A 70,228-nucleotide genomic window follows, 5' to 3' on the forward strand; every position below is an offset into this window, starting at 1 on the left:
CTTTGGCTCCCCCCACCCGTCTTTTTGACAGCTCATTTCATTTACGACCCCAAAATGAACCGACCCACTGAGGGGCATTCCCTGCTCATGTGGCCAAGTGGGGTGTCTGTTGCACTTGGGAGCTGCCCCAGGGCCATGGAGGGGTAGCCTGTGTGGCTGTGTTTATGGGGTGCAGTCTGGGGCAGGAGGGGAGAGGCAGAAGTCTACGCCCGCCCCGCCCGGCCTCATAGCACCAGTGCTGGCCCTGCACCGGGTTCTGCTCAGACCCTCACAGTTTCCCCTTTGGGCACACGTCACTCTCGGGTAAAACCCTGCCAGAGCAGCCATTTCTCAGAATAAAAGCAAAACCATCCCCGTGCACAGAAGTTCAGCTGTCCCAGGGCTGCTCCCTGAGGTGGGTGTGCCAGGGCGGGGCCTCTTCACCCCTCAGGAGGGCCCAGGACAGCCCAGTGGGCAGGAGCCCACCTCTGGGAGCCCCAGGGCCTGTGCAGCCTCTCGCTGCCTATCACCAGGCCAGCCCCAGGCCATGGGGCTGGGGGTGGGGCTGGTGAAACTGCAGACCCCTCCCATCAGAATGACTCCTAGAGCCTGTCAAGTGGAATCCCAGGACCCCAGGCTCTGGAATAAAAGGGGTTCATCACTGTGGACCAGTTGCTTCTTGTCCTAAGCTCCTGCTGGTGGTTTGGGAAGGTTGGGGGGTGGGGTGCCTGGGCCAGAACTCCACGCGGCTGGAGATGCTGGACTAGGAACATCAACCTTTCCTCCAAGCCTAAAGCAGGACCTTTAAGCATCATGGAAGTTGTGATTCTACTACACACCTGGCACACAGTAGGTGCTCATGTGTTATCTGGATAAAAAGGCTCACAGAGGGACAGGGACCTCCCACAGGCACATAGCTAAAGGAAGAGAGGAAACCCTTCTTCCACATCAAGACATTTCCCAGGGATGAACTTCCCAAGGTTAGGAAGTTCTTTCTAATACCTGACCTGAATTCTGGCTGCAACTGAGGCAGCCCCTTCTCACCTTCATCTGTAGGGTTGTGTCCCCTGGCTGCCCACCTGCTGCCACCTGCGGGGCACTGTGGCTACTGCAGCGCTTCCCCCAGAACCTTCAAACTGTGACCTCAGGCAAGCCTGGATCTCTCCGGGCCTGTTTTCCCCTTGGGAAGCTGGGTGAGCTGGTCTGCGCCTGATGGGGTGAAGGTGATGGATCTTTGAGTCGGGCTCTGGAAGCCACAACTCTTCTCCCATCAACTGTGGCACCAAAGGTCAGCTGGTGAGGAGGGGCCTGAGCTGTGGAATCCTCATAATCTCCATCATTCCCTATACAGTGACCCCAAATAAACACATATATGGAAACAAAGGGTTGACCTACAGACTCTGCCGCTCAGACACACCCACAGAGAAATCCTGCAGCCGTGGCTGGGCTCCTGCTTCAAGACCACCTGGTGACCCTGAGTTTGGGGGCTGCGGGACAGAGGTGCAGGGTGGGGAAATGGGAACTTCCTGTGGGGTGCTAGGTTTCAGGGACACCAACCCAACCGAAGAGGGCAAAGCTTTTGAAGTTTTCACTTGAAAATAAGGCCTGTTTTATGAAAATTCTCCTGCACAAGTTCCAGCTGGCGAGGCACGACGGGCCAGGTCTCCTTGCTGGCAGGATGGGGGGAGCACTGGCATGCCAGGTCCCCACACCGTCACACCCACAGCCCCCCCCACCAGCCACAGACAGCTCTGGGACATATGTGGCCAAGCAACACCCCCCTCTTGGCACCTTAGTCACCTCATCTGCAAAATGGGGGAGCTGGTGCAGCTGCTTGCGTTGCGGCCCTGCTGCTAACTTGCCACTGTTCCAGCAAACGTGGGTCCCCGGGGCCCTCACACCAAGGTTGCTTTATACTCCACCTGCCTCTGCCCCCTCCCCAACTCTGAGCCTGGGGAGCAGGCTGATTGTGACGCACCGCTTCGTCTGTTTACTTGTGAAAAATCATGGGCCACTTGTGATCGAGAAGTGGAGGGGGAGAGTGGCTGCTTGCCCTGTCTCACGGTCCTCTGGGGTTTCAGCCACACCAGGAAGAGGCCTCGCCGGCTGTACTTGCCCAGGGTGGTTCTGTGGCCAGTGCTGGTGGAGCTGGATGCCAGGAGGCCAAGTCACCAAGTGCCTCCAAACAGAGGGTTTAATCTCCTCCTTGCCTCCAAGCCCTGCCCCCCTCCTCCTTGGCCACAGAGGGAGGCCTCCACCCCCTCCCAGCCCCCCCACCCCATCCCCATGCTCACAGCCCTGTAAGTTTGGCATTGGGATCCTTCAACACATCTCAAGAGTTATATTATTGTAACAAATCAGTCAAAATTCCATCTTACAGTTAAATAGTACAGAAGACAATTTACTGTACAAGCAAGTTGTGCATTAAAAATAAACACACCAAGCAAAATTATAGTGCAAAGCAGTTTCCACCCCTCCCACCCTCTTCCCAGCTCTGGGATGGTTCTGTGAAGATTGAGTGTAGCAGGTATTAACACCTCAGCATGACAATATGTCACAAAGGATCTGTATCCACCACCACCAGGCTGACAATAATATGGTATCAAAACCCCTTAGTTTTCTTGTGCTTTCTAAATCAGTGTTTGTCCGGTACAACTTTAAAGCAGCCTTGTAAATAAGGACCCATTTCTACTGGCCCAGGCTGTCCGTACTCACTATGGGTCTTACAAACAGACTCAGCACGGCTGCCATCAATTTTTTAAGGGGGTCAGGCAGGGGGGTCAATTTATTTCCTGTCCCTGCCCCTACCAGGACTTGGGTATCAGGAAGGGGTAGTAATCTGGGGTGGGCTACAAAGTGCTGGACGCTGGGGACCCAAGGGTGCCTCCCACACAGGCCTCGGGCCAGCCTACAACCACAGAACAGGAGTGAAGAAGGTGCGAGGGTGACATGTTTGTAGCTGCTTCCTGAGAAGGGGTGGAGAGCTCTGCTGCATAGGAGTCAGCAGGACACTCCCAGCAGCGGTTCTGAAGAGATGGAGACTGCTTTTCCCAGTGAGGGGAGGACAAGAGAAACTGCAGCAGGCGGGTTTGAGTACGATCACCAGACAGACCTCCTCACCTGCCAGAGGACGTATCAGGTGCGCCTACCTGGCTGTTACAGGTTGCGGGTGGCGTGGCAGACCAGGTACCATAACACAGACAACCGCTGACCATTTTGTAGGGGAGATTGCCACAGCCATGGAGGATGTGGTGAAAACAATGACTAAAAACCATATGCTCTACAGCCCTTAGGAGAGTTTTGTTACCCTTTTCCGTGTAAGCTTTCTAGAACCAAAGAATTCATACACAAGAATGCACGCAGCTGGAACCCGTGGGCAAGGCCCACTTAGCCATCTGCAGACCAAAGGGGCAACACTTCATCTCTGAGCACAGGAGGGCCGAGCGGAGGCTGGTGAGCCCCTTACGGCTCCCTGTTCTGCCGCTCTGCAGCCACTGCCCTCTGCCCCTCACATCCCACCCACCTTCACCAGAACACCCAGACATCTGCCTGGACAAACGTCTAAAAGCCCCAGAAGCGAGATTCAGCATCTCCGTTGGGCCCTGCCAGGGTCAGCCTTTGGTGGATGTTGGTGAGATGCTGCTGAAGGAATGTGACCCCCTGAGGTACAGGGATCCTAATTCCACCCTCTCAGAAGAGAGCAGAGTATTGTTCACTCTCAGAGGCTTTACCTGTAAGAGACTGTGTGTTTGAAGATGTTTGAGCTGCTTTTTCTAAACTCAGCTTTAAAAACTGGTTTTTGTTCAGGACTGCTTTTGGAGCATAGACTGGCTACAGATGGAGACTTGTGGGTCAGAAGTTGGGAGGCTGGGCCGGGCCTGCCCATGAGGCCGGGGACTGGGGATGTGCACCACTTGGCTGGACCTAGGTGGGACAGGGGTGCTGACACCTGACCCCAGGGCCTTCCCGGCAATGATTTCCACTAGAACCTATATGGTCGCTGTGCTTTCAAAAACCAGCAACTTACAGACCTGCCAAAGGGGAAGGGGACCCCAGCCCCCACCATGAGAACAGAGCCTGAATGCCTTGGGCTGCTAAAGTGCACGGATGACCCGTCTGCAGGTGCCTGTCCTGGTCTGGGGCACCTGCTGCCATTGGCTATCTACCCTGGGGCCTGGGACCCACACACACTAGGATGGGGACAGGGGCTTCTTTGTGGTTAGGAATTTGGGGGAAGCAGAGCTGGGGGGACTGGCTTGGGGGAGTCCTCATCCCATTCTTGCCAGTGATTTATTGGGTTCTCTGGATGAGTTCCTTCCCCATCTATACAGTGAGGGGATCCCCTCTCGGCCAGGGTAAGGGTGGGTATGGGGGGGCTTCCAGTTCAGTTGTGTAAATGTGGAGGAGGGCTGGGGCCACACAGAGCTTCTGAGGAGGTGGGGGGTGGGGAGTTCTTTCTGTGGATAAGAGGCCAAGCTGTGTGGGCAAATGGCACCTCTCCGGAACAGAGATGCTCTGGCCCAGGAGACCTGGGCCCTGTGATAGCGCTGGGCACAGCTGGGACAGCCAGGTCATTGCAGGGTAGGTGGCGGGTAGAGGAGCCTTCTCCCGCATGAATGTGGGATGAGGTGACTCGGATCTGGGCTGGGGGTGGTGTCCTTGGGGAGGTCCCTACCCCTCTGTACAGAGATGCGGCTGGACTGCTGCTCTCAGAGCCGCACGCCAGCTCTGGGCCCCAGGACCCATGGCCCCTGGGCCCGCGGCTGCCCTGGCGCCTACGTCCCATGCCTGCCCTGAGCGGGCGAGCTGGGCTGGCCACTAGCTGGAGAGGCCCCTGGAGTCCCTGCCTCCGGCGAGCGCAGTCCACTTTGACCGGGCGGTCAGTAGGGCCGCCACACAGCCTCGTCCATGCGGCCCGGTGTGGTCAGGGCAGTGGGCGAATTGCTGTGGCTGCCATCAGCCTCCACGTTGTCACTCTGGCCGCCCAGGCTGGGGTTCATGAGGTTGCCTGTGGCGACTGAGGCGGCGCTGCTGGTGCAGGAGGCCAGCATGCGGGTGGGTGAGCGGTCACCCCCGCCACTGCTGCCGGCCACCATGGAGAACTGGTAGGAGCCGGAGGACGCACCATAGTAGAGGTGGTAGGGGGACGGGTTGGCCTGGAAGGGCCCGCTCTGGTTCTGCGGGGCCCCAGGGTAGGGCGGCGGGAGGTACGTGTGGTGGAAGCGGCTGGTGGCCGGCATGCTTGCCACGCTGAGGCTGCTGATGCCTGGGCCCGAGGGCGTGGCACTGTAGGGGAAGGCGGCTGACATGGCCCCAGGGTAATGCATCCTGGGGTCAGGGAAGCGGCTCTCCGTGAGGGCCGGCAGCGCTGGGAAGGAGCGGTCGAACTGGCGCGGGTCAGAGAAAGGGTTCAGGTCCGAGGTGCCTGGGAAACAGCAAAGAGGACGGTCAGTCACAGCCCAGAACCACCCCAGGGGCCTTCTTTAAGAACAGCCTCTGGTTCACAGGCCTCTCTGGGGGCTCTGTGGTTCTGCACCTGGCTCTGCTCTTACTGCCCTGGGCTCTTGGAGGCTGGAGCCTGCCTGACTCTGAGTATGGCCTCACCTGGGAAGCAGGTGGGAGCAGGTGCAGGGCCACAGGTGGCCACGGAGGCCTCCCTGCGCAGGTGGAGAAAGGCCGAGGGCTTTTCTTTCTCGTGGTGGGATCCTCTTCACAGTCTAGCAGTGCACAGGCCTGTTGAAGAGGTGAAGGGGGGTCCCCACCTGGGCTGTCGGGAGCGTGGGCCGCTGAGGATGGGACAGTACAGGCTCCTAGCAGGCCTAGCCAGGCGGCTTCTGCTTCCTCCCCTCATGGTTAGCAGCTGGCCAGACCGTGGGCATAGAAAGGGTTTCCAGTGCCCTTGTGACATTGGGGAGTGGAGCCTGCTTCTGCAGATAAGGAAACTGAGGGAGGGAGAGAGTTTCCTGATGTTGCTTAGAAAGGACTGGAACTCCCAAAAAGGCCTCCCCTTTCTGCTTTCTGCTGGGGTGGGTGTGCACACCTGCGCCCCTCCTGCCCAGGCAAGGCTCAGCTGGCTTCCAGAAGCCCACGCCTGTGCTGGGGAAGGTTGGGTCCACAGCAACTCTGATCCCCGCCGCCCTCCCGCCTGCCCCTAGACTTCTGTCCCCAGGGCTGCCCTGCAGGCTAGAGCTGACCACTGGCCAACAGTGAGATGTCACCGTCACCTGCCTTGGCAGCCAAAGGGGCTCGCTGGCCCAGACTCTGTCCTTGCCATGGGGAGACCCAGTGTCCGGTCCGAGCCCTGCCCCAGCTCCCCGGGGAGTGGGCTCCCCACTAGACTCCAAAACAAAGGCATCCCAGTCTCTGCCCCTTATTTCTGTAGTTACAGACCCTCAAAACCTCGCATTCAAAGGGGCTGAGGGATTGAGTCTAACCCCCTTGGTAGGAAAACTGAGGTGCAGAGAAGGTGAGATACTTGTCTAAGGGTCACACAGCACATTGGACCTGGCATAAACTCCTAAGGTTCCAGGTCCTGGGCCCTGACACGTGGCTAAGAGGTAGCTGTCCCGTTGTGAGGCAGCACAGAATGGTGGTTAACTGTGTGGTCTCTGCTCTTGGATACTTATCCTGGTTCTGAGATTAACTAGCTGTGTCCTTGGGCAAGTCACTTAATCTATGTGCATCAGTAGGCCCACATGAAAAATGGAGGCAGTAACAGTTTCCAGAGATTAAATTATTAGGTAGGATCCATATCAAGTGCTTAGGTTGGGAACAGAGTAGGGCCCTGGTGAGGGTCTGTGCTGCTGTGTCAGCTGTGACGTCTCCTGCTCTGGATGCCCAGGGGAACTGGCCCTGCAAAGCTGAGCCGCTGGCCCTGCGCCTTCCTTGTACCCTGGCCAAGGGGGTGACCTGGGCAGCAGTGGGAGATGGATGAGGCCCCAGCAGGGGACCTGAGGGGAAGTGTGTCTGGCCCCAACCCCTTTGTGCCTCCCACCAGGATTCAGGAGACCAGCCTCCACCCCTGGCCGGTTCCAGGTGTGCACTGTTTGCTCTGACTGCGGCTTGGCTGAGGACAGGGAGCTGCTGGTGCCCTCAGGCCACTGGCTTCCCCAGATCTGCCTGAGGTGCTGTGTGACTGCAGGTGGGACCTGTAATTTCTTTGGGCTTTGGGGTCTTCCTGACTCAGCCAGGGAGCATTTCCTCAGCATGGACTTTGGTCCTGGTTGTGGACAGAAAGGAATGATGCTCCTGGGTTCAAGGGTGGGGAGAGTTGGGGGGGAAGGGTCAGGTGAGTGGGGCCTCTGGAACGTCTGGCACCCTTCGTAACAGGTCCCTTGGTGGTAAATGCCATGTTGAAGCCTAGGGGATCAGAGGGGCCGGGCTCCCCGCCCTCATCTTGGAATTCCAGGGGAGAAGCCTTGTTGGCACTGCCGGCACCCCAAGCATAGCTGAGCATGAGGCTGACATGTTCGCTTTGAGCCCAGGAAGTGTGTGCTGCCCACCTGATAGGAACCCCTGCTCAAAACAAAGGAAACGCAGACAGGGCACCAGATGTGATGGCAGGGCTGCAGCCTGGGAAATGCAGGGCTGTGTGAGGTGGGCCTGGGCTGGTTTGTGTGGCCCTTGGAGTTCATGTGGGCTGCAGGCTCTGTCTCCTCCTGCTCCCCTCCCAGGGTGGTGGGGGAAGTGTCTGTCCTCAGCACCCCTGAGGCTCCTAATGGCCCCCACCCCTCCAGCCCAGTAGCCCCAGGAAACTTGAGCTGGCTGGCTGTCGAGCAGCCAATCCCAACACTGGAAGGAAATGTTTATTTTCTTCTCCAAATTGCCCCAGCTGTTGCGTGGTGGCTGAATGAGCCCTTTGAGCTATTAGAAGCCCCCATTGTGGGCGGCCGCAGTGGGGGCCAGGGGCTGGGGTATGGAGGGGCTGGGGCCTTGGCACTGCTTGCCAGTGACCAAAGCCGGGGGTCAGAGCTATTAAGATGCACCACAAAGTGGTGGTGGGGTGTTCTGAGGGGGACCCCCAGGATGGAGTCTGAAGGCAGAGGCTGGTCCCACCAGAAGGGGAAGGCCAGTGGGAGGACCCCAAACCGGCCCTGCCAACACCTCTCTGTGGCAGGAAACTCGTTCTTCCCACTCTACAGATGAGAAAACTGAGGCTCAGAGAGATGAAGTGACTCGCCTGAGATCACAGAGCCAGAACCCTAGCTAGGCCCCCCTGACTGCAAAGTTCATGCTCCTCCCCTGGTCCTGACTGTCACAGGCCCTTCCTCTCACTACAAAGGGGATGGGCCTGGGGAGGGGGCAGCCCGCTGGGGTGGAGGTCACACAGGCTGCCTGAGGCCCAGGACTGGGGGTGGTTCGGAGGGCTGGGAGGGCCCTGCCTCAGAATCAGCAGAGAGGGAGGGACTGTGTCCACCACACCTGCACAGGCTGGCCTGCCTCTCCCCGCAACCCCGGAGTGGATGCAGGGGCTCTGCCGGCTGCAGGCCAGGCCTGGCCCTTTGGGCTAGACAGAGGGTAGGCGTCTGCCTTTGGCTCCCTCGGGCACCAATTCCCAAGCCATGTCCACACGTGGAAGGTCAGAGGTGGGCTCTCCTTCCACTGGAGCTGCTGGACAGGAAGTCACTGTTCACCCCCGTATGCTGGATTCCAGGGCTTTCTGGCTGGGCCCCAAAACTCCATGAGGCCCGAGCTCTGCCCAAAGCAAGAAAAGGCCTGGAGTGTTAGGGTACTGTACCTTGATAAATGCTGGCCTGTGGGGGACGGGGGTGGGGACACCTTTTGGGCAGGGGTGGGGATGAGCCCAGAGTCTTGAGAACCTCCCACTGCTGCTTGAAGTCAGACCCCCCTACCCACCTCCCCACGGTCCCCAAGACTCAAGAGCTGTCGAGTGTCTCAAACTCACTAGCCTCTGGGCTCAGAGTGGTAGACCTGGGGCTTCTTCCCACAGTGGGGGCTCAGCAGAGTCAAGGCCGAGCCTCCCAGGCCAGAATGGGAGGGACATCTCCCTCACACTGGGGGCTGCATCAAGTCCCCCTGCCATGGCATGGGGCCTGCCACAGACAGTAAGGGCTGGGGGCAAGGCGTTCCCGGTCAGGTCCCCAGCTCCGCCTGGAGTGCGGGGAGAAGGAATTCAGTTTGCATCCCCCCTCCCCCCAGGCTCTCACTGCTCAGGGCCCCCTTTCCTGTGCCCTTAGAAGCCCAGCAAGTTCCTGGGGGTGCATGCTGTGGAGACTGTGGACCTCATCATTGACAGGCTGTGTGACCCAAGCGTGGCCCTTAACCTTTTAAGGCCCACACATTCATCTGCCCAGTGATGGGCAGGTCCTGTAGGATCCAGAAAGAATGGACACCCACAGCGCATGGCAGCAGCCAGCCCTCCTGCCTCTGTCCAGCTCTGCTGGTGAGTACTCTCTGCCCCTAATCTGGACCAAAGGTCGGCCGCGCACACAGCCTCCTGTGCCCCAGCCCACTGGTCACGAGCCTGGAGAACAGACTGAATATTCATGCTTGACCATTACCGAGCACCTGCTGTGTGCCAGGCATCTGTAGACTCAGGGAAGTCCTGCCTGAGGTTTAGCCTTGATGGTGCCTGCTGTATCCACCCAGGCAAGTGGGACAGAGACATTGTCCTGAGCTCAGCCCAGAGGCCTCCCTCCTCCTTTCTGTTTAGGAGTCATCTCTAGGTTGAGTTGGAACTTTCCAGGCATTGCTGTGTGTCTCTCTGGGCTGCAACACCACTTTACAGCTTACAAAGTTTGAGTTTAGTAACAGCAATGTCACCCTATCCTCAGGAGAGGCATCCACCACCCACCGCTTTCAGACGAGAATGCTGAGGCGTGTGGGTGGGCATGGCATCTTGGCAGAAATGTCTGTCGCAGGCTCCTGGACAGGCCATGTCCCCACTTTAATGTGTGCACTATAGGGTTAACACCTGTTTCTCCCAAGGGACAGTAAATTCCTGGAGGGAAGGGAGTGTCTGTTTATGCCATCCCCAGGACCAGGTACCACCCATGGCACACCGTGGGTGTCAATCAATGTTTGCTGAATGAATGAATGAATGAATGAATGAAGAGCCTAGCCCAGGACCGGGCACAGAGTATCCCCTGGAAAACATCTACGGGAGCAAATGAGCACGAGCCACCTCCTTTATAAAACATGGGCGGTGCAGTGAATGACCTTTGAATGGGCTTTTGGTTTGGAGCAGGACCACATCTAGGTCCCGGTCCCCCCCGCCCCCCCGGAGCACGGCCTCCCACTGTGCCATACCTTGGATGGGGGTCTGGGCCTGGCTGCTGAAGTGACTTGCGGTGCTGACAGAGCCGCGGGGGCTGGGCGTGCTGGGCGTCACCCTCATGCGCAGCCGTTCCAGGTCCCCAAAGCGGTCGGAGAATGCCTTGGTCTGGTCCTCCAGCTTCTGCCGGTGCCCTGCAGAGCATGGGGACCCCTCAGCAGCTGGCTCCCGAGAGTCTCACACAAGTCTTGCTCTGCTGGAAAGTTCTCCCTGAGGTTTAAACCTTAGGCCTCTGCAGGGAGAACCCTTAGGTCATGACCAACCTCCTTTCTGAGGTTCCCCTGAGACTTTCGGTGCAGAGAATTGTCATTATGTGTCGCCCTGGGGTTGTCACGATGATCTCACCTCTACTTTCTTGAGTAGGAATACTCACTCTTATATCTGAACGTCTACAACACTGTCTGGCAAAAGGGGAAAAGGAGGCAACAGGCATGGGAAAGTGGCTCAGGTGGACTCCCATGGGGGAGAACCCAGGAGTGCTGCGGCCTGGGCCTCCCAGCACCCCACACCCCACCGCTCACACCTACAGTAATTAAATGGGAGGCGGCCCTGGAATGGGACTGCTGGCTCCGGCAGCCTGGAGTCACCCTGGGACCCTCAGCACCTGCTGCGTCCTCTTCGGGCCTCAGACAGAAGGGACAATCGCCAGATGCTAAGAAGAGGTGTGGGGCACTTCAGAGAGGGGCTCCCTGCTCTGACTGGAAGCGGGGGACGGGACCAGTTTCCCTGGCTTGAGCATCGCCCTGCCGGCCTTTCCCCTTACTCCTCTGCCATGGCCCACACAGGAAGGACCCAGCCCCGGCTGCTAGGCCCCTAGGAGCTGGTGGGGTCAAGGTGGCCACGCCCCTGCCTTCCTGCAGCCAGCTGAAGCTACCCTCAAGGATTCCTGACTTTGCGCTGGGGACCACCCTTTCTCTCTCTCTCTCTCACACACACACAATCAATGGCTCCTCGGACAAACCCTAAACCTCTCCCCAGAAATCCCCATGTGATCAGGTAGGAGGTCTTTTGTTCTGGCCTTTTTTTGGTTTCACATGATTGGGACACACAAATTTCTCATGGAACTTTCTTGAATGGTTTCTGCCTGTTTCTGTCATTCTGTAACTTGCTTTCTCAGCAGCATTCCCTGGAGGGCCACCTCAGTTTCCTGATCTGTAAAATGGGGAGAGGAACCCAGCCTCACCCCCCTAGAAACATCAGTTCCTGCACAACCTTGGGAGCCCTCCCTGGGGCCGAGCGAAGCTCAGTAAGGTGAGGAAGGTCGCACGGTGTTGCTGGCCGACGGCCTCGCTCTGCCTGTCACATCCGCTGATGCCGCAGCTCACTCGGCCGTTCCTCTCGAATGGATGCTTAGGTTGTTCCCGCATCTCCATGACTCCCTCACGCGCAGCACTCGCAGGAGCATCGCTGCTCACACCGCCTCACGTCTGGGCATTTCTCTCAGACACTAGAACGGACTGCTCACTCAGAGGGGCAGACATTGCAGGGTTCTGCCAATCAGCCTAACACCCATTCTGCTGGTCCACTCGGCTCCACGTGCCCGTGAGGGAGGAGGCCAGGTGGAGAACTGCGGCTCAGAGAGGTGAAGAGGCTTTCCTGAGGTCACACTGGAAGGCAGGGGGAAGGATTTCCTGGACCTGGGATTTCTTGGAAAAGCAGCATGGGAAGGGGCTAAGGGAGAGGGGAAGGCTTGCCTGAGTCCTTGGGTCTGAAGTGATGGGCAGAATTTTCTAGACTGACAAGGAGAGAAGAAAGTAGGTGGGAGATAAAATAGAACTCCTCACCATCCTTCCTGAGGCCTGGAAAATGGCATCCTGGGGGCCTGAAAAAGTGTGAAATGACTTGACTGGCACTGGAAATGGGGACAGAGTTGGAGATCTTGGAATGGGCTTGATTTCTGAATTTCATAATGGGGTGCAATAGATTTGGGTACCCAGACCCCCAGGCTGTCTACATACCCCTGCCACAAACTCTAATGGGCACCTTAGAAACGCAACTGGTAGTCCTGGGAGCCACAGCGGGCTCAGCAAGTCACGAAGAACCAGGGAAGCCCTTTCCCCTCCATGGGACACTTGGCAGCCAGGAGACCACCTGGCCTCCAGCCAGGCCCCCTGCTGCTGCCTTCCAGGACCTGAGCAACAGAGAAAACAAGGGCTGTGGGTGAGTTTGGCTGGAGCTGGGGCCACAAACTCAGATGCGTGGTGGGACCAAGCAAGTCACATAAACGAGGTACATAGGATGGGTGGGGACTAGGGCAGACTGGAGAGAGTGTGCCTTGCAGAAGGGGCACTTGTCATCCAGTCCAGCTGACTGGAGCCCTGATGGGGGTATGCCCAGTGTTGCCAGAGCTTCCAGTTTACCAGGAGAAGCAATGAACTTGCTTTTATGTGAAATCTCCCTTATCTGATATGTTGGGAATTAATTTAAATACTGAATAAAACAAACAAACAACCATTTTGAAGGACGTGTCTTACCCAAGGGCTGCTAGTTTGCAACCACCAAATTAATGATTTCATTTTCGGATTGGTTGTGTGACCTCAGCTGCTGAGGAAGGTTTAAGGATGCCCGTCAGGAGGCGGTCTCTAGGAGAGAGCCGCAGGGCTGAGCCCCAGCCCTGCCAGGTCTTAGAGGAGACACTGTTGCCCTTGCTGCTTGGGCCCCTGAAAATGGCAGGGTGATGTGAGTGAGCTAGGGGACAAATGAATTCAGAACAATCTCAACATGCAGGAAAAGCTGGCTGGATAAACGTGGACCGCATGTTGACCTGATAGCAGCTCTGGTACAAAGGATCTGTGTGTCTCAGTCGACCACAAGCTTGAAGTGAGCCACTGGGGCTACACAAAAGCTGGTGCAAAACCTCAGGCCCTGTTATTATCGTCACTGGCGAATAAAATTCCATTTCTGAGTCACACTGTGTACAATGTGTTTACAGTTCGTCCTGCGGTCCGGAAGGAGGGCAGGGCTCACAGTTGGCCTGGTTTCGAGGATGGGCCCTGCTGCTGGCAGCCCGCTGGCCTCACTCAAGTCGCCCCCCCTCTGCCCCCCAAGCCCCAGCATCCGCATGATGGCACTTTCACAGGTAGTGGTGCCGGCCAAGCAAGGTCTGCGGACGCTCTCCACCCACATGGGTCACTGTCACCCCAGCTCTTGCCAAGGCAGCCACAGTTATCCCCAAGTTAGAGAGCAGGCCACTGAGGCCGGGGTGGGCAGTCATGTCTGGGACACAAAGCCAGGACAGCAGAGGCGTTAGCACCCAGGCCCCTGACTCCAAGGCCAGTGTTCTTTCTCCAGACACTGTCCTCTCTGCTCCAATCGTACAGATGGGGCCGCTGAGGCTTCAAGATGAGACTGATGCTAAGTGGTTGATCTGATCTAAGGCAGGTCATCCGGCCCCAGAGCACATGCCCCCACCATATGCTGTTCTGCCTTCACATGGGGCAGACTTCCTGGAGGAGGGGAGTTTTAACGACACTTCAGGAATTGCTTCCTTGTTGCTGTGGAAAGCTGAAGCCACTGCTGGGGGCAGGGGCAAAGGGAAGCTGAGGCGGTTCCATGTGGCCAGGGCGCCAGAGAGTCTCAGAGCCACGGGGCCCAGGCTTTCACACTGGGAGAACAGATCTTCCTGTGCCTGAGGAAAGAAGATGGGCCTACAGAATAGATCTCTTTCATTCAGCTGCCCACAGTGGGAGCTGGGTGGGGCACTCTGGCCTAGCTTGGCTGTCTGGGGCTGAGCCCTTTCATGCCATGCCTCAGTTTCCCCTCTGCACAGCCTTCTCTCTGAGGCTGCTCCAGCTTTGAAAGTCCCTGACTTAAGATTTCAAGGAGCGGCCGCTGGCCAGAATGGGGCCCCCAGAAGAAAGAAGGAGGGTTATTTGCTCCAGGGCCCCAGCACCTCCTGCTGCTGTTCCCAGGGTTTCTCGAGTATTCTCTGCCTCCGGCACCTCAGAGCCACGGTTCAGGCACAGCCCCTACCAGGAATGCCTTCTTTCCTCGGGGCTCCGCCCAAGATCCCTCCACCAGAAGCCCCCTTCCCCAAGCACTGCGCCTCCAACAGCACCTCTGCAGGCTAAGAGCAGCAGCGCAGGAGCAAAACCAAAAGCAGTAGCTGACGCTTACTGAGCACTTCCTCCACTCCAGAGTCCAAGCAGTGGGCACGCACTGCCTTGTTTCACCCTGCATCATCCCCAAGAAGGAGGTCTATCACTGTCCCTGTTTTACAGATGAGAAAATCAGGGATGGTCAGTGACATGCTTGAGGTCACACAGAAGGCACCTGGCACCTTTTCTTCCTGGAGCCTTGAAAATCAGGTGCTCCAGACAATGGGCGTTAGCCCAGGCCCATGGCCCAGAGCAGCTCTCTGCAGGTCCAGGAGGACGGGCCTGGGGAGAAGAAGATGAGAGGGTCTTAGTGGACTCTGCCAGGAGCCCTGCCCTGCTCTGGAGCTCAGCGCTGTGAGCTCAACTCTCTAATCATGTCTGCTCTAATTCACCAAGTCCCTCTTCTCCTCTGGGGCTCAGTTTCCACACCTACAAAGTGGTTATCATACTGTCAAACCCCCAGGGTGAGGAGGAGATGGAGGACAGACCCAAAGTGTTTAAAAGTAGAGCACTTGGGAGGGAGGAAGGGCACTGCCTGGGGAAGCCCCCGCCTTGGCCTCGCACACCTGGCTCAGGCTGCCTGTCGGCCTCCAGAAGCTGGACTCCAGTCACTGACAGCCCCTCTGACGTCACCTTGATTGGTGCTATGATCCTCACTAACGGGAGGGCCGGTCCCTGTGGCCCAGCCTATACCAGACAACTATCACCCACTGTTGATCTCGGGCAGGCTATGCTCTCCTCTGGGCCTCAGCTGTCTCATCTGTAAAGTGGGGATCACACTCTCTACTACTGAGGGTGCAGAAAGGCTTTGAGAATCAAATAGCCCATCTAGGCTTGGCCCTCAAGGTAGGCATTCTGGGTTCCATATCTCCTCCTCAATGCATCTATGTGATGGAGGGTGCCCAACTCTGCAGATATGTGAGAAGGGTCTGGGGGTTCAGGGAACACTGTGTCTCAGCCAGGCTGGGTGACACTCCCAGGGCTGCACAATGTGAGAAGCAGAGATACGGGCAGGATTCCAGGCTGGGGGAATCCCTTACCACCATCCCCAGGGTATCCCTCATCACCACCAGACCAGCACACAGTACCCACACCTGCCAGGTACATCCTGGTGCTTCTTGGGGAGCCAAGGGGCCATCAGGGCCATTCTCCTGCCTTTGTGCTGGCCCAGTACAAGCCCCCATGATGAGTGGCAATTGCTGTGGCAGGCATCTACGATGTGCCAAGCACTGTACTGGGTGGCCATGCATATTGTCTCCAAGGGCCATAACCTGCTGAGAGGCTGCCACCATCATCCCCATCTTACAGGTGGGAAAGTGGAGGCAGGTGGCATGTGGAATGGTCAGACCTGGGATGGTCAGCATGCTGCATGGAGCTCAGCTGCTAAGGTCTTGGCTTTCCAAAACCTCCAGGAGAGGAGAGTGGGTTGTCTGGCAGCAAGGTCTGACTCGCAAGAGGCCAGCTCAACCTCCTGCCTCAGCAGGGTGTGATGGGGGCAGGACCTAGTGGGGGCAGGGAGGAGGGGGAAGAGGAGCTGAGCAGGGCCGCAGGAACAGTGTGCTCTGCAGGGACAAATGTGGGCCCCAGTTGCGGGGCCCTTCACCCATCTGAAGCCCTTCGGCCTTCTCCTCGGCTGCCTGGCCCAGCCCTGGTGTGGCCACAGCCCAGACACAGCAGCCACTGTCTGCCCAGCTATGGGGTGGGGCACCCGGGCCCAAGGCCTGCTCTGCGGCCTGTCAGGAGATTTACACCGACTCTTAACAACCGCGCGGAATTGCAGGCGGGTGCTGGGCCCAGGGTGGTCTGCTGTGAATCGGCCCCCTGTGAGCAGATGAAAGCTAGTTGGTGGCTGGGCAGGGAAACGGGCTGGCAGGGGGCCAGCGGGCAGGGAGGCAAGCAGCTCCCTCCCAGGGCTGCAACTGGGGCTTCCAGCAGCCTGGGGTTGATTAGGGGAACCCGGGAGGTCTGAGTTTAACCCCTTCCCTCCTGTTGGGTGGATCGTGGGGGTCCTGGGGCAGGGGGACAGTAACAGTTGCCTCTCCTCAACCTGGGTATCCCTTTGCCTCCCAACACCTGGAGCTGAGGACAAAATTATGGCAACTTTACGACCCTCAAAGGCCCAGCTGCAGGCTTAGGGTCACGGTCCCTGCTCAGGCCTTCTTGAGCCGCCAGCAGCCACAATGGCTGTTGCTCCCTTCCTTCAGGCACCACTTCAGGAAGCCTCCCCTGCCCCACCCCCTCTTCATCCCTCCCCCGAGCTTTGCTTTTCTCTGTAGGACTTCTCATTACCTGAAATCAAATTAGCTAATCATTTGCTTGCTTCATTTAGTCAACAAATATTTACTGAGCACCACTAAGTGCTCATGTCTATATTCCAGGATCCTTACCAGTGCCTAGGAAGGCAGAGGAAAGACCTTTTGCTCTGAAGAGCATATACCATAATGGGGGAGATGAAAAATAAGTGAAATAATGAATGAACTATATCATTCTTAGAGGATGGTAAGTGCTTGAGGTAAAATTTTAAGAGGAGTTGGGTGGCTGTGTGTGTGTGATCTGAAACAGGTATTGAGGGAAGAGCTCACGGAGACGTTGGAGTAAAGACTTCAGGGTAGGAAGGAGTGAGCCATGCATCTGGGGATGTCTGGGGAGGAGTGTTACAGGTAGAGGTAACAGCAGTGCAAAGGCCCTGAGACAGGAGTGTGGCTGCCCAGTGTATCAGAGAAGAAGGCAGAGGGGTACCAGGCACAGACCAGTGTGGCCTTGTGGGCCATGGCGACCACAGAAACCCTGGTGGGGACCCAGGAGGGCCGGAGCCATTGTCAGGTTCACTGCAGTGACTGTGGCTTCTAAACAGTGCCTGACACGTGACAGGTGGCCAGGAAAATATCTGTTAAGATAATTTCATGTACACTTTGGGGAAGAAAGGGCCCATAGGCAAGATGCCAGAACTGCCCCCCTGCCTCAGGCAGGATTAAGAACCTGGGTCCTGCCCTTTCAGCTGCCAGCACCCAGTAGGCCTGGAAGACACGGTTCCCAAACCCTGGTTCATGCCAGAACTGCCAGGCCTTGCACTGCCTCCTGCCTGTACCCTGGATCCCGCTCAGCCACCTGCTTTTTAACCGGGCCCCAGTGACTGTGAGGGACACCAGCACTGAGAACCTCAGAAACCAATGCCACATAGGCAGGAAGCCACCAAGCCAGCCTTCAAAGCTGGCCGGCCACCTGGCTGCAAGTCGACATGCTCCGCAGGGCCCCAGAGGGGAACGGCCTGGCCACAGACCCCACAGCCAGGCCTCAGAGTTCTCAGGGTACCACTCCTAGGCTCCCAGGACTAGCCCCTATTTCCACCCTACCCCACAGAAGCCTCAGCCCTCACACGGGGTGGGAGTCACAAAGCAGGAGAAGAGCCCAGACAGGAAACCCTGTGCTGAACCATGAGGGCTGTCGGGCCCCTCCTGTGGGCTGCGCATCTGTAAACTCATTTAATGTTCACAACTCCTAGAGCAGATGCTAAGGTCACCCCTATTTTACAGACATGTATGCCGAGGCGGGAAGCCCCTCCCAGGTGGCCCTCACTCCCCTGAGCCCCAGGCTGCAGCCCCTTGGGTGTACCCAAGCTCACTCACGGGTAAGCGGCTTTGCCTCCTGGCCTGTCTGCTTCCAGGGTTGTTGAAGATTAATTAATGGGGACTTCGACCAGGACCTGGCAAGCAGGGAGGGCTGGGTGACCAGCAGCAGTTGATCTGGCCAGTTACCTCTTACAGGTGGGGAAACAGAGGCCCAGAAAAGGCGGGGAATTTGTTCAAAGTCACAGCCTGAAGGCCAGGTTGGGGCTGGAACCCAGGGTGCTGGTGAGACCTGCCTGAAGGCCTGGGTCGGGGGTGCGAGCAGTGAATTTCTGCTAAAATTTTGTTCTAACTAAAGTTACTTGAAATCACTGATTTGGCTTGTGCAAAGATCTTGAGAGGGGCGCACTGCCTCAGGCCCTGCAGCTAGCCTGGTCTCCGACTCCAGCTCGTCTCCTGGCCCAGCTTCTTTCCCTTCGTCTTGCTGCCTCGTCTCCCTCTAGTCTCAGCAGTTTCGTCCTATGCTGCCCCTTTTCCCAAAAAAATGACTATCTCAGTTCTGGGGGACACCAGGAGAGAAGAGCAGGCGGGGGATTCGAATGGGGACTTCCAAGGACAGGGCCAAGGCCCCGCTCTTACCCAGGGGCTCCAGTGTGCAAGGTGGGCAGCTCTGGGCAGGGCAGGGCTGAACCTGGAGGGCTCCGAGGGATCCCACGCATTGCCTCGCCCCTCCCACCAAGCTCCGAGACCCCCGCTCCCCTGCCTCTGCGTGCTGGGTGCTCACTGCTTTGTGGGGCAGTTAAGTGCCTCCATCATACTGAGCCCGGCTGTGGCTCCCGTCCATCCTGATTCTGCCCCTGGACACTTAGGGTAGGATACCACCTCCTTCAACAGAACTGTATACCTCTATTACCATGGCCTGGGTTTCTTAGCAGCCAACCACCTGGTGATCAAAAAAAATTCACCTGGACTAATGGTGGTGGGGGGGGAATTGGGGGGAGAAGGGGTGGGTGCCGGGATAACAGAACAGCACGGACCCAGTGACTCACATGGACCCTCCCTCTGCCATAGCCAGATGCTGTCCACATGCTGACACTGATCTCTAGGCCTGCGGGGTGGGTGGTATCATCCCGCTTCCTGGCGCAGGGAGCTGAGGCTCAGAGAAGTCAGCAACGTGTTCAAGGCCAACCAGCCAGGCAAGCTGGCTCAGGATCTGCCCTCCGCACCAGATTGGGGCAGGTGTCGTGTGGCTCACACAGGCTCCCCAGAAATCATCACCTCAGGACTCTTGGTGCCATCAGGGTCACAGATGACAAAACTGAGGTCAAATAAGAGACATGGCTTGTTCAGGGCGACAAAGCCCAAGGCCAGGGGCCTGGACCTTTCCACATCAGTCCTAGCAGGAATTTGGCCAGAGCAAGCGCTGGCTGGGAGGGGCTGGTGCCCGTGCCCAGGAGCTCAGGCCAGAGGAGGTGGCCCTGAAAGGCCTGAAGGGAAACCCAGGCCCAGCTCTGAGTCTTTCCCAAGTAGCAGACACTGGAGTGGGCCCAGGAATTGGACACATGAGGAGCCAGGTCTGCCTGATTCCCAAGAAAAAAGGGGCCAGCCCAGGGCCAGGCCTGGGTGGCCCTCACTGATGACGCCCTGCCTCCTGGACACTGGACAGACCAGAAGCTTGTCCTCCTGCCCCAGGCCCACTTAGCCCAGTATCTAAATAGAAGGTGTCTCTGGGAAGACAGGGAGTCTCCCTAAACTAAGACAGAGTGAGGCTTTGGCCAGTTTCTCAGTGTCCCCAGGTCTGGATTCTCTCCTCACTGGAACCGGGGTAACCCTACGGCTGTTCTGTCATGAGGATCCCAGGAGACAATAGAGGTGAGAGGGTTTTCTAAACTGCAAAGGGCTGCAGTTACAAAGAGGACAGGGCAGCTTTCAACACGCCAAGATGAATATGTCACAGGTTGGGGGGCGTCCCAGACAAGCACTCTGGGCAGAGCTCAGGAAGCAGCCCGCCCAGAGATGGCCAGCTAGTTCTTGGTTTCATTCATTCATGCACTTGTTCCTTCAGTGAACACAGGCCTCTGGCCCACTCCGTGGCAGCTGCCTCTCCAGTTTCCCCAATCCTAATCTGCAAAACCCAGGCCCTTCAGTGGGCAGACACAATTAAACACAAACTCTCTTCGATGCTAAATGCACAAATCAGTGCTCCCTGCACATAGCAGGTACTCAACAAATACTTGCAGAATCAAATTTGCATTCTTGATCTCAAAGAGTGGGTCCTGGGGTTGGAGTGCCTGGGCTCTGTGGGACTTAAGTCACATACTGAGATTCAAAGAGTTTCCACGGAGGAGATTTGCCCCACAGCCGGACCAGCTTCTGTTTTCTGATGGCTCCCTCTGCCACTGGCAGAAGCAGCCGGGGTGGATAGAGACAACTTGGCCCAATCGCCACCCTCCAAACCCCAACACCCTATCGGAAGCCTTTTCCATCCTTTTCCTTTCCTTAACTGATGCAAATCCATACCCCCAGCCAGCCCTCACTGGGGAGGGCGTCAAGCTGCTCCTGCCATCTCCCACCACCGCAGTGCAGTCTGGGGCTAAGCCTGAGGGTTTAGGGCTTTGCTGGCAGCACACTGCATGGTGGGATGTGGAACAGGGGATTGCAGTGCTCCACAGGAATGATCCCGGGACCCTGTGCCATCCGGCTGACCTAGCTCAGCTGCTACCCTTTCCTGATGGACCCTCCTCCCTGGCCCAGGGGGCTCAGTTGCTTTGGCACTTACGTCTGGGCTCCCGGGGTCCATCCACAGTCACCTTGATTGCTCGGTGGTAAGTGGCCACTTGGGTGGGGTTGGTGAACACAGTGATGGTCAGTGTGAAACTCTTTCCTGGGGGGAGTGGGAATAAAGGCAGGAGGTTGGCACCTGGAGCCATTCATAGTACCCTGGCCTCCCGCCTTGAGTGCCATCCCTGGGAGCCCTTAACCTTCCAGAAGGCACAGGTCTCTCCCCTTTGAATCTGGGCAGAAGATGGGGCTCTAGGTGAAGGTCAAACTGCTGGTGTTGGCATTCAAAGCTCCAGGAGGTCTTGCACCAACAGCACCACTGTCCCGTGCCCCATGCTCTGCCCCCTGGCTTATTCCTTCTGTTTCTTGGTCTTGGTTTATGCTGTTCCTTCTTTCCAGAGACCCTCATGGCGTTGGAGTAGGGAGTAAGGATGGATACATATATTTTTTGAAAGTAATTATAATCCGTATAGAAAACTTGGAGAGCACAGAAAATATAAAAAGGAGAAAATCACCCACAGTTCCACTAGCCAGAGATAAACACTGTTAACATTTGGTTGTTTTCTCCTCCAGTCCTTTTTGCTTGGTATACATATTTACGCAGTTGCAGTGATACTAAAATACATCATTTTGCGTCTTGTTTTCTTTCATTTAACATCACATCATAAGCACTTTCTCATGTCATTAAAAATTCTTCATAAGCTTCATTTTTGATGGCTGCAAAATATTTCAACTCACAGAAGCCTCATTTTTTATTTATCCATCTCCTTCCTCTCAGGTTTATGTTGCAGCTAATTTCTTATTGGGGTGTGCTGCCCGGGCTGCGAAAGGGCTCATTTGGGAGCTGCAGACATTTCATTTGTAGACAGAACTGTTATTTCCAGAACTCTGCTCTATTTTTAGATAGACATTTGGCTCCAAAGTCTCCATTCAAAATTCCTGAGAGGGGAAAAAACTTCTAAAATAATAATTTTTTTTTTACTATTTAAATAGAACAACCTTCTGTTTATAAAAATCTTTGTCTACATCTCTGCTTATTTCCTCAGAAGAGATTCCAAGAAATGGTGAGTGATTTCATCGCATCAGAGGGTTGCAACGTATTTAGGGACATTGATCTTTCTTGCGAGATGACTCTCCAGAGACAGTCATCCTGATCCTTGTAGGCTGCGTCCATCAGCATCACGACTGTGCCTATCAAGGTGGAAGATCTCTTAAATGCTCCTGACTTCACTTGCCTTTCTTCTATTACTAGTGAGATTGAAAGTTTTTAATGTTTATTATCTGTCCTTATTATGTGAACAAATTGTTGCTTCGTGTTCTTTTATACTTTCCTTTTAGGGTTTTAGTGCCTTTATAAATCACTCCATAGTATGCTTGTTAACACTTTTCACGCCCTGTTAGTCTCCCAGTTCACTGGCCTTTACATTGCCCTTTCTGATAAGATCCATTTTGCATTTTCAGTTCCACCTCTAGTCCATGATTTCTCCTATCATTTTTTCCCCTGTGTAAACAAAGCTTTGCCCCATGAAAGGTTTGCCTTCAATAAACAGTGTTCTCTCTACTTTCTGTACTGAATTCTTTGATTCTGCTGGAGATTTACTGGTTGGTACCAGGGAAGGATTTTCCTCGAAGGGCAACCCAATTTGCCCAGCGCCTTCACTGCAATAGGAGCCCCCCTCCTGCCCTATTCTCTGTTATCACCAAAGCCTCCAAACTGACTGAGACTGAGGAGGATGTCGGGGGGCCTCACTGATCCCGAGTCAAACCTGGCCTCTGCCTCTGAGCACCTCTATCTATGGACCCCAGTTTTAGACTCGGGGACTCTGCGAGGGCAGGGGCCAGTGGCCGGTACACCTGTGTTCCCCAGGGCGGGCACAAGGGAGGCTGCCCGAGTGGACCCCACTCGCACTCCCAACTACTCTCCAAGTCAGGCAGGCAGGCCTTGACAATCCCACTTCACAGGTAGGGATGAAAGCTCAGGGTGGGGACTGACAGCTCACAGTTTGCTTGGCTGGGAACTGGTTGATCCAGTGACCAAGTGATAACTCTAGCCTCAGAAACTGGATAATCTAGAACAAAAGCAAACTAGGCAGGTTTACTGGGGCCACACTAAGGACCCCAAGGGCTTCTGAGCTACCAGGGGGTGGTTTAAACTGAGGTATGACTCAAGCTGGGCAAGAGTAGGGCCTCTCTGGAGGAATTTTCCTGAGCTACTGCCTGGAGGCAGGGAAGGAAATGTAAACTGCCCCTGCCCCTGGAGTCCTGGGTCAGAACCAATCTGGCCTCTCACTCTCAGACCACAGGGGCACTTCCCATGGCTTCTGGAAACAGGAAGCACAGAAGGCCTAGGGAAATGCCAGGCAGGTGGCCTCAGGCCCCCTGCCCACTCTCTTCCAGGATCTGCCTTCCCTCCTACTGCTTTCCCTCACTCTGAGGCCATTTCCCTCCTGAACCAGTTGGGCATTCTCCAGGGGTCCCTGGTCTCTGACCTTCCATCACCTCTTTGGTGCTGCGGGGTGCCATGCCTATGGGGAGTTTAGGTGGATAGCCCAGAGCCAGAGCAGCCAGCTCCCAACATTGAGGTCACATGGGCCCCCAGCCCCTGTGGCAGTGGGCCTGGCCCACAGCCATACTTGCCAGTTTACTGAAGTGCTCCTGTTTCTCCCCTTACTTCCTTTAGGTCTCCACTAAGAAGTTACCTAAGCTCAGTGAGGTCACTTTATCTAAAGCACGCATTTTCCACTTGGCATTCATGGCTCCTGCTCAGAATTAAGTGGGCCTGTGAACTGGGATAGGAAAAAAACGACAACTGCATTGTCCCCAACCTCTAGCTGAAATCTAACATCTCTCTCAAGCAGGAACGTAGGCAACAAACCACAGAGGTATTACAGTGACCTTGCCACCAACAGACGTCACAGATATTTACATATCACATTGCAGAGTTCTCTAAATATCTTTTAGGCTCAAAATCATGGTCATCATCAGATCTGCTGCTTGATCTTATTATTTAGTACAGTAACAAAGCAGCTTGTTTATCACAATAAAAAAAACATTTGCTATGTTTTAATATAATTGGTTTCTATTGCAATCCTTTATATTTTGTTTTATTTTTAAAAAAACATTCTTCTGAGACTACAAAAGGGGTCCATGGGGTGAACAAAGGTTAGGAAACTCAATCTGAAGCCTCATAAACCCTCTGGCTCCCACTCTACCTGCTTGAATTTCCCCATAATGCTTATTGCTTCTAATAATCCATTTACTTATTTATTTTATTTTGTTCTCCCCATACTAGACTGTAAACTCCTCAGGGGCTAGAATTTTTGTCTTGCTCACTGTTGTGTCTCCAGCCCCCAGGACAGCACCTGGCACATAGTAGGTGTTCAATAAATGTTTGCTAAAGGAATTAAGGGCAGGGATCACTGCTCCCATTTTACAGATGAGAAAACTGAGACTCAGAAGGGCAATAAGTTGATCAGGTCACACAGCATCCAGGCAGGGTCAGAAAGGTTAGATGGGCTGGAGCCTGTCCCTCCACAGACACTAAGGACCTCCTCCTGGGGAGGGAAAAGCTCCCACATCTGCCAGGCAGCAAACCACAGGCCATCCTGAGGTCACCAGCCCTCCTCAAACAGCTTCCTCCCAGTTCACAGGCCTGGTACCATGCTTCCCAGGTACCCACAGAGAGAAGAGAGGGTGAGGGAGGAAGGGAGGGGCTGGGACCTGGGGGCAGGAGTAGAGGGAGGGGTGGGTGTCAGGCACCACAGGAGGCAGGCACTGGGAAGAGGGGGGGAGGGGAGGGAAGCTGTCTCCCTGAGTGACCCTAGCCTCTCTGCCTGGTGGCAAACCCAAGCATCCATTCTCTCCCCTTCTTAGAGCAGGAAGCCAAGAAGACAAAAGAGGTGGATGATTTTGTGCAGGAACCCAGGCAAACTTGCCATGAGCCAGGAGTCCGGGTATTGCAGAATAAGGCACCCCAAGGGCTGGTCCCAGTGGGAGGAGAAGAAATCCTAGTCTGGGAATAGCTCCCCCTTGGGGCTCTCAGTGGCCCTACACATTCCTGCAGGACCCGGGGCCCTGGACCAATGAGCATACACAGCCAGGCTGGCAGTGTGACCTTGGGCAAGTCCTTGTCCCTCGGAGCCTGGGTTCCTGTGTGATAAGCCCCAACCACAGAGGCTTCATGAAGGGAGGGAGGGGACACATCTCGGGGGACCTCTGGGTTTTCTCAACATCGGCCAAGACACCATCTATCTCCTCCCCAACCCGTGGGCCCCTAAGCCTGCACTCTCACATCTCATCTGAAATCTTTCTCCACATATACAGATTCTTTTTAACCAGTTAATGACTGTTCAGGAATTCATGCACTTTTCATTTTCACCTAGGTCCGAGGTCGCCTCCTAGAGGGCATTTTGGGGATTTGTGGTATATGTGGTCCTCAAAAGGTGGGATGTAGGGGATGGGGGGATGCGAATGTCCAGCACTGCACAAGGCAATGAAGTATTCATTTTTCCTGTGTATGAGAAACTTGCTTATGAATATTCTCTGAGCTATGAATCTAACTCAATTTTATATAAAAGGATGCAAGTTTTTATGCACTTTTAATATCTACTGAATTTTCCAGAAGGGAAGACAGTTCTTTTTATTTTTAGTTTTAAACCTTTTTCAGAGCTTTGCCAATACCTGTTCACAACTTCAGAAAATCGTGTCATTGACACAATGCTGCGTTCATGCTCTGAGTCATGTACACCTCGCCGGTCTGGCCTTTGTGGCAATTGTGGGGCTTCTGCTAGAGCTGCAAGCCTCTGCCCCCCTCACATTATAGTCCCCCCGCAACATTTACATAATTATTATAAATTACTCTCCCTTTCTCCCCCATTATAGCTATAGAATTATACAGATTTTGAAACTGTAAGTAGACAGGTTACATCATCTACATATTTCATTGTAAGATGGTAAAGGACATGTTACGAAATAGTTGTTGTAGGCAGGGTTGCTGAGTGTGGCAGGGTGGGAACCTCAGCCCCAGTCACTGCAGGAGACACCAGTGGCTTGATTTCCTTCCCTTCTTTTCCTTGCTTCACACCTTTTGGCTTATTGTGGGGATGCTTTGGTGGTGGTGTGTGTACATCTTTCACAGAAAGCTATGTTCCTAGGATTAACATAAAATCAGGGAATAAAAAGAAAACAGAAGATTCCACCCAGCTGCACAGTCCCAGCAGAAGTCAGAAAGCCAGGGAAAGGCTCTGGGTCCCAAACCCCTACCTGTGCCAACTCTTAAAGTGGCCCAAACTGTGTTTGTCAATCAGTGACTTGTTCTCGCCAAGGGAATTTCCCAGTGGGGAGGGTGGGAACAGCAGATGCGTTGCTGCATGCCACAGGACCCCTGCGCCCTCCTTCGTCACGGCCAGCCACCTCCACTTATCCCACTCAACAGTTCACACATTCTGGGTTTCCCCCACCCCCGCCCAAACCGCACCATAATCACAGAATCAGTGACTGTCACCACTCAAAGGGACTTCAAAGATCTCCTCTGGTCCCAGGCATATTCAGTAACAAAAGCTCTAGCATGTATCTAGCTCTCAATATGTGCCAACTGGTATACTTGTAATTTCCTTGTACCAATCCTCACAAAATCCCATGAGGTAGGTACATTATCCCCACTTTACAGATGAGGAAACTGAGGCACAGAGTAGTTAAGCCATTTGCCCAATGTTATCCAGCAAGTCAGTGACAAAGCTGGGGCTGAAATCCAAGTTGGCTGGTGACAGAGCCCAGGCTGTTTAATACGATGAGGCGCAAAGGTCTGAAAGTTTTGTTGAGTCCACAGGCATTGGAATTCCCACTCAGGTCTTTTCCTGCCTCCTGGGACAACACAGACCGGTGAGAGAATGGTTGTGAGAATGTTTTGTAAACTCAGCCTCCTGCACCTCCCAGAGCCACATCCCAGCCTCAGCCATGTCTGCTCCAAGAGCATTCTGCTCAACAGTGTTTTGGAAACCCATCTCTTTCCCTGCAGGCTTGTGGGGTAGGCACAGATCTGTAGGTATAAATGCCACAAAACCCTTTTCAGGGGGCAGAATGGCCAGACAAGGTAACTTAGAGAATCACCATCTCTTCCCTTTTCTACGTTTTACTTCCCAGGAAAGGGAGTAGGATGCCTTGCTCGGCTCCCAGGACAGACCGCCCCTCTGCCTGCCTCACAGTGGGCCTCCCCGCCCCTCACTGCTACCTGGGCTGGCAGACGCAGCCACTGCCCCATAATCCAGTGGCATCGAGGGAGCCACCACTGACTGCAGGCAAGTGACTTTCTACTCAGAGCTGGGACTGGGATTAAGTTGCAAAAGGCTTGAGAGATTGGGGATGACAAAAGGGGCTTGGAGACTAATTAGGAGCAGCAATGAAAGCTTAATTCATAAAAGCAAACATTTTCCATCCATCAACCTGCAACCAGTTAAGGGCAACGTTTGAAAGAAATCTGTGCGTGGGGAAGGGAGCCAACAGGAACAGGAAATGTTTGAAAGAATGTAAACTATTTCGGTTTCATAAAAAGTAACAAGTAAACAGTTATTACATGCAAATAATGCCCTGGTTTTAATTAATGCTGAAAAGTCAAAATATGTTTGACATTTGTATGTATACACTGAATGGTTAGAGAGGAAAAAATGGTGCCCAGATGCCCGTTTCCAAGCCGGGCTGGCGGCTCAGAGGGAACTAAAACCTTGAGAAGGTTTTGTTTATTGGTGATGAAAAGTACAATTCTGCCTCAGCCTCTGTCGAGACTGGGAGCAGAGGAAACCTAGCTTACTTTCTGAACAAAGCTGGAGGGGCAGAGTGGGTGTTTGGGAAGGGCACTCCCCATCTTTCAGTAGGCTAGTCTTAAAGGGCCAGCAAGCCCTCAATTCTTCATTTTGCAGGGCTGGGTTTCAACGACTTCTCCACTCAGAGGTGATGCTATGTTTCAGGTCCCAGCAGCCTCCCACTCAACAGCCCCTGGCAGCAGCCACATTAGCCTCTGGTCCTGCCTTCCTTCACACTGCCCAAGATAGATCAGACGGGCAGGGTGGCATACTAGCCTTGATTCTGAAGTCGGAGATGGCAGCCTTCAAGCTGTGCTTTCCAATGTTCAGTATCCTGCATTGCATTCGTATCTTTCTTAAACCACCTTAAGGTGAAAGGGCTGGGGAAACTAGACGCAGGAGACCACAGCTGGGGAGAAGCAGTCCCAGTGGGGAGAATGGCTGGGGTGCTCAGCCCCGTAATCCAAGGATTTGCCTAAACCAGCCTCTAAGCCTGCCTACTGAAAAAGACCCACGAGGCCCCTTTTTGAACTTGTTAAACCACGATCTCCTCCCAGCACCTTTTGTGAGACTAGGTCACTTAATCAGGAACAAGGGAAGATACGGAAGGCTTCAGGAATTAGTAAACCCCAGAAACGGAGACAAAATTGCCTTTTTATGGCTAAAGAATCTTAACTCTTCTCACATCCTCAAAGGAGTCTGTAATACCCTAAGGGTTTCCAAACCGCTGTTTTAGACAGAGCTGGGCCTGGAGACCTGTTTCTGGGGCTCCCAGTGAGAACCCAAAGCCTCGCTCGCAGGTTCCTTCCCCCCACCTCTTCCATTGCCAGTGTCGGCTGGCGTGGTCTCCCTTCCGCTCACCTCTCCCACTGCGGCCCACGAAGCGAAGGTCGTTGAATCTGGCCACCTGGTTCTTCATGACGGCGGAGGCGTTGCGCAGCTCAGCGGAGTAGTTCTCATCGTTGCCTGCCATCACAGTCACCACCGTTCCGTCCGGCACATCCCCCAGCGCCACCACCTGAGGGCATGGGGGTAGGGGGACACCTTAGAAAGGTAGGAGGAGACAAGGGAAAGGCCGGGAGGGCTGGGCCCTGCATCTCCCCTAGGTCCTGGGTGCACTGCGGGAATTCTCAAATGCAGGGTGGAGAAAAGGCTTCAAAACAATAGAGACCTTCCCCCAAATAAAACAAAAACAAGACAAAACCTCTCCTTTCCATACCAAATCCCTAGATCAACTGGTTAAGCCTTGTCCTGAGAAATTATCCTTTCAATTAGATCTAAGAAAGAGCTGTGGATAAGCTCAGTCACCATGGTGTGGGGTGCAGTTCCCCTCTTCCCTTCGGCTTGAGCAAAAGAGGAATCAACATTCTCCTAGCAACCCAGTCTCTAAGTAAAAATAATATCAACAACAATAACAACAGGTCTGCTCCCCACACTCAATTAATGCAAGAGCCATTTGGGGTATGAAATTTGGCCCAGAAATGTGGCCCAGGCCCAGTCTATTGGCCTCTGCAGAGCCTGAATTCGTTATGCAGGGAAAATGCAAAATGCAAAACAAACTGCTGTTTTGAGAGGGTTTGTACAGAAAACCCCTTTAAAGTGAGAGAGGGGCTTTTCATAGTAGGAGGATGCACCTGCTGGGAAGTGCAGGATGGGGTTGGAGATGCCCCCTAATACCGTCTCCCCACCCCCACACCCCAAGAAGGATGGAGAGGCAGATGCCTCTTGAAAAGGAATCAGACTGCAAACGCAGTCACAGCCATTTAAACGTGGCCACCGCGTGCAGGGACTAGGGAACCAGATGGTAAAAATTTCAAGGAGAAAATGTTTGGGGTCTGATTAAAAAGGCCAGATTTCCTGTCAACATCCTGTCTTCTTTTAATTTCAAAGATTCCTTTTAAGCTCCAAGTGACAGTAAAACCTCCGATCTGAGGATTAAAGTCACACGGGCCTCCCCCGCCCCCTCCACCCCTGGAGATTTCCCCACTGGTATTTTAAGATGTCACCCGGGAGACCTCCAAGAGCCACTCATCCTTTTTTCCAATTTGGAGCCGTCTTAATGGGAGCAAGGGCGGCCTCAGCTGCCAGGAGCCTTGTTTCCACCTCGGGCACCCGCCACCCCCAGCCGCTGGCCCTTCCTGCCCTGCCCTTTCTCACGGCAGCTGTGAGAGGTTTAGGGGAAAACCAAGGCGTTTTCGTTTCATCTCGTTGCCCCCTTAAAAAAAATGAAAATGAAACAGTCGCCTACTCCCTGGCAAAGAAAAGAAGATCCTCTGAATGACTGGGGGCTGCCAGGCTGGGGGCGACCCCAATCTCTGCCTGATATTCGGGATCCCAGCCGCAACCGTTTAGGCTGGGATCAGTGTCCCCTATCCTGGCCTGAGTCGCCCGGTGTAAAATTTCAGAAGCCAGAGGTTGAGTGTGAGCAGGAAGTGCTTCTGAAGCAGTGCAGGAGGAGGGGTGCTGGCAGTGGAGCGTAGGCCCTATCCATCCTCTGCGCCCCACCTCCGGTGTCCTCGCCCTGGTCCCGGGGCTCCTCTTCCCCGTTGCCCGAAGGACTGTGTCCGAGAGGTCCGGGTTGTGGGGGGAGGTAATCCCCTTCGCCCTTTTCTGCATCAGCGTCTTCCGCAGGGCTCCCCGAAGGTGGAGGGGGCAGCCCCCTTAAAAGTCATCCGTGCCCGGTGCATCGAAGAGTGAACGCCGAAGTCCCCGGGCGGCGCGCGCAGCGAGACCGAAAGCACCCTTGGGCCGGCTGCAGGGTTCTCGCTGCGGGGTAACGGATATGTCCCGTCCAGTCCCCTCCCTTCCCGGGGTCCTGGCTCCTGAAGCTGAGATGCCCGGAGCCCCAGGGCCGGTGTCCTCCCCGCCCCCCAGGCCCCGCACTCACCTTGAACGCGACGGGCAGTGTCTTGTTGCAGCGCCAGTGCGAGGGCAGCACGGAGCAGAGGAAGTTGGGGCTGTCGGTGCGCACGAGCTCGCCCGCGTGGTCCGCCAACACGTCCACCATCGAGCGCACCTCGGGCCTGGAGCGCCCGCCCGGCCCCACGGCTGCCTGGGCGCCCAGCGCGCCGCTGTTCTCGCCCATCTTGCCGCCGCCGCCGCCGCCGCCGCCGCAGGGGAAGGCCGTGGAGGGAGGTGTGAAGCGGCGGCTGGTGCTCGGGTCTACAGGAATACGCATAACAGCGGCCGTCAGGGCGCCGGGCGGGCGGCGGAGGCGCGGCTCCCCCGGGGACGGCCGGCGCGGGCGCCTTCTCGGCCGCCGCTGCCGCGAGAAGCGGGAAAGCAGAAGCAGACGCGCCGGGGCCTCAGGGCGCAGGGGGCGGCGCCCGGGGACGCCCCGCCGGGGCCCGCCCGCAGCGAGGCCTCGCTGCCCCGACGGCCCCGCGCAGCCTGCCCGCTAGCCCCGCATCCTGGGCTTGCGGTCCGTGTGCGGCCGCCCTCGCGGCGGTCCCGGCTGCCTCAACTGCGGCGGGGCCCGCGCCAAGGCTGCCTCCTCCCGCCCCCGCAGTTCGCTCGCGGCCGCCCCACCGACTGTACGGCCGCAGCCCCAGAACAAATCCTCGAGAATCAAGTGGCGGCGCCGCGGCCGCCCGCGCGGAGTTAGTACCCCGGGGCCCGCGAGGGCGGGGCCCGGCCGAGCGACGCGTCGCGCAGCCAATCGGAGCCCCCATCTCCGGCACCTCGGCGGCGCTCGCGGGGGAGGAACGGGGACCGCCGAAGGCCGCCCGACCAGGAGGGGCGGAAGGCCCCGCCCCGCGGAGGACGCCTGGGTCCGGGGCCCCGGCCCTTTAGCTCAGGGCTCCTCAAGAGCTCTGGGGAAGCCCAGCCGATGCTAGAAATCCGTTTAAATTGTGCGGGCTCTCGGACGGCTCATTAGCCGCTGCCTCCGGGCCGCGTCTCCCTCCTGCAGGGGCTGCGGCTCCCTTTCTCTCCGCCTTCCCCGCTGCCCGCGGCCGAGCCTCCCCAGCTCCAGCCGCTTTTGACCTGTAATACGTGCACCTTAAGCAAGAGGCGGCGGGGGTCCCAAGGCCGGTGACATTGAACAGCAAGATGCCCAAAAGAGGCTTCTCACCCCATCCCACTCCGCGCCCCGCACCCCGCACTTTATTTTGACCCAAAAGCCTCCACCGAATGTGAGATCGTCCGCGCGCCAGCGGCCTCTGCAGTGCTCGGCCCTGCGCGCCTTTGGTCCCGGCCTCGGCGGCCCCGGTGCCAAACTCGGGGAAAGAGGGAAGTGTTCTCCACGCGCCCGCATCCAGCTTTGGGGCACCTAATTCTGTTCCTCTCCGTTCCCCCCTCAAAACAACTGTCGTGATCGTACAGGCCTGGCCGCGTCGTTCTTCGTTGTGGCGGACTGTGGCTCTTTGAAAAACACCATGGGGTCCCGAAAAACGCGAGTGTTTCCCCCTGATTTTTCCCCAGCGCATATAACCACGGTCCTGTATCGTGAAAGAGGACTGGAGTCCGTGGCGATAAGAAAACTGCGGAGAACTCGAAAATGTCCGCAAAGCTAAGGGCCCCGGCTTCCAAAGAAAGGAATTCTCTCCTTTCGAATGCAAACTGACCCCCGCGGGTCCAAGCCCGCGTCTTGCCGGACAGTGTGTCCGGCTGCCGCCATAGGGACGCAGACAGCTCTGCCCAGGCACTGTTTGTCCTGGGTCCTCGCTCCCATTCGCGACCGCACGGCCCAAACACTCCCGGGGCTTCGCAGAAAACAATCCCTTCCTCTCCTGCCTCCTAGGCCAAAGCGGGCCTAGGGACAGGGTACAGCGGGGAGGAGAACTGGAAAGATCAAGCCCCCATTCACTTATTATTGCCACAGGTGCACTCTCTGGAGTCTGGGGAAACGAATGCTTGCCGAGGCTCCCCGCCGTTTTGGAGATTGGGCGGGATATTCGTTGTTCCCCGGGCTCGACAGGTGCAAAACGACGAATACCAAGCCTTCAGAATAACGAAGCATAGGATCCGAAGGTGGCAGCAGGATCCCGCCCTGGATCTGTCCCCGGCCCAGTGAGCGCCAGTTCGCTGTCGCTAAACGAAATCAAGCCTCGCGTGAGCTCCGGGGCTGACGGGCTCTGGCCCAAACTCGACCACCTGGAGAGCTGGTCCCTATGCTCCTTGGAGCCTCACATCAGCCTTTTAAGCAATTTCGAAAGCGGGGACGGCGAGGGCTCCTCACTGGACCTTTTTGTAAGAGCCTACACCTCGGAGTTGCCCATCGCCGGGACCAAGGCCCGCGCGCTTTAGAGAGCGCGGGCACTAGCGGCAGACCCAGAAGAAAGCAAGGGGCCGGGGCCTTGGCACGCCCAAATTCTGGGAGCTTCTCACCATAAGGCCCAGAGCCTTTGCAGCCAGGTAGGGCCTGGGTGAGGAGGGGCAGGCGACGCCTGCTGTCCTGGAGTGCCTGTGATGCCAGGACACGCTGCGTCTGGGGTTTGTGAATTCGCTTCGTCTCGTGGTTTCCGTTTGCATTCTTGCCCTTTCTTGTCTCTCCGCCTGGTTTCTCCCTCTCATCCTACTGCGGGTTTACAAACGGGTTTTTTTTAGAATGGGGCTCCTGTGGGTCTCAGCCCCTGGCACAGGACCCGGCGTATCTCCAGCTCTTTGGAGGGAGGTCGCTGTGGCGGGCGCCGGAACCAGGGAACCCAGGCTGTTGGTTTTGGGTCCCCAGCCAGAGGTCGCCGGGCCGCCGGTGCAGGAGCAGTTCCAGGATCCACCGCTAGTTGGCGCCTGCACTCTGCCAGCCGCGGAGTTGCCCGGCCAGCCCCGCACACAGATGTGCGCCAGCTGCCGTGCCCGTGTTCGGAGGCGCAGAGGGCCGCCTCCATGAGCTGCCCTTTCTGGACAGACGTCCCGCACGATTCCTCACCATTTGTGTGGCTCCGTCTTGGAAAAACCAATGGCTTTGTGTCAGATCGAAGGCTACCCTTCCTGCCCCTTATGGAAGCGGACGCTTTTCTGCTTTGGCATCACCTATACCCGAGGGTCCCTATGCCTTCCTACCCGAAGAACATTCTCCCTGCCAGAAAAGCACAGTCTTCTCCTGTCTAGTTGTGAGGGGCCCGAGGTGAAGAGGATGCACATAAGAACAGATCAGTTTGTTCCCAGACCAGTTCGTTCCCAGTTTCAACCTATAGCCAACCTACTTCCTGCCCGCACTGCACAGACAGGCCTAGAGTCATCACTCTCTCTCTCTCTCTGTCTCTCTTTTGCTGTTTCAAAGGCAGTTGGACAGCTACCACGCCCCCACCTGGGACACACAGATACCCTCTCCATTCCCCATCTTGTATGGACAGCCATCTCCTCTTCCACCAGATCCAAGAACAAACAGCTGGTTTTCTCTCAAGTGGCTCCCACCTAAGAGCTCCCCAAGTTGTCTGCAGCAGGGCAAGGAAGAGAGAGGTCTGGGCCTGACTTGGCCCAGAGCTGGGTAAAGAGAGACCCAACCTGGGCTGTGCAGAACCTGGGTTCTGGAGGTCACTCCTCTCACCAGCGTCCTTCACCCCTGGAGGGGGTCCATGGAATCAGAATGACGCTGTGTCAGGGCAACCTCCTTTTATCACCCAAGGGTACTAGGAGTGCACACTAAGTATATTCCTGGTAGTGAGGTTCTGGCAGATGTCTCCCAGAAGGCCAGGGAGCTTCCAAGGGTAGGTCTGATTCCTCAAGAGTCTCAGCACCTGGGGAGAGACAAGGGTCCCCTAAATGTGCTGGACAATGGACATATGCATTCTAGAAGACTGTCTAAGAGGTCCATTGGTTGTGGAAGGAGCTTGGGTCTACAGTTCCACATCTGAGTTTATCTTCTACCACCCACCGTGGTGAAAATTACTTAAAGCCTCTCTGAGCTTCTTCTGTAAAGTAGGGATCAGAATAGTAGCTTTATAAAATTCTTTCTAAAGTGCATAGCAAGGGCCTGGCACATAGGGGGTGCTCCATCCATGTGAGCTGTCACTGTTGTAATACTGAAAGAATTAAGTCTGATCATTCCTTGTCAGGGGCCTTTGGCAACTCTCTTCCCCTCTGTGGGCCTCACACTTCCCATCTGCGAAATATTCGGTTCTCACATTCAGAGCTTGCCAGGACTCAGCGCCTAGTCCATGGCCATCCTGTTCCTTTTGGTTCACTTACCGGCTGCCTCAGGGAGGTAAGGACAGTCTGTGGCCTGCGTCCAGGAGGGCCCATCACACAGCTGCCCAAGCCTGGGTCTTGACACTCCCCTTCTCCTAGGCTTTCAGACCCTCACTGGGGAAGCTCACTGGCCCACACCCCCTCCTTCTGCCCAGGCATACACTTCCCTAAGTGGAACTGGCCTCAGCCAACACTGTCAGCCATCTCCCCCATCTCCAGGAGGCTTCTGTTCCCTTTATCCCAAGTCTCACAGGAGCCCCAGTCCAGTGGCTAGCACAGAGGACTGACTGTCTTCTAGAAGCTAATGATTTCTCCTAGTCTGGCCTCACACCCCCACTCCAGAGGGACCCTTGGTGAAATCCTCCTGCCTGGTGCCCTGGAACTTAACGTGGGGCATTGCCGTCCTTCACTGAGCCTCAGTATCCTCTTCTGTGAGTGGTCATTTTTAATTGCTCCACTTAACAATCTGAAGGATTAAAGACTCTATCTAGGAGGTGAGGGACATTGTTTTTCATCATATCTAAAATGCCATCGATTATTACATGTGAAAGAAAATATGCTAACTAAACTAAGGCTTGCCTGGCACCCAGATTTCAGATATATCTATTTAATAATATATATTACACACATATATATATAAAGTTAATGAGAAAGGGGCATGAAAAGCAGTTGTTCATCAAAAGCATGAAAAAGGTTGTTGCTTGCAATTTTGGAGGCCCTCACTCCAAGAATCTGGCTCTGGGGCCACCCCTCCTGGGCAGCTTCTCTGGACAGCTCCTGAATGTGCAGGACAAATGAACTTCTCAAAGAGTTTTTTTGTTTTTGTTTTAATTTTTTTTTGGAATGGGCCAGACTCCAAGGGTGGGAGGGAGAGGGAGGCTGGGGCAAGCTCTTTGGTTAGGACACAGCTATGGACTCTGCCATTGACTGGTAAAAATTTGACCTGGCTGGTGAAATGGGAAGAACAGTAACAGCCACATTTGCTGAGGTGCTACCCTGTCCAGACACTGCATTTGGGCTCTAAGTGCATCATTCCATCCTTACAGCAACTGCATGAGGCAGGTGTTATGTCCACTTAAATGAAGAGGAACATTGCTCAAGGTTTTCTGGGCTAGGAGGACCAGGGCCAGGTTAGAAAACTGATTTGACTCAGAATTTGGGGAACAGAGGCACCACCTGGTTATGCATATCCCCCACCCCCCAACTGACTGAATAAGTTAATGTGAAGAGCTAGGTGTGTAGATATTGAAAGTACTCAATAAAGATTAGCTATTATGATGGTGGAGGTGCTAGGGGCAATAAAATCTGTCAACAGCCATGGACTTGGAAATTAGCAGGCCGTTCAGACTTGGATTGGGAGACAGGAAGAGAACACAGGGGTCATCTGCTGAGGCTCACCCACATGTACTCTCCTTGGTCCTCAGAACCTGCCTGCAAGGAGGTAGATTCTGCTGTCATCCCAATTTACAGGTGGCAACACTGAGGTCCAGAAAGTGGGAGAGACGTGACCTGTGTCACCCAGGAAGAAGTGAGGCTCAGACTGAGCTTGGGCAAGGCCAGGGAAGAGCATGGTGCAGCCCCAAGTGGGCGTCCTGACCTCCCGCTGCCCTACTGGAGCCTGCAGATGGTCCTGCTGGCCTCGCCTCATGGCCAGATGTGCCCAGTCGTCAGCATCTGAATCTGAACCAGGCTTCCACAGTCCCTCTAGGCTTCGGCTTGCTTCTTGAGGGAGCCCAGGTGAGTTTCACTGTGACTTCTGGTGGCCTCTCTTCCCCACCCTGCCCTCCGTGGCTCGCTCAGGCTCCCTCATGCCTGTACAGCTGTGGAGCCCCCACTCCCACGCCCACCCTGCTGTTGGTCTGCCAAGAGACGGCGCTTGGCCTCAGGAACAGGTGAGAGCTGGGAAGGAGTGTTCTGGTTTCAGCTCCCACCACTGGGTCTGGTCTTCCCACTGCCCTTTGTGCTCCTCACTTTGGTCATCTATAAAACAAGGAAATAATTCTAGTCTCTGACTAATAATTGCCCTAATTTATTGGACTACTGCTGTGTGCTGGGAGTTTCACCACAATTATCTATCACTAACCCACATGGTGCTCCACATGGTAGAGATTTTATTCTTTCCTATAATGGAGAAAAGACGGGAGGATTTCCAGGGTCAAAATGCCTCCAAACCTTAATCAGGTGGCAAGAATAGGATCCCATCAGAAACCAATTTTTGGAATAGTATTGGAACCATGGGATTAGAATCCTGAGCTCTATTAATCATACAGTTAAGCTCTTAGAGTATGCCAGGCCTTATCCCATACTTTATGCTTATTTTATGTCTCACATACTCTCATGGGGAAGGTGCAGTTATCACTCTCATTTTATAGGTGAGAAAACTGAAGACAGAGAGGTTAAGTAACTTGCCCAAGGTCACACAGCTGGGAAACTGTGGAGTTGGGATTCCAACCAGGCAGCCTGGCCTCAGAGCCCACGTTCCTGACTACCACACTCTGTTCTCATGGACCAGAATCAGATGCTTGAAGTTACAATCATGGAATAGAATTAGAATCCTGGCACAAGAATTGTAGGCAAGACTCAAAATTTTATAATGTCAGACTCCACAAGGTTCTGAGATAGTATATACAAATCTCACGTCAAATGGCAGAATTGAGGTCCAGACAGGAGAAGCGTCTCACTCACAGTCACAGTCTAGGCCAGGTGCAACATCTGGAACCCGCTCCCATCGCCTCCTGCTGACTCTGGTCCAGGGTGCCTTCCTCTCTGTTGCAGGCCCTCTTCACCCTACCACCCACCCAGTGGCTCCTGGGCCCAGCCAGTCCCATTAGGGATTTTCCACCTCCCCAGAAAGGTCCTAATGACTGTCAGTCCTTGCGAAGGCTTAATTAATCTCAGAGGCCAATGGTTCTGAGGGGACTGGGGGCTTTGGCCTTACGCAGATGAAGATTACAGCTCCATTTCATGTGGTGGTGAAGGAACGCCTCAGACATTCCTGCCAGCAATAAAAGCCACATGGCTTTCCAGCGTCGCCTTGGAAAAGAAAAAAAACGCAGCCTTTTGCAGAAAGAAATCAACTATGTGCTGTATGCATGGCATGAGATAAAAACGGGGCATAACAAGGTAGAGAACAGTCGGTCTTTTATGCTGCCTCTGATGGCCACCGAGAGTGGCAGGGACCAGCAGTCACTATCACAGCTGGGGAGAAGGGGCGGCCACTAGTTCAGCTGTGGAAGCCATGATGAAAGGCCTCAGCCCTGCCACCTGAACTGGGTTTTAGCTGCCCTAGATATGCCATAGGCAGAGCCAGCTTCCTGGGCCTGCGACCCATGCAGTCATAACAGGGCCCTGCTCTTAGAAGGGTTCTGCACTTGCTCTAATGGTCCACCTTCACTGCCTTGAAATTCTTTGTGCATTTCAAACAAGGGACCTGTATTTTCACTTTGCACTGGGCCCCACAAATTATGTAACCAGTCCTGTCCACAGGTTATCCCATTAGCCAATTGCTACATCTCTCCTGACCCCCACCATGTGCCCATGCCTGGTCCCTGTAACGCTAAAACAAGGATCTTCACCACTCCACATCCTGCAATATTTCATCTTCATCATCCTCCATGGGTGGTGATGCACATGGTCAGGCTTTTTTGTTCCCAAATAACAGAAGGGATAACTGAGGCCAGAGAAGCCAAGGTGCTCACAGTCACACACAGTCAGTGGTGGGTCAAACACTCAGTCCTGGGCTGAGCAACAGTGGACCTGGGTTTGGATCCCTAGGGCTGGGGAGAGGATGTCCCAGTTTTAGAGTTGTTTGTACCACTTATAAATTTATTAGCTCTCTCTGTGTGGGTTGCTGCCTTAAGTCTGGCCTGGGAGGTAGTGGGAGTCCTGGTGGCCCCCAGCTCTCCATTCTGAGCATCTGAAGTCCTCCTTTGTAACTTCCTCCTCTCTTTCATGCTCCAGTTTTCATCTCCCACCCTCATTGGTTGGGGGAGCCATTGCGCTTTGTACCTTGATAAACTCAAAGGAGTCCCAGTCCTTGAAGAATCCTAGAAAGCTGGGGCTGAACAGAGCCTGATGATAGTAATGGATTATAACCTGGGCTGGGCCTGAGGCTCAGGGACCTGGCGGCTGGCTCCAGGGGAGCCATCCCCTTATTCCTTGCTGGGTGACCTTGGGCAGGTTCCTTCCCTTTCTGGGCCTCAGATACCCATCAGGGTATAAGTACGTTGGACAGCATTGACCTCCAGGAAGACTCTCCATCTTCGACGTTAGAGAATTCTATGTTACTTGAATACAGGTCTGGGGAAACTGAGGCCCAGGAAAGACCAGGGACTTGCTCAAGGTCACACAGGATACTCACCGGCAGGAGGACCCAACTCCCACCTGCTGGCCCAGCTCTTCTCTGTACAAGCCTTTGGAGGGCCCAGCCTTGGTCTTGGCCTCCTCCTTGTTCCACAAACCACCTTGGCCTGTCAGGCCTCATACGTGCCCAGGTCTGGAAGCCACAGCCAGGGGTACATGGATGTCTGTTTTATTATTATTCTTGAAGCTATATTTATATTTTATATATTGTTATGTTTCTACATTTTACAAAAAAATATTTTAAAAGAAATGCAGAAGATAAAAAACAGAACCAGCCCCCACCCACCCCCCTACCCCCTGCCAAATCTGTAAAAACAATGGACAAAGCTGCTTACATTTGCATAGAGTTGCAAAACAGGCCATGGTCCATCAAAGTTGGGGAGTGTTTATTCTTGGCCTAGTCACTGTTTCAACCAGATTGTCCTGTCCACCAGCTCACTCTCAGCTGAATCATCTGGTGGCCCCTGAAGTCATCCTCATCACAGTAACTTCCCCATAGGGAGCATCTCTGGGTATTCAGTCCCTGCTGAGCTCCTCAACTCTCAACCAACAGCTCTTCAAGTACTTGTCATTGGGCCTACTTATAGGCGAGCAACTGAAGTTCATTGACTATGTCGGCTGAACACAGCTAGGAGGGGCAGAGGTGGGATTTGAACCAAAATCTGTTGATGCTGAAATTGTGCTCTGCTGTCCGCACCCACCTTACCCCAGGGCTCAGAGCCCTGAATTGTAATAATGACAGCTTCACATGTTTACTTCATTTAATCCTCACAGCCACCTTATATATCAGGGGTCCTTATCATCATCTCCATTATAACACTAGGAAAACTGAGGCACAGAACTTGCAGGTAAATGTCAGGGCTGCCCTTTGAACCAAGGCAGCCTGTGCTGCCCGGCCTGGGGGAGCACAGACACAATGGAAACAAGACAGAGCTGTGCCCAGGTACCACAGATGAGCCCTGGGAACCAAAGGCCAGCAGGGCTGGATGGCTGGGGTTGGGGGAGGCAGACAGGGAGAACTGATCCCAGGGTGACGCCAGCTCCATGCAATGAGCTGTGACCCCTCCTTGTCTACTGGGCCTGTGGCCCTTGGAGAGGTGCTGAGGATGTGGGCAGAGCCGAAAAGTGCCTTGAGCAGGCTCATAAATCCCTGCCTGGCATGTCTAGGCCACAGGTTCAGGCACCGCGAACTCTTTATCATCTGCTGTTGGCATGAGTTTGTCACTGGTAAAACGTGACATTCATTGCCTGTGGGTCTCTGGCTGCCCTCAGAGGGGCTTCGGGAAGGGGATTATAGAATGTGCTCAGATCTGGGTGGGGGCTGGGCCCTCTTACTGCCCCAACTTTGATCCTCAGTCAGATCAAGGGCAGGCTTGAGGATCCAAACGTCCTTCAGAGTGACTGGGTGGGTGGCAAGGGGGTGGGCACTGAGACTTTAGACAGGGAGGCCAGTCAAGGTCTCTCGGAGGAGCTGGCATCTGAGCAGACACCTGGGGACTGAGAAGGACCCAGCTGGAGGAAGCAAGGGGGAGGAGATGGGAGAGGCCACCGCACAGTGGGAGCTGGCTTCTCCCACCTGCTTTCAGCCCCCTCCCCTCACTGGGCATGTCCATGGTCTCTAAAACTTTCTTCTCCCTTTTATCTCTTTTGCTTCTCCTGCAACAGTCCCAAGAACCAGACAGAGTGAATTTACAGCTGAGGACACTGAGGCTAGAGACGGCAGGGACTCATACAGCATTACATGGACTTGAATGCCAGGACTAGACCCGGCCCTGCCCCGGCCCGGTGCCCACCCCACGTCCGGCATGTTCCTCAGCCATCGAGTCTAGGCAGGCTGCAGCCAGAGCAGAGTTAGGCCCCGGACACAGCTCCTCAGGGGTCACGGGGCTGGAAACGTGGGGTGCTGGGCAGAGCCAGGGAGGGGCAGTGGCTAGGGGCTGGGCGGGGGTCCGGCGCGGAAGGCGCCCAGCCCTGATTGGAACAAGGTGGCTGCACTGGGAGCCCAGCCGGGCTTCCTTGATCTCGCCCGGTGTTCCAGCCACCAGGCGGGGCCAGTGCTGGGCAGGCTGCCGGTTTTCCCAGGTGTGGGGACACCCTGGGGGAATGGCTTTTCATGTGGTTGTGGGGTAGGCATGCCACCCAGCACGTGGGGGGGGCCAGGGCACTGGGGGCACGCTGGCAGTGGAGGGGACTGGAGACTTGGAATCCCACAGCTGGCAGATGTCAGGCTCCTAAAGACAGGGTCACAGACTCAAGGCTCCAAGATTTGGGGGGTGTTTGAACCCTTGTCACCAGAACTCACATTTATTGAGCACTCACTGGGTGCCAGGTACAGTTCTGAGCATTGTATGCAGTTTTAACCCCTTCTTCGCCACCCTACCCAAGAAGGTGGGCTCTGTGACCATCCCTGCTAATAGGTGGGGAAACGGGCTCAGTTAAGTAACCTGCCTCAAGTCACTCAGTTGGGAGGTTTATGTCCTAGAATATATGATCCCTAGAATCAGAGAGTCTTAGAGTATGAGAATAACAGCTGGTCAACACTGGTGGGACCTTGAGAATCCTTGAGACCAACTCCTTTGTGTTGGAGAAATAGGTCTGGGGAAGGGACATGGCTTTCTGAGGTCACAGGACAGCCAGTGGCCAAGGGGAGTCCAGGGTCAGGACTCACCACCCCTCCAGGTCATCTCAGGAGCTTAGCTGGTCTCTGAATGTGAGGTCCCTGAGGGCACTAGCCTCCCTGACTCTCAGTCAAGACCTAGTCTCCCACGAGGTGTCACTCCTTCTGGTTGGCACCTGACAGTTGCCTGCTAGCACACGGGAAGTTCTTTTAAACATCTAAGCGGAATCCCTCATGTTGCAGGGAAACCCTCTCCCTTCAAACCTTGCAGTTACTTTGGAGAGGAATCTGGCCTTCATTGTGAGCACTCTTGGAGTGGGTGTCAGCTTAGCAGAACAGGATGGAATTGGCGGTAGTGGCTGAGGGCAACTGAGGGCCAGGAGTGGGGAGGGGCATCGCAATGCCCTTCCAGTTAGCTGTATGGGGTCCTGTGTGACAAGCACCCCTTTCCAGCTCTCTTTTCTTATTTCCTTCCACTTTCCTGTTTTTCCATCCCACTCCAGCCATACTGGCCTCCTTGCCAGTCCTCAAACACACCAATCACATGCCCACTGCAGGGCCTTTGCACATACTATTCCCTCTGCCTGGAGAGCCCTCCGCATTCTGTCTGACTGGCTCAGCTCCTTGCCTCATTCAGGTCCCCACTGCTCCTTGTGAAAGGCCTTCTGTGAGCCCCTGGTATCTGCAGAATAATAGCCCCCAAAGATGCCTACTTCCCAACCCCTGAAGTCTGTGAATATGTCACCTTACATAGCAAGAATGACCTTGCAGATATGATAAAGGCTAAGGACTTTGAGATGGGGGGGAGAATATTCTTATTGGAATTATTGAGAATATACCCAGTATATCACAAGGGTCAGAAGAGGACAGTCAGAGGGAGACACAATATGGAAAAGTGGTAGGAGAATTACAGAGATGGTAGCATGAGAAAGACTTGGCCCAGTGGTGGCTGTGAAGACAGAGGAAAGGGCCACCAACCAAGGAAAGTGGACAGCCTTCAGAAGCTGGACAAGGTAAGGAAATGGACACTCCCATAGCCTACTGAAAGAAACACAGGCCTGCCGGCAGGTTGATCTTAGTGCAGAGAGCCAGTGTGACTCATGTAAGACTTCTGACACCCAGAACTATAAGATAATAAACATTCATTGTTTTAAGTCACTACATTTGTGGTGATTTGTTAGAGTAGCAATAGGAAACTACACACCCCTCTTTTCTGATTTACACTCTTCACATTTATTGTTGCCTGATAGGTTATACCTTTACTTATGAATTATCTCTTTTTCCCCGTATGTCAACTCCAGAAGGGTAGGATTTTTGTTTTTCTCACTTGATGTTGCATTCCCACTTACAGCTGCTAGATTTTGCAAATAAAAATACAGAACTCCCAGTTAAATTCAATTTCAGATAAACAATGAACTCTTTTTTAGTATAAAGTTGTCTCAGATATTGCAATGATTCATTATTTATCTGAAATTCAAATACTTTGGGGGTCCTGTATTTTGCCTGGCAACTCTATCCCTAGTACCTAAAAAAGTGTCTGGGTATATACTAGCATCTCAGTAAACATCTGTTGAATAAGTGAAATAAAGAAATGAATGAATTAGCATTCATTTCTAGCTAAAAAATCTTTTGGCTTTCAGAATGCCTACAGGAAAGAGTACAAATAATAGCAAATAACAATAGCAAACTGTTTCATAGTCCTTCCTATATCCCAGGTACTGTTCTGAGTGCATTACAATTATGAACTCACTCAGTTCTTGCAGTAACCCAATGAGGTCACGAGCCCATTTTCCAGAAAGGGAAACTGAGGCCCAGGAGGTTTAATAACTTGCTTAAAATCACACAACCACTGAGTGGCAGGGCCAGGCAATTCAAGGCTCTTGAACCTGGCTCAAAGAACATTCTAGCTTTATCTCCTGACATGTTCTGCACACACAAGGGATCCTCTAATAGCCTTTGGTGCCTTTGCAAAGGGTACCCTGTCCTCATCTCCGACTGCAGAACTCCTGCTTGTATAGCAATGCCCTATCCTAATTTCTCTTTGTTGTGAGACCTTCTCTGATACTCCCATGAAGCCTTGGCCCCTCTCTCCTCCCTGCTTCCCTGGCCCCTTGTCTGAATGCATTGTAAGGACTTGCTGTTGTGCCCTTTGTGCCCCCAGACTGAGACCTCCCTGAGGTCAGAGATTGGGTCACTCAACTCTTTGGTCATGGAACTTAGAGCTGAGCATGGCTTTAGGGCGGTTTCCAGAAGCATCTGAGGATGAATGAGTGAATGAATGAGCAAATGAATGAATGGATGAGTGGATGCACGAACATCTTTCCCACAGTGGGCCTCAGTTTTAGAGTCCATGAAAGGGGAAGAAAAATCTCTAATCTGCCCCCTCTCTTAAAACAAAGCACATTTTTTTGATTATAAGAGTAACACATATTCATTAAAGAAAAATTGGAAAATAATGAAATTATGAAGAAGAAAATGAAAACCACCCATAATCTTGCCACCCAGCACAATTGTTAACATTCTGGATTTTTAGCCTTCTGATATTCCTACTGCATGTATAGATTTAATTTCTTCTCCCCTGACCTTCCCTTTTTTATAACATTGGGAACATACACTACATGTTGTTTTGAAATGCACCAACGTATCATGTGAGTTCCTGGTCACTGAATCCTCTTTCCGAAGGCAGGGGGGCCAGTCCGTGCTGTCAGGCACGGTGGGGGCAAGGGTGTGGAGAAGCCCTCCCCCCACGGGACCACCACAGAGTTCCCTCGTGGTTGGTCAGCCTTTTTGGCTGTTTCCAGATTTATTATGAAGACATTGGGAACGCCCTAGTTTGGACGTCTTAGCCTGACTTCTGATTCCTCCCTTAGGACAAGTTCTGGGCCTGGGATCGCTGAGCCCAGTGTAGACACTGTTAAGCTTGTCAGGTGTCTGCTGCCTGCCTGCTGCTCTCCGGCCCCACTCCCACCAGCGTCTTCAGCCTTCCCGGCCTGGCAGGACACCAGGGGAATTATCTGACCTCTTCCAAAGAAAGGCGCCATCTATCCCCAAGGCCTCACTCCTTCCATTCAGGCTGTAAATACCCATTTATTCAGCCATATGTCCACATTCTGTTCTAAGGCTCACGGCTTCCATCTCAGACACTCGGTTCCAACTGAAACAGCCTCGGGGATGACCGTGATCTGAGGGTGCTCATGACCTCAGCTTGCGTAGACGTCACACTTGTTAATGATTTGTTGACTGAACTCACCACGTACTAGGCAGCGGGCATCTCCTGGTGTCCTCACGATCCCCTTGGAGGTGGGGATGGCTGTCCCCCATCCTACAGATGAGAATCTGAGGGTCTGAGAATGAAGTGGCTTGGCTGAAGTCACCAAGCAGGGGACCAGGGCACCTGGGACCCACCTCAGGTCAGCCTGACTCCGTGTGAGCCTGAGTCTCCCAACCCCCGGGGGCTGCACCTGCATAGACTCCTGATGCTTCCTGGGGAGCCATGAGCCTTGTAATCTGGGGTGCACGACACCTGCTGCCTGCTGCCTGAGGGGGACATGGTCCCAGCATCACCGGCAAACAAGACAAGGCTTTGGCCTGAGAACTGGATGGCCAGATCCTGTCTCCTGCGCCTCACCTTCTCCATCTGTAAAATGGGAGAGCAGGAACTCAGACAGCAGCCTTCTGGGCTGGTGGCTGCTTGAGCAGAGCGGTGGTGATACGCAGTGCTGAGTCAAAGGGAGAAAGAACTCTATCAGATGCTCTATCTTGCCACACGTAGCCAAGCCTGGTCTTTGGGGAGTTGGAGTGGGCAGGTCTCAGTCCCAGGCTGGGCTGGGAGGACCTGACAGCCCAGGTGGAGCCTGCCCCCCCCCCCCCCATCAGCCTCAGCAGATGGGAGGCTATTTTTTAACTGACCTCACAGGAAGAAGAGGCCAGAAATGAGTTCAGGGGGTTAACCCAGGTCCCTGGGGAGCCGTCCTATTTGCATCCTCTTTCCCCTACCACCCAGGGAGCTGTGTGGACTTTACCTGGTGCTCCCTGGAGCCTTCCAGAGACCCCAGATGATCAGACTGCTGGGGCTCAAGGCCCCTGAGCAGCCCTTGTGTGACGGGAGAGGAACCTGAAGCCCAGAGACGTATGGCCAGGCCTGCCTACTCACTGCCACGTCTGCTGGTCACTCCCACAGCGCTAGGCCTCCTGCTCCATCTCCACCTTCCTGCAATGACCCTACGCAGTGTACCCCTCTCCTCTCAGCCTCAATTTCCCCACTTGTCAGATGAGGGTTCCCCTCCAGGCATCTCTGAAGCCTTTCTCAGCCGGAAAACCTCTTTTTGAGCTGGGGCCTTTGCTCCATCCCATCATCTGCCCCATCTAGGTTCCTGTGAGGCCTCACGCCTCCAGAGTATCAGCCTAGTGGACATGGACCTGTGGCAAGTGTCTGGGACTCCGAGGAAGAAGAGAGACTTCCTGGCTAGAGAAGCAGGGACCAGACTGGGTAGGGGCAAAGCAGCTCCCCCTGCGGCCTCCCTCAGACCACACTACCAGGTGTCCCTGGGTCCCCACAGGCAGGGTTCCTGAAAAGCTGGGCATCTGTCACAGCGGGTGTGGCCTCTGATGTGTGGTGGGGGTGGGGTGAGCATGGGCGCTTGGGCGACGCACAAGCCTTGGGGGTCTGGGGTGGAGGCAGGACCAGACTTTTGGCTGCTGAGCTGGTGACAGGCCCCCCGATCGAACCACAACCACAGATCCCACCGAGGACCCCTCAACTGGCGCTGGTCTAACCTGAAGGCAGGCTGCACATGGGGGAAGGGACAGGGCCCAAATGCTGTCGGGGTGTCCAGGAAGCTGGGACCCCAGTGAATGCCTGAGCAGAACTGACTCTGACTTTGCTCCTTTTACTTGTTGTCTATTTAAAACAAAACTGTTAAATAAACAACATTCATCAAATCCCTCACCCAATGCACAGCCACTGAGATACAAGTAATGTGAGCACAATGAACAAACTTGGAAGTGACAGAAAAACACTTAATTTGTTGAAGCCTGAACTCTTAGGGCCAGAGTGAACACCATGGGTAACTTCAAGGAAGCAGGGGTCTGCAGGACTTCTTAATATAATCATATTAATTCTCACATGCTGAGCATTTTACCAGGGTTGCCAACGGGCTGGTAAATAGTGTCTTAGTAAATTCTCTAGGCTGTTATTCTTCCCATTGTTCAAATGAGGAAACGAAGTGAAGGGGAGAATGAATATCTCCCTCGGGGAGTAGGTGGCAGAGCTAACATTTGAACCCACGGGGTATACTCCTGGGGTCCGGGGCTTGGCTCCCCCGGGCCAGCTGTGTTCATTTGTTCATTCCCCAGCAGGATTTACTGAGCATCTCCTATGAGTGTCAGATCTAACTCAGCGCTGGGGACTCAGCCATGAACAAGAAAGACTAGGCCCTAGTCTGAACCCCCAAATGGCCACAGACTGGGCCCTGGCACTGACCACAGCTTGGTCCAAGACAGGCTGTCACTGACTGAGCTATCGTCCTACCTGCCCCAATCAGCAGGGCCTCTAGGAGCTTTTAATAGGCCATGATGTGTCCAAAAGCCAAGGCCAGGTGCCCACCTCACTAGTCCCCTGTGCACCCACCAGGAGCCCATTAGGAGCACACCCACCACTGTGGCCCGGGCCTCCCTGGGACAGGGGGCTGGGTGTTGGTCTGGGGCCTGGCGAGGCAGGTGGGCATAGAAGCCCAGCTCCCCTCGTGCAGTTGGCCAAAAGGTGAGCTCCCTTCAGAGCATGCGGCCACCCCAGGAGTCTGAGCTGGTGCACACCCCTGAGCAACCTCAGGCAGCCACGGAAGGGCTTCCATGTCCCCAAGACCTTGGACGGGGTCTCCTCTTCCTGGCAAGGCTGGGGACATCCCAGGAGATCCAAGGAGCTATCATTCCCTCCTCTCACTTGGGAAAAAGCAACACGGCAGGTCTGGGCTGGGCTCCCTTGCCACCTGCGCCATATATTTGTGGGTCTTGCATGTCCCCCTAGCCCTCTGGAAGGGCCAGCCACCTTATTTGTGGCCCTTGGTGCAACATGAAAATATGGTGTCCCTGTTCAAAGAGCAGACAAAAAGCTTTCTGCTTTCTCCCACGGTCTCTCTAAACTCGTCACTGTTTTGTATATGCTGCTTAATTGCACTTCCTTGGACACGGGGACCTTTGTGGGGTGACTGCTGATCCTCACAGACACTCAAGTCCTCACCTGAAACGTGGCATGCAGGTCACACACGCCCGTCCTCCCCATGCTGGCGCTCATGCCCAGGTGCTGCCTGTGGGGCAGAGGACCAAGGCCAGGCTCCAGGTCTCTGCGCTGGCTCCGCTGTGGCCGTGCTCAGCAGAGCCTGGGTTTGAATTCCCAGCCCCTCCACTTATAAACTACATGAACTTAGGCAAGTGACTTCCCTTCTCTGGACCTCACTTTCCTCCTCTGCAAAATGGGGACAAAATACTGACCTCTGGGGGCTCTGAGCATCAGCAGTGATATATATACAATGCCAAGCTCAGTGATGGCACAATTTCAGAGGTGACCTAGGGTGTGAAAATGTACCCTGGGGGCAAGCATGGGGTTCATGAATGGGGCAGAGGTATGTCTGTGTGCATGCCCCTCTCCCCACATCGGGACCCGAGAGGGGAATTTCAGGGTACCCAGGGCAGGATGCCCAGGGCAGTTGGTTAGGGGTGTGATGCTGGGTCAAATAGAACCTACACTAGGTGGGAGAGACCCCTAGGAAGGCTTCAGGACTCAGGGGGAGGAGCCCAGAGGGAGAGCCCTACATCAAGGAGCTCTTACGAGAGTGGTAATGTGGGCCTATGCCAGATGAGAAAGAAGCCCTTTGCTTGTGCCATGTGTGGACCTGGGCCAGCCACAGGGTTTGGGGCTAGCTTCTTGTAGTGCTCTCCATGAGCTCTATTCTGACTTTGTCCCTCCCTGCCCTCTCCGTGCCTCAGTTTCCCCAACTATGTACTGGTGAAGGAGAGGGCCAGCATACACCAAGTGCCATCTGAGTGGTCTATGCACTGTGTTTTGCAAACCTTCCCTCTCTAGGTCTTCAAGTGATAATAGGCCCATTTCTCAGATGAGCAAACTGAAGTCCAGACAAGGTAATGACTTACCTAGCAAGAAAGTGGCAAAACTAATACTGACTGGCTAGGCTTGTGGAAGTGCTACCTGCTCTTCTAAGGAAGGGGGGCAGTGGAAGCCAAGGAAGGTTCCTCTACTAACTCACAGCTACTGTGCTGTGGTGAGGTGCATAGGCTCCAGAGGTAGGCTTCCTGGGTTTGAATCCCAGCTGGGTGACCTCAGGCAGGTGATTAAACTTCTCTGGGCTTCAGTTTCCCCATCTATAAAATAGGCTTAATCATAGCATTCGTTTTAAAGGGTTGTGAGGATTAAATGAGCAAAGAGACGTAAAGCACTTGGTGTCTGGCTTTAGCAAGAGCTAAGTAAGAGTTCGTTGCTAATATTATAACTATTTCAGAGTTGGGTTTTCCTAATTTAAATTTTCTAGACAATTATGCATTTATTAATTCCAGTTTTGTACTTTTCCTTATTGCATTTAAGGTCCAGCAAATTTCCCTTTCCTCTGTCCTTGAAAAGACAATTCTCTGCCCCCACAGCACCTGTACTTGGTACATTTAATAGTTCTCCCTAAAGCAGCTTTCCCCAAAAGAGGCTCCACAGCACACCAGTCCTGAGAAGCCTGTGTTCATTAGCATATCAAAGGCTCTGAAAACTCTTGCTGCAAAACACTCTTGAATGTTGTTTGGTACAGCCCTTCCCAGTTTACTTGGTCACAGAGCCCTTCTATTTCTGCTCAACACCTGATAACATCTGCTGAACACACAGTGGAAGATGTCCCCCTCATTTCCCGGTTTCTAGGAAATGGTAGACAGGAGAGGGTTTTGAGCAGTGCCCCTCACAATGACAAATGGTTCCACCTCTACAGAAATCTCCACTAACGTGCTTGCTTCCCCCAGCTGGTCCTCTGTGCTCTCACTTTCTTTGTCTGATTCAGTCCCCACAGCAGCCTGGGGAGGTCAATAACATCAATATCCCCATCTTACAGATGAGGAAATTGAGGTTCACAGAGGTGAAGTGACCACACAGTAAGAGGCAGATCCGGGAGACAAACCCACAGCTTCTTACTATAAACCCCATGTTCTTTCTCTGTACATTGATAGGAAAAATAAAAATAGATGTCATTCTGCCAGGATCAATCTTCCCCAGTGATATATTTTTCAAAAATCTAAATTTATTTTTTTCCCTTGCAGCATTGAATGTATAGCAAACTTAAAATCTTAAGTAGCTTTCTTCTGATTACAAAAGCGATCCATGCCTGTGGTATATAAGACTTTTTGAACATTTTGAATTGGAAAATGAAAAACTCCATAACTGCATCCTAGGAGATAACCTGGGTTAACAGTGAGGTGAACACTGTTGCAGATCTCCATGGCCCAACAAGGCAGCTATTAGCCACACATAGCTATTTAAATCAAAATAATTAGAATGAAATAAGATTTAAAAATCCAGTTCCTTTGTTGCAGCAGTTGTGGATGTGGGCTGGCACACTTCAAATACTCAATATTCACATGCGGCAAGTGGCCACAGTAATGGGAAACAGAGCAGAACATTTCCATCATCACAGAAAGTTCTATTGGGCATAGCTACTCCAGACCCTTCCTAGACGTATGCTGACATATATGCATAATGATTATTAACATACCTGATGAGGTTCCTGAATATGTCATATGTCTCTGGAATGGCATCACCCACAGAGGGAAAAGACCCTTTAGCAGCAAAAGCCAGACATGGGGAAAAGTAGTCTGGAAGGAAATATACCAAATGATCGTGGTTTTCTCTGGATTTTGAGATTACAGAGTTTATTTAAAAATTTTTCTAGGTCCTTTAGATAATTTACAACATGAAATGCAGGTGGGGTGGGGATTCCCTAATGTTCTTGCTGCTTCTAAAATCTTAAAGGTGTAATTTAGTATTATTGTTATTTTAATTGTGGACTCTAAAGAATGGAAACCTTCACAAATCAAAGGAATAAAGCATACAAGAAGGAAAGGCAGACAGGTTTCTGTTCCGGCGCAGGGCCCCTGCAGTCTGGCGCTGTGCTGAGCAAGGTCAGCCTTGTGGGCATGGTGGCCATGCAGTCGCTCAGGTCCCTTACTTAGAAGCACCCCAAGCTTGGTTTAACGTTCTGCAGTCACCCTTCTGAAATTCATCATGAGTTTTTAACAAGGGCCCCTGAATTTTCCTTTTGCACCGTGTGCTGCAAATTGTGTTGGCGGCTTGGTCCTAGGATTCTCCTGGGGTGGGTCTCATTCGATCACTTTGAACTGCTGAACTTGTCTTCTTCAGACCAGAGACGTGCCCATCCACGCAGCACTCTACGTACCTGAGAGCAAGTATGCCCTGGTTGCTCATGTGTGTGATAAAAATAGGGCCCACGAGTGGGTGTCGGAGGGCCCCTGTGGTCTCTGGTCACACACGTACACGTGCTCAAGGTGCACGTGTACACTGGCCTATTTCAGAAGGCAGCCTGGTGCATTATGGGATGCCCTGCCCCACATCACTGCCTATTCCGGATTGTGCCTGGACCCCGTTCTACCTTGAAGGCCATGCCCAACCTCCAGGCCTGGCCCATCTTCTCTCCAGCCTCTTCTCCTTCAACTTCTCCATAGAATTCACAAGTCCTCCCATCTCTAGGAAACCGTTTTTACGTGTCCTTCTTCCACACTTTTGCTTATGTCCAGTGTTCCTTCCTTCCCAGGCAGATCCATCTCAGACTCCACCCTTTCTGGAAGTCTCCTGGAAGTATTTGAGAAGGGTCTGAAGGTGTTCTGGTTGCACAGAGGAGGATCTGAATCACCTTGCCTGGGGGGATTACGGAGGACTCTCTGGAAGTGGTGAGTCTGGGCCTTAAAGGAAGAAGAGATGTCTACCAGGTAGAAGGGAGAGTTTTGTGGGGGCTGATTTTGATGTCAGAAAGATTTTAATCTGAACTGGGGCTTTGCCAGTTACTAGGTGCATGGTCTTGAGTGAGTTACTTCCCTTTGCTGAGCCTCAGTTTTCCCATCTGTAAAATGGGAACAATAATGATACCACCTACTACGTGGATTATTGTAGAGATAAAGTAAAATGAGGTATGCTTGCTAAGGAGCCACCACTGCCATAGTTGCACCATGAAGCATAAACTATGACATTTTAGTGTTTTTCTTCCAGTCTTTTTAAAGTTGCCTTATTCTCAGGAGTGACTTCCTTTCTGCATTGGGAAGGGCTATGGATGCCCCATAGGAGAGAACCAGGCTCTCTCCTGGGCCCCTACGACCGTCAACACGGGGCTCCTTATGCCAATCATCCTCGACCTGACACGCTTTCCTAAGATATGAGGATGCCTAGAGCTGTGGGAGGGGGTTCAGCAGGTCTAGCCTGCTGCCCCCGCTTCCTCCATGTGGGGGTGGGGTAGGTCCACCCCGCTGCCCCTGCTTCCTCCATGGGTGGAGACGGGTCTAGCCGTCACCCCTACTTCCTTGATGGTGTGGAGGGGTGGGGGTGCAGAACTCAGGTTCACTGAGAGAGGACTGAAGAGAGACCCTCAGGCTCAGGAGCACTTCTTGGGGTTGTGGGGTGTTTGTTCTCAGCTCCTGGGCACCCAGTTGAGTTGAGTTTGGGACCTTTCGTCCCCTCCCTGTCCCCTTTCACTTCACCCTCTTTTCCATTTTCATGCCCCGGTTTTCCTTTCCCCTGATACCTCTGCTTGCTCCTCACCCAGTCACGGTTCTCGTCTTAGCACAGGTGAGCAGTCAGGTGGACTCACTGACACCAAAGTGAGCATGACTGGAAGGGCCCTGCATTGCCAGCAGGCCACCTGGGCAGCGCTTCCCCCCAAGGGGCTCATGGTGGAATGCCAGTCGCTGTGTCACACAATGGAGGATGTTTGGAGGGGCGATGACTTCAGTTACCCCTGCAAATCATAAGTTATGGGCGCCTGCTCTTTCCGCCCACACGCAAGTCTGAACCTTCTGCCAAAAACGCTTTTCCCAGACGCAAAAGAAAACCCCAAAGAGGAACCTAAACCTTCTCACTGCCGCGTCGATCGGACATGAGGGCTTGGGCTCCCACCAGCAAACGTGTCAAAGAACAAGCCAGACAGCGAAGGGGGAAGGGAAGGGGGAAGCTAGAAGGCTCTCAGGTAGGTCAGGCCCCATCCATTCATCCATTAGTCCGTTCTCCCTCCCTTTTCTCCATCCATGTAGCAAGAACAAGAGGGCCTGTGAACCCATCCTGCTCCCAGGAGCACCTCTTCCAGCAAGTGGAGGTCAGGGGTGGGACCCCAAGGCCTGTGGGGGAGAAGGGGAGGGACCCGGGAGGGGCGGCCAGCAAGCCGGACCTTGCAGTGAGAGAGGCAGATTTCTCACCTTCCCCGTCCTGCTCAGAGTCAGACAGACTCTTTTACCCAGGAGCAGAGGGACATTAAATAGTAATAATTTCCAGCATTTATGGAGGGCTTGACTCTGTTCTGCATAAAGTACATACTATATATCATCTCATTAAATCCACTCAACAAACTTTGAAGTGGTTATTGTTTGTTCTCCCATTTTTAAGATGAGAAAACTGAGCTCAGAGAGGTGAAGCATTTTGTTCAAGGCCACATAGTGAGGAAATGGCAGTCCTGGCTGCAGCCTGGGCTTATAACCACATTTTATGTTGCCTCCTCCCCAAGGAGCTCCCTCTTCTCTCCCCCCACACCTGGGAGCCATTGACAAGGGACCTGACTGTCCTACAGTCTCCCCGTGATTACCCCTCTCCAGCACTGAGAAAGCTAGACATGGCAACACCTGCCAAGTGACAAGGGATCAAATTGGACGTACAGCCAAGGGGCCCAGGCCTGTCAGGAGGCTGACCATGCCAGATGAGTGCTCACTACCTACCAGGTGCTGTGCACAGGGCTTTGGGGCAGGGTCACGTTTGCTCTTTGTAACCACCCTTTGAGGTCAGTGCCCCTAGCCCCATCTGACAGATGAGAGAATGAGACTCAAAGGAAAATGAGACAACAGAGTAGTACGTTGGGTCACCTAGCTACTAAACAGCGTAAACCTGGTTTGTCTGACTCTAAAGCTATGTGCAAGGCAGATGGTTGGTGCCCAAGTAACCCAAAAACATTTGGTTTTCCTGCTACTGAATTTAACCTTACAAAAGCCCATACCCCTCTCTGGACCTCAATTTTCCCATCTATAAAATGAGGAGGTCGCACTCTTGGTCACTTTTGCTGAATCGACTCACTGTTCCCAGTTGTAACTTCTTAAAGTACAACCAGAGCCTCACTTCCGGCCCTAGCCCCACAATCCCTAGCCTCCCCAGGCCCCCAGGTCTCCACTCCTGTGTATGGGGACCCTCGTCAAGGAGGTACTATTTCAAGGCCTATGATGGAGGGCCTGTGCTTCAAATCTGCCAAGGCTAAAGCTCTTCTTCCTTTTCTCCCTCCCTCCCTTCCTTACCTTTACTTTGACCAAGTATGGTGGGGTACTCAGCACTAAGGGTGCTGGCCCTGGGCCTGCAAGCTCAGTGGAGGCCACAGGTGGCCCTCGGGAGGACCCCTGGCAGAGCGGATGTTGGAGCTCAGCCTTGAAGATTGTGTGAGGCTTCCCAGGCACAAGGGGTACCCTCAGAGTGGTGGATTTGAGGAAAGGTCCCCGGATGAGGCCTCCCCAGGAGAAGGGAGTAAGACTGGTGTTCTGACTGCCCCTGAACCCTGAACCCAGGCCCTTTTCCACACCCACTGAGGAGTCCGGACTGGCTCAGAGGCAAGGCTGGGGTCAGAAGGTGCTGCTGTCCCATTGCCTCTCAGAGCCTTCGGGAAGATCAGGTTTTCAGGCCCTGTTGCTCAGGGCCATCTGTCTCCCAGCCCCCTTCCCTCCATAAACTCTCCCACCCCTTCAGGTACCCGAGCAAGCCTCAGCTTTGATGCGGCCACCTCAAGGCCGCGGAGTCAATGGGCCCTCTATGCGACCAGCGAGGCTGCTGGGGGCCGCCGGCCGCCGTGGTGGGCATGGGGAAGTTCTGGACACACAGTCCCACTGTGTGGGACCGGCTCATGCCCGCCCAGACCCTGCCTTCCTGGGGGGCACTTTGGGCAGGCAGGGTGGTCTGGGGAGGTGGATGTGTGCAGGGCGGTGTCGGGAGCCACCGTCAAAGGGGCCCAGCAGACGGGGCTCCAGGTGAGCGCCATAGTGGGCGCAGGATGGCTGGTGGGCGGTCGGCTCCTCCCCCAGGGCTGGTGGGGCGGAGGACGCTGCCATGGCGCAGCGCTCAGTCACCAGTCTTCTGGCAGAAGTGGGATTCGGGACTTCCAGCGCTAAAACCAGGAGAGTCCCCCGTTCTTGGCCGCTGCCCAGAGCTGAGGAAAGCTGTGTCTGTCCTCTCTGGTCTGGGGAGTTTCCTTCCTGTCTGGAGACAGATTCTGAGTCGGACCATCCTGGCTAGACCTGCCCAGGGCCATTTTGTCCACATCCCGCCCCACGCCTGGGAGGCCATTTTCCATCTCTCTGAGATGTCTTCAGGGAGGAGCTGCCGGCCAACTCCCCAACCACTGCTAAGGGAGCCGTGGCTGTCCCTGTCGCCTTCCAGCACTGCCACCCTGCACCGCGCCCTCCAGCTGTCCCTGGGGTGCCCAGAGTTCTCTCTTTCTCTACTGTCTCTGCCGCTGCACCCAGGCCATTCCCTCTGCCTGAAATGTCCTTTTCCCTTTGTTGCCTCCTCACCCTGCAAGACACAGCTGAAGGGCACTTCACCAGGGGAATTGTTCTCTCTTTCCCCACGTGGGCCAGTGCCCATTTTTGAGCTCAGCCCCTGTTCTTTCCCCCATGGCATAAGTCTCATATAATGCATCCCTTTCTACACCAGACTGTGAGCAATTCAAGCACAGAAAGCCTGGGCTCAGTTCCGGTGTGCTCTCAGCACAAGGCCAGGCTCATAGTAATTAAAAGAATGAAGACATTTAAGTGCTTACTGTGTGCCAGGCACCCTGCTCATTTAATTCTCTCCAGAGCCCCATGAAGTTGGTATGATCATCATGCTTATTTTACAGATGGGAGACAGAGGCACAGAGAGGAGAAGTGATTTGCCCCAGGCTACAGAGTCAGTGAAGGACAGAGTCAGGACTTGAACCCGAGAGTCTGATTCCAAAGCCCAAGCTTGAATATCTATACTCTGTTCTTACAAGCTTTTCCGGAATTACTGAATAAATTAAAACCATTGCCTCCCCAGAATCTCCTGATTCCTGCATGTGGCAGTTTAGGCCCATTTCCTCAGGTTTCCTCCCTGGAGGGGTGCCCTGCCTCAGTGTCCTGGGGAGACCATCTTTGCTGGTGGAGCACGGATTGAGTGCTGTATGGGGGGCCTGCTATGGGGTTGCAAAGAAAGGCCTCATGGCACAGATTTAGGATAAAGGTGCCGGACCCAGTGGAGCTGTGGGTGGGTCCTCAGGCATCCTCAAGGCCATTGCCTGTGTTTGTCAGAGGGGAAACTGAGGCCCAGAGGAAGGGACTTGGCCATAGTCACGTAATATGTCCAAGTCACAGCCATTAGGTATCAGCTTCCCCATTTCCCAGAGAAGAATACATTCCCCTGTCCTGCCTGGAAGATCCCAGGAGAAGAGATGGGAGAAGGCTGGAGAACTGTGAGGCCACAGAGGCACCCCAGAAGGCCCCTGTGCCCTCTCCTGCCTTCCATCTCAGTTTCTGGGGTTCTGCCCCGCCTGCCACCTCTCTGGGTTAAGCGTTGCCCTGTGTCTTCCTCACCTCTGCTTCAGGGTGGGAATCAAATGCCTCTCCACCCTCTTCCCAAACTTCTGCATGGTGAACTGAGAAGAGTTCTAAAATCAGGAACCCAGGGGTTTAGCAGCTCTCTGGGGATGGTAATTCCCAAGACCCATTAGCTCCTGCTAAGGGGTCAGGACTGTAGACCTGGGGCTCCTACCTGCATAGCATTCAGGGGGTCTGTGAACTTGGGCATAAAACCTATGAAATTGTTCTGTTCATCAACCTCTAACATTTAGCATCTTTTCCCACAGTGCTATTGGCAGCTATAGGGATCATAGACATTCTTCACTCACAGATTATCCTGAAATGCTGTTAATGCTCATCACCCCTGCATTACAGCCATTACTGGGTCTACTGTGGGGTCTTTTCACTTATTATGTTACTACAGAGGCACATGGTCACCATCTCACAAATGTGCTTTTTATAGTTTGATAACTCTGTTTCCATAGATTTAGTTTCCTTCGCAGTCTTTTGGATTTTGTTTTACACATTTAAAAATGCAATTCTGTGAAGGAGTCTGGAGACTTCCTGCAACTCCAGAAAGGTCCGTGGCTCAGAATAGGTTAAGGACTCTGTGTGGGCAGCATAGAGCCAAGCACCACAGGACCCAGAGGCTGGATCTCTGTGCGGACAGAACTGGCAGCCACAGCAGTGTGAGCCCCCGGGGACAGGATTTGGGAGGCAGATCCCCCAAAGGGAGCACGCTGTAAGCGGAACACAAGGAATAGAACTGGGCAGAAGAGAAGGGTCACATGGTATGGACAGAACATGGAGCTGCAGGGAGAGCCTCAGACCCCAGACCCTGAGGCCTCCCCACGTCCCTGTCCTCTAGGGATCGACTCTCTCTGCCCAGCAGGCCCCTGCCTCTGGGTACATTGGACCCAAGCCAGTGGCTCTCCCCGGGTGCTCCCCATCAGGCTGCGTCTGCCATCTCTCAGGCTTCATGGCATTGGGAGCCCATTTTATGTGGGCGGCCTCGCGGTCCTGTGGGCCAAGGTTCCTTTGTTTTAAACTCTACATTTCCCCATCTTGCTCATTTAGGGAGAAATACAGATTACAAAGACCCAGCAAATGGTTTTTATAAACTCTTATTTTCTTGCCACAGAACTGCCTTTAATTAGCTCTGAGGACTACAAAGGGATCAGTGTTATAATAGGAGCAGCTTGAAGGAAGGAGCGCACTGCTCTCGGCCCCCAGACCTGCGGCTGCTGCCCGTCACCAGCTACTGCCAGGTCTGGAGGGAGGGCTCCCGCGGCACAGGCAGCAGGCCCCCCCTCCCCCACTCATCTCCCTTTGCAGCCACCGTCTGCCGCAGCTTCTCTCCAGGGAGGAGGAATGGGTGCCACCTCAGGCAGGCCTTGCAGAAACCTCAGGTGCCTCATTCCCTGTCTCAAGCTGGCCACCCAAGGACTAGCTCTGAGGCACTCCGTCAGCCAGCAGAGGTACTGGAGGATGGTCAAAGGGGCAGACAGACAGTCAGACTGATTTCTGAATCTCAGCAGACCACCTCAGCTAAGAAAAGGCAGCACCAACCTCCCAAACCCACTCAGATCCCACTCAGCCCCTCTGTTCTGGAGAACTGGTCCCCACACACAGCCCAGAGGCACTGCACTCATACACAGCTCGTTCTGAGCCTCAGACAATCAGAATGTCACAGCCAGAGTGGCATCTGTTTGGGGGCACAGAGAGATTAAGGAACTTGCCTGAGGCTACTCAGCAAGGTAGCCACTGAGCTGGGACTCAGGCTCATGGCCTCTTGACCCCTAATCCCAGGTGCTGCAGCTGCGTCTGGGCTTGTGCTGAGGATGGCAGCGGGGTGCTGTCTGAGCCCAGCTCACATCAGCCCGAAGGGTCAGACAGAGGCAAAACAGGTCTCCCTCTGAGTTCCATCCTTGATCAGAAGTTCTAACTGGGGGAGCCCAGAGTCCTGTTCTCCAGAGGGACAATACCCACAGCCCTGGATCCCTCTAGGCCATGAACACCCCAAAACGCTTTCTTCTCCCCTGTGACCAAGTCCACAGACCTTCCAGATGCCCACCCCCAACCCCACGCTGGTCCAGCTTCTGCGGGACCCAGAGCTGCACACGTTCTTGGCTGAAGCTGGAGCCTCCCTCTCCTGGCTGTGCCTCCCGCGGCCCAGTGATGACCCGGGAAATGTGGGAGAAGGTCCACAGGAAGCCCTCCGGACCTAAGGTGTGGCCTGGCCCCCCGTCTGCTCCCTGGCTCTCGCCTGCAGCTGGCCCGGCTCTGGTAGAACTGAGTGTCTCCCTGAGCCTGTGTCTGCCTGAGTCCAGGCCGAGCGCCACCGGCTGGGGCTGCAGAACCCAGGGGCCCTTAGTGGGACAGGAAGCCTTGGGTCTCAGGGACACCCTCCATGTCCTCTCTACCCCAAGACCCTCTGAAGTCTGGCCTTTGAGGTCTTGTGGTATCTATTGCCCCCACCACTAACTGTCCTCACCAGCTCAGGATAAAAGTCCCACAAACACGCTCCATTCTGGGAGACCACGGAGGCCACCAAGCCCTCTTCCCACTTGAGGCTTTCAGAAGCCAGTGGCTTTAGGTAGACAGGCCATGTATTTGAAGGCAGCCAGGGCGGTCGGTGCAGGGATGTGGCCAGGGGCCTGGCCACAGCCCACCCGGAGGGGCCGGCTCAGGGCCCTGGGTAGTTGCTACTCACCCCGGATGAAGGTCGCCGAGTAGGTCGGGAAGGAGTCGAAGATGCTGTTCGATGCCATGCCCCGCTCTGAGGAAGGCGAGGATTCAGCCCTTCAGGGGGTTGGGTTGGGATCGACTTGGCTGGCTGTTGTTTTATTTTTTCCTAGCGACTTTGAAAATAAAGGGGAGGCTGGTGGTGTTGCTTTTTGTTTGTTTTTTTGTTTTGTTTTGTCTCTTTTTTCCCCCTACTGCTATGAAAAAGAAAAAAGGAAAGAACGCGAGAGTGTGTGTGTGAGCGAGAGAGGAAAAAAAATCCCCAAGGAAAGTAAGTTTCTGTTTGTACCCAAGAATTTGGATTCCCGGTCCCACAGGAATGTCTAGCCACAAATTTTCAACAGAAGCGTATGCAGAGTGTATCATTAGACGGCGGGAAGGGGCCTTCAGCAGCCAGGGCGCCGGAGCTCCAGGGCAGCGAGAGCAGAGCCAGGCCCAGCATCAGCACCACGGGGAATGAATGAACGGGGCTCACCCCCCGGCAGCCCAGGCTCCAGTGGGTGCGAGGGCGGCCGTGGGTGGGGAGGCCCAGGAGCCAACCAGCTCCCGCGCCGGGCCCCGAGGGCGGCCGAGGGCCTGGCCTTGTGGGTCTGTGGTTGAGGGACCAGGCCTTCACGGTGTCAACCCAACCTCAGCTCACAGGATGCAAGGAGCCAGCTCGCGGCCTGGGCCCATTGGCTGGGCTGTGGTCACCTGGGCCGTGATGTCACGGCCTCTTAGAAGATCTTGTGGCTGGCCTCGCTCTCTTTTTGGAAAAAAAAATTTAAAAAGAAAGAAAGAGAAAGAGAGAGAGAAAAAAAAGTGATGGCTTTTATTTGTGGGGCTGGCCTCAGCACGCGACCCAGAAGCAGAACTGAAAGCAGTCGGAGCAGGGGTGGCTGGGCGGAGGTTTGGATCCTGTGGGAGGCTCCTCTGTAATGAAGGCCAGTGTCGGCCTGGGTGGGCGGGGGACCGTGCAGGGCCTGAGCAGGCGCCGGGAGCCCGGATCCCCCGGCGGCCCGAGGACTCTTCTCCGAGCCCCACCCTGGGCTGAGGCTAACACCCTGCCGTTGTCCACCCCACTGTGCGGCGAGCGGCATCCACACGTGTGGCTGGGTGGCACTTCGGGGGGATTTGATGGGAGCTGGGATTAAATACAGAGAGGAACACATGAAGCAGCATCACCAGCCCTCACACTCGGCTGTGGCCTGCCTGCCGAGAAAGGCCTTCCTGATGAAAGGTGGCAGGAGGCCAAGGGGCCAACGGGCCAAGGTGCCCTCTGGAGAGCTTGGGCTCTGAGGCCCGACTTACCATTCAAGGCCCTTTGCCCATTTTGCCCACCTGTGCATCTCTTTGGGGTTCTCTATTCCAGCCTAACGTGCCTGGGTTTCCCTGCCTCTGGGCCTTTGCTTATGCTGTCCACCCCTGCCTCTGCAACCCTGGAGTGCCCTTTGTCAGCCCCTTTTTTGAATCCTTCACGTCCCAGAGGGTTCAAGGCTCAGAGGGACTCAAAAGTAGAAAAGACATGGAAGATGATTCAACCCTACACTTCTGTGTTCCCAGAAGCCACGTGTGGGAGGAGCGTGGGGGCTTTTACCATTTCCCTTGCAAGTTCTACTCTCCCATTTCACAGGCCAGACCCTGGAGGCCCAGCACGTGGAATTCGGCTTGTGTAGGGCCAGACAGTACCCTGAGTGGGATTAGAACGTCACCCTCTGACTGAGGGCTCTAGCCTGAGCCTCAGCCATGATACCATGCGGTGCCCCCTACGCTAAGCCCTGGGACTCTGGACACCCTCTGCAGCCGTGGCACCATCCCAGCCTCTCCCGGGGAACCCAGGCGTGCAGGCAGGCCCCAGCACAGCCCTGGACTCACAGTGGTCTCTCTAGGCCAACACGAAGCAGGGGGCCATCCAGGGGGAGGACGGGCTTGTCTAAGCACAGACGCTTGTTTCTGTCCACAGCAACACCAGCCACCTGGGAACAGGACGCCCTCGGAGACGTGCTACCTGTGCCTCACCTGGAACCCCATGAAGGCTGTTTTCTGTCCCTGAGTGGGAAGTTGGGAGTTGCTGGGAGGAGGGGGGTTTAATCTGCCCGAGGAGGAAGCAAGTTTATGGCAAAAGCCACAGGGCTCTGGGGCCGAGTTTGAGTTCCAGTCCCAGTAGTGCCAAAGGCGACTACAAGACGATGAGACAAGTCATTTTCCTTTTCTGGCCTTCAGTTTCCTTCCCTGTAAAATGGGGCAACTGGGTGAGGGCGCCATAAATGTTGGTTTCCTTCCCTGAGTCTCGGTGACATAATTTGGGCACCGTTATGAGTAAGCACAGGTAAAGAACTGTCACAGTCACATAGGACAGACTGCCCCCATGGTAAACTCATCAGCTGGCCCAGCCTGGGCAGGACCAAAGGGTCAGGGCACGGGTGGAGCCTGCCCAGGGGCCTTGACCTTCTGGTTAATTTCAGAGCATTTTTGGAGTCAGCCACGTTGTAAAAGGGATCAAAGACAGACACAACTGGGAAGACCCCCTTTAACAGAAGTGAAAACTAAGGCCCCCAGAGGGGCAGAGACTCGCCCAAATTCACCCAGTGAGTCAGTGGAACCCAGGCCCCCTGCTTCCCAGCCCAGGAGCTGTTTCCGCTCCACCAACACCACCTCCAGTTTCTAACATATCATCCTACGTACATGGCTGTTTTTTCCACCCTAAAAGCAAGCCCCCCATAACACCTATAACTTGGTCACTCTGAGGGACTCCCCCTCCCAGGGAAGCTGTGTCCAGGCCCAGGAATAGGAGGAGGCCTGGGAGGCTGTGTTGGGCCCAGAGACCCATCTGCGCAGCAGGTTGGCTCATGTGTTCATAGGGCAACAGGGCAAACACTGGATGCCAGGTCTGGTTCTTCCTCAGGAGGCTTAGAATTTCCAATGCCCCCTTAGAAGCATGGGCCAGACTTTGAATGAGCCTCTGGTGGCTGCCTGGAGAAGCAGAAGGAACATCCCCGAAGCTGTGAGCTTTGGGGCAGGAGTCTTTATTCTTCTGAGCCTGAGAGGTGGAGCCAATTGCAGTACCCTCTTCTCAAAATTGCAAAGAAGATGAAATGAGAAAATACCGTGAGTGTGTCTGGCACATTGCAGATGCCAATTCCCAGGATTCCCATTCCTTCAGTTTCTGACTGCATACTCTCTCAGCATGCAGTAGGAAGTCAGATTTTGTCTTGAAAAGAAAATCTGATATCATAGAAGCCTCTGAACCCATTAGATCAGGTTAATCCAAAAATCTGGTTGAAGGAGAGAATCATTAAAAAAAAAATAGTACTTATGTTCCTTTAAACCTTTATTTCAAATCTAAACTTAAAAATGTGCATTACATGGTCTTCCTCTTATTCTTCTGGCTTAAGTCAGCCCAGAAGGCATCTCCTACAACTTCCTCTTTGGTTTCTTTATGGTGGAACATGAATGTAAAGATGCTTATGAAGCAATCAGCATCCAGCAGCATCTAGATTTTGCTATTTTCCCCAATCTTCTACAATGACCCCCACACACCTAATCAAATGTATTTTTTAGCAGCTTGCCATCACTCTTTCCAAGGTATTCAACTTAGTTTCAGAGAAACAGACACTCCTGTTTTGCATCTTATCATTGATAATAACACATTGCCGTCAGTAAAGGTCCAGTCAGAGAAGAGAAGCCACTTTGAGTATTGGAAATGGAGGGGAGTTAATTGGGGGGTTATTGGCAACACAGGTGAAGCAAGAGCTGAAAGGCCAGAGACGGTTAGGAGCCCTAAGAATAGCCACACTAGGAAGCCACACTTTGGCAAGAGGGGCACAGGGAAAGGGCAGGTTACCAGGGTCCCCAGCAGAAGCAGGGGTGTGGTAGAGTAGTCTAGCATTTGCTCGACCCACAGAGGAGATTTAACCACTATGGAGATGCCCAAAAACAGAGACTAAATGGACTTCTCTCTTTCTCCCAACCTCCAATCTCCTAGCATCTGCCATTGGTTGAATGGAGCTGGAACCAGATGACTTAGTGGAATCATACCCTGCACTACAGAGACAAGTGGGGGGAAGGGTAGAATGAATCTGGGGGCAAACTGGTCCTGGATTGGCATAATATCCAATGAAGTTCTGTAATCATGAAAACCCAACTGGCATAAAGGGGTCTGGGGACACATTCAACTGATGTCTGACAAGTTGACAGCTCAGTGGGCTGTTTGGCGCTGAAGGTGTGGATCCCAGAGAAGGATCTGCTAGCCCAGAGGATCGATTGGTATATTATACTGGAAGTGCTAGTGAACCCCATGTTACATGGGAAGTAGTTAAGAAAGCATATACCGTAAAGAGTGATGAAATTGTATTTTCTTCACTTGTGTGCAAAACTGCTATTTTCACTGTAACCTTGGGATACTGGGATTGGGGGATTATGTCCCCAGTCATGAGCACTGGCTATACAGCCCATGTATGAACTTTACAGTTTACAAAATGGCACACCTCTGAGCCCACTGGGCCTTCCCAGCAACCTGCAGGACAGGTGTGGGTCTCTTCACTTTTCTGATGAGGAAAATACTAATCCCAGAAATTAACACCAAGTTTTAACCTCTAGGAGTCAGTGCAGCCAGATTGGACCAGATGAGTGGCAGATCTGAGATGTGCACTGGTCTTGGAGTTCAAATTCTGGCTTTCTCCCAGCAAATCACAATGCTGGGCCCAAGGAAAGGGCTGGAGCAATTCTCTGGTACCTACTGCAGGCTGCTGGGGTGCTCCACCTTCAGGGTGACTTGAAAATAAGATGCCTCCTTCCACTACTCCCCTCCTCACACAACCAGGTCCACCCTCTGCTCTAGCAGAGGTCCATTCTTAGGGTGGAGGGTGAGGCCTACAGGCCATGTAGCCCACCCAGAGACAGGATACCCAGGCCAAGCCGAGGGACCATTAGCTAAAGACCTACCATGTGGGATGCATATACTGACAGCTTTATGTACAAAATCTCCAATGGTGGGCTCTCAAGACAGCCAGCCATGCTAAGGGGTCTTCCTGCCGGTTTCCAGGCAGCAGTCAGAGGTGAAGGGACCTGGTTGCAGATGGAGGAAGCAGATTCAAACCCAGCCTGCCCACCACCTGCTTTCTGGGCTCTTTCTCCTGTCCCCACCCCCAGCCTTTCTCTTTCCTGTTGTTTGTTTCAAAAAACTTCTCAGGTGCCCCCTTCAGAACCAAACCCCTCCCCGCTCCCACTCCACCTTCCTGCCTCAGCCCCCTTCTCCAGGGGCCTCCCTTTGCTGGACCCCTCTCTGCCACCCCAGGGTAGCCGCATCGTCCTTACACCATAGGTTAGTAGCATTGAGAACAGCCTTATGACTACCTGCTCACAGCGTCTGCTTCACCCCAGGCCCCAGCAGCTCCACTCATGGCCTTTCTTCCTGCCTAAAATTCCACCGTTAGTGCACATTTGGGTCTGGGTACACTTCAGCCATAGCCTTCGGTTAAAAAGGCCGGTAGAATTGGGTGGAGGAGCAAAACAGAGCCCTGAGAGGGGTTAGCCAACGTGGGGGAAGGGCACGGCCTGGGTGCCACCCAGCTCTCCCCACATGGGCATGGGCCCCCTCTCCCTGGCCGCTGCCTGACCTAAGGATCCGCACTGCCCCCCACCCCACTCCACCTGCATGCAGAGCAGACCAGGCCGGCAGAGCAGAGATGGTTCTCCCTGTCCTACAGCCAGGGACACTGGGGCTTGCAGAGGGAAGGGACACAGTCACATGGTGATAAGAGGGTCCAACTACAGGTCTGCTGCCACCGTGTCCAGCCATCCCCAGGACACCCCTTTTCTTCCCTCTGCCTCCAGACCCCTCCAGGGCCTTGGACTCCAACGAGCTGGGTTCAGATCCCAGCTTTGATACTTCCTAGTGGTGTTGTCACGGAAAACTGGAAAACCTGGACTAGATGGCTGACGGAGAACCAAGTGGCACTCGGAGGTCTAGGAGGGAGGAGGTTTATTTTACGCTGGCGGGCTCAGAGGAGAGCGATCTCCCAAGGTCTGAGCCCCGAGTACAGCAGGGCCATCCATGCTTTTTATACATTTACTACAAAGCTAAAGGGGGAGTCAGCACCCAGAAACTGTTGCAGTAGGAGCTATTAGGTCACTATAGGTGTATTCAGGATGCTAGTTATATTTTAATCTATTTCTGTAAAGGTTACCGGGATACTGTATTATAAACTAATGGGCTTCCATGACTATGATTAACAAGCTGTTCCATACCACTGAGTCCCAGTGGGGAAGTGGGGGAAGAGATTTGAGAACTTTCTGAAGATTTCCTCATCAGTGTGACGTCAGCTGGGCCTATAAGAACCTCACTGCCTTCACTTGTAAAATGGAGACAAATCAAAACCCCTCTCTTTCCCAGAGTACGCAGGTGAGGAGGGAACCCCCAGGAAGAGCACATGGCAGGCACTGGCTACGGTAAGCTCTTCTTTGGTTCCTGTCCTGTTGCTGACAGCCTGAGAGCCCTGGGCAGCAAGGGGGTGGGGGGTGGTGTGTGTGGAAGGAGGAGGGCAGGCCTGGGCATGGGAGGGGGCATGTGACGGACCCACAATTTCTCCAGGTACTTGATGTCCCCTCACAGATTCCCAGTCCTGCCCAGTCCCACCAAGGCCCTTCTTTGGGCGGCTCTGACTCCAAGCTTCTGGAGGCCAACCCCAGCAGGTGGCCGACTGAACCTGAGTCCCAGACTACAGGACAGGGCTCTGGACAGGCCACTCTGGCCACAGCGCATCCTCCCTGGCATGCTGGTCAGCCCAGGGGCCTCTCGTGTTCCTTTGAGACCTGGAAAGAATTGCCCATAAGACGTTCCCCCCGCTGCAGCATCCTAGGCCCCTCAGAGGAAGAAAGAAAACCCCCAACTGCAGCCCCTTTTGGCTCATAAAATGATCTTTCTTTGGGTCTTTCGGTGGAATAATCTATTTTTAGCATCAAAGAGCTCTGCCAGGGGCTTAGACCTGTTGAGGGGCCGACTGCATGTGACCACAAACTCAGCCAGAGGCGGGCAACTCCTCAGTGGGTGGGACAGGAGGGTGGCAAGGAAGGGTGCCCCCACCTACAAGGCCTGCAGATTGGGGAGGAGTCTCCGAGGGCCATGTGCTCAGACTCCTGGCCCAGAGCCCCTTCCCTGCCCATTCAGTGAGCATTTGTTTGGGGCCAGACCTGTGTACGCCATCCAGACCCCCATTTCCTCTCAGTGCAGTCTCTCCACAAACCTAATAATAATAATCATAACAATAATCGTAAACTACCACTTACATAGCACTTACAATGTCCCAGGCACTCTTCCAAGAACCTTATGTAAATAAACTCAATTCTCACAATAATTTGATCATTTGACAGATAAGCAGACTGAGACTAACAGAGGGTAAACTGACTTGCTTAAGTCAGCTCGGAAGAGATGGAACCAGGATTTGAATTCCGATAGTCTATTTTAAAATTACTCAGTCTCATTTTATAGATGGGAAAACGGACTACAGAAACAGATAAATTTGCTCAAAATGCCCTAGATCACAAGTGGGGAGTTCAGGATTCATGACAGGGCTGTCTGAACCACAGCCTTCTAGCTTGAACACTGGCCGCCACCCCTGGGCTTCCAAGGTGTGGCAATGGTGTGTGTGTGTGTGTGTGCGCGCTTAGGACTATTCTTCCGACTCCCCATTTTGCTGAGGAGTTGCTGAGGCTCTGGCAGGTAGAGGGGCTCACCTCAGTTTGCTGAGCCAGGAAGTGGTAGAGTTGGGATTCAAACCACATCTGCTGGAATTCCTGCCTTTGTTAGAAACTGCCATCTCAGCCCCCACTTCCCACTCTGCCCACAGCCCCTGCTGCTTTCCTTGAGGGACCTGGGCCCGGGAGAAGCCAGGGTCAGATTGTCATTTTTCAAAACTGATTTGGTCTCAATGGTTCTTTTGTCCCCCTCTCTATCTCCCTCCCTTTCTCTCTCTCTCTTTCAATTATAAGGACCCTGTTTGCAGGGGTGTGCTGGCCTGCAAATTTGCTGACCCAGGCAAAAGGAAGGGTGGGTGTCATTATGTGGTTGGGAAATGGTGGGGCATTTCATATGCCACCGACCTAGCATCCCAGGAATTCCAGGAACCCTCAAGGAAATTAGAGCATTAGCTGCCATCCAGAGCTGTGGCTTCCTCATTTCTATGTGCATGTGTGGTGCATTTTCTTAACTTTAAACTAGGATGATTTGAGCAGCTGCACAGGAGGTGGCATTGTAGGAAGAGGGGTTTCCTGGGGTAAGGAGAGAGCCCTGGTCACTGAAGCTACAGACAGAGGCCGACACTTGGCAGCACCAGTCTCAGAGAGGGAAAGGAACTTGCCCTAGGCCACACAGCTAAGGCCAAAATCTACATCATCTGACTCATGGGCTGATACTCCTTCCGTGATGTCAGGCTCTGCAAGCAACTTGCTATGTGAAATCAGACAAGTTCTTTTCCTTTGCTGGGTCATTTTTCCTCATCTGTAAAAGGAGGGGGTGAGGTCATTGTCTTAGTTTGGGTTCCCCCAAAGATAGACCGTGAGGCTAAGGATTAAGTGTAAGCAGTTTATTTGGGAGGTGATCCCAGGAAGCAGGGACGAGGGATGGGAAAGTGACACAGGGAAGGGAAAGCAGCTCATATAATGTGCAGCAGCAAGCAGCCTACCTCCTGGGCACCTGGACCACCATGGGTGGACCACCATGCAAAGCACCTGTTCCCCCAGGCGCAAGGGAGCTGGGGTATGCATCCACCAACTGCCACCTCTCATTGGCTGAAGGTCGTTCTACAAATGATGACTCTCCAGCACTTCTTGCTGTTCTCCCCCTGGGCAAAGCTCCCTTAAGGCCAGAAAACATCCTCAGATTAACCTGTCCTTTCAGGGAACTCTCTGTTCAGACTGGGTGGATGGTTTCTACAGCGTCTCTTGGATTCTAAGGACTCTCAGGAATCTAAGGAGTCATCATTTCACTCGCGTCTTCGTCAGTATGCTCTCTCAACCTTTCTCAGCTGCCACAGCATCAGGGAAATGATGCGCAGGCACAGTAGGTGAGGTACAAAATCGCTCCCTCCCCACTTGACCCAGGGCCCGAAATTCCCCTAGCCATGCCTCAGCATGTATGTTGGCCATTGGTTCTTTTTTTTTTTTTTTTTTTGTAGATAATTATTTTTTATTGAAGGGTAGTTGACACACAGTATTACATTAGTTTCAGGTGTACAACACAGTGATTCAACATTTATATACATGATAATTCTAGGTACCAGCTATCACCATACCAAGTTGTTACAATATTTTGACTATATTCCTTATGCTATACATTACATCCCGGTTACTTATTTATTTTACAATTGAAAGTGTGTACTTTTTTTTTTTTTGTGAGGGCATCTCTCATATTTCTTCATCAAATGATTGTTAACAACAATAAAATCCTGTATAGGGGAGTCAATGCTCAATGCACAATCATTAATCCACCCCAAGCCTAATTTTCGTCAGTCTCCAATCTTCTGAAGCATAACGAACAAGTTCTTACATGGAGAACAAATGGCCATTGGTTCTTAAAAAGTATTTGTAAGCGATGCCTCGGTGTCTCCCAGGAGGGAGATGCCACGGATGCCACGGATTAGGCTGAATGGGGGAAGGAGACTCTGTCCTCTTCACCATTTCCACCAAAGAAGCCTGCTTTGTCTATCTTTTAATCTTTATTTTAGCTTTTACATTTTTCTCAGAGTTATATATGCTTTTTCTGTATGTTTTTCTCAGAGTTTAAACAGTGAAATATTCCTATAAGGCTCTCCTTTCCACATCTCCTTAGAGAAAACATGTCCAACTCCTTTAACTGTTTCTTTTAGTAGTTACTTTATGTGTCTATAAACAACATACCTACCAAGGTCAATGAGATTTTTCAGTTTTGGGCATTATCCATTGACTTTCCACCACGGCAGAGGATTTGGTTCCCTTTTACCTGGCCCTCTCCTTACCATGTGCCCATTCCTCTCCCAGGGTATTTTGGTTAGATTAATAGTATCTACATTTTTACAAATTGGTAAATGCCTTTTTCACAGTTGAGTTGTATGGTATGCTCTGATTATATTTCCTTGCTTGCCCAACTTTTTTTTTTTTTTTTGCTCTGGAGTTGTAGCCTGTTTCACTTTTCATTTGCATAATTTTTTTGTGTATGCACCACTAATTCATCCCCAAATTCTCCACTTGTCCAAATCTCCTATTAGGAAATTCAATAACATCAGGTATTTTAGTCATTTCTTCCTTTTTCCTGGAATCCCCTAATCTACTCCAGGACTGGTTGCTCTTAACCTGCAGCACAGCTGTCAATATGGTATCTTCTTTCATTGTCATCCTAGGATTTTCTTTGCCCCCTCTTAAACTGGAGTCCTTGTTTTCTGGATCCTTTCTCTTTTTTGGTTTACTCCCTTGTTTTGATGAAACACATCTTCCAATAGGTTCCAGAGAAAGGGTGCATGGGAGATAGATATATTTGTGAGATTGTTACATTTGTGATGTCTTCAGACATGCTCCATGGGTAGTTTGACTGGGTATAGAAATCATGGTTGAATTAATTTTCCCTCTTCAAAGGTATTTTTCCATTCTTCTTCTTACTTCATGTGCTGCTATTGATAAGTCTGAAGACATTCTGTTCTTAATCTCTGAAAATAGCTTATTTCTTTCTCTCCTTCTCTGAAAGCTTTGAGGATATTCTCTGTATTCCAAATGTTCTGAAATTCCACAATGAAATGCCTTTGTATGGTTCTGTTTTCATCTATTGTTCTGGACATCCAATCAGTCCTATGATCTGGATATTCATGGTGATCAATCTTGGGTAGTTTTCATGAATTACTTCTTTGAATTTTTTTTTTCACTGTTCTCTTTCTGTTGAGCCTTCTCAAAATTTTAATTATTTAAGATTCTAATAAATTCTAAAAATCTTATCCTTTCTTATTTTCTATTTCTCTGTGTTGTGTTTTTATAGTCTTTGGTGGGGAGATATCTTCATCTTTCTCTTTCAGTGTCTCTATTGAGTT

General features: G+C 53.5%; 1 protein-coding gene across 5 annotated transcripts; it reads right to left on the reverse strand.

The window, feature by feature from the left end:
• Positions 1 to 2,321: 2,321 nt before the first annotated feature.
• RUNX3 (RUNX family transcription factor 3) lies at positions 2,322 to 59,726 on the reverse strand. Of its 5 annotated transcripts, XM_036914757.2 has the most exons (7): positions 59,488 to 59,709; positions 59,167 to 59,314; positions 30,402 to 30,676; positions 28,376 to 28,532; positions 20,716 to 20,820; positions 10,249 to 10,407; positions 2,325 to 5,404 (listed from the first exon to the last, which is right to left on the reverse strand). In XM_036914757.2, the coding sequence occupies exons 2-7, from the start codon at positions 59,222 to 59,224 to the stop codon at positions 4,860 to 4,862; spliced, it is 1,299 nt and encodes a 432-aa protein (XP_036770652.1). In that variant the 5' UTR covers positions 59,225 to 59,314; positions 59,488 to 59,709; the 3' UTR covers positions 2,325 to 4,859. The 5 variants fall into 5 exon arrangements, with proteins under 5 accessions (XP_036770655.1, XP_036770654.1, XP_036770656.2 ...); XM_036914760.2 differs by lacking the exon at positions 10,249 to 10,407 and having other exon boundaries at positions 2,322 to 5,404; positions 59,488 to 59,726; XM_036914759.2 differs by lacking the exon at positions 20,716 to 20,820 and having other exon boundaries at positions 2,322 to 5,404; positions 59,488 to 59,723.
• Positions 59,727 to 70,228: the final 10,502 nt, after the last annotated feature.

Source organism: Manis pentadactyla, chromosome 4, assembly GCF_030020395.1.
Source record: "Manis pentadactyla isolate mManPen7 chromosome 4, mManPen7.hap1, whole genome shotgun sequence".
NCBI lineage: Eukaryota > Metazoa > Chordata > Mammalia > Pholidota > Manidae > Manis > Manis pentadactyla.

Excerpts from the sequence above, each read along its gene's own strand:
- RUNX3 (XM_036914757.2), bottom strand. The coding sequence starts at position 59,224 with ATGGCATCGAACAGCATCTTCGACTCCTTCCCGACCTACTCGGCGACC. Across the intron at positions 20,821-28,375 it reads CGTGGGCCGCAGTGGGAGAG|GAAAGAGTTTCACACTGACC; the intron begins GTGAGCGGAAGG and ends CACTCCCCCCAG. Across the intron at positions 10,408-20,715 it reads TGGACCCCGGGAGCCCAGAC|GGCACCGGCAGAAGCTGGAG; the intron begins GTAAGTGCCAAA and ends CATGCTCTGCAG.